Source organism: Triturus cristatus, chromosome 7 (assembly GCF_964204655.1).
Source record: "Triturus cristatus chromosome 7, aTriCri1.1, whole genome shotgun sequence".
In the NCBI taxonomy this organism is placed as follows: Eukaryota; Metazoa; Chordata; class Amphibia; order Caudata; family Salamandridae; genus Triturus; species Triturus cristatus.
The window spans coordinates 1,312,392,176-1,312,463,576 of NC_140590.1; positions in this window are offsets into that span (position 1 = coordinate 1,312,392,176).

Here is a 71,401-nt window from a genome sequence, read left to right on the forward strand (position 1 = left end):
GGTCAGAGTAAGAGTTAAGACCTTAACCATTAGGCCAGAGTAAGATTCTAAGACCTTAACCATTAGGCCAGAGTAAGAGTCTAAGACATTAACCATTAGGCCAGAGTAAGAGTCAATACCTTAACCATTAGGCCAGAGTAAGAGTCTAGACCTTAACCATTAGGCCAGAGTAAGAATCTAAGACATTAACCATTAGGCTAGAGTAAGAGTCTAAGACCTTAACCATTAGGCAAGAGTAAGAGTTAAGACCTTAACCATTAGGCCAGAGTAAGAGTCTAGACCTTAACCATTAGGCCAGAGTTAGAGTCTAAGACCTTAGCCATTAGGCCAGAGTTAGAGTCTAAGACCTTAACCATTAGGCTAGAGTAAGAGTCTAAGACCTTAACCATTAGGCTAGAGTAAGAGTCTAGACCTTAACCATTAGGCCAGAGGAAGGGTCTAACACCTTAACCATTATTCCAGAGTAAAAGTCAAGACTTTAACCATTAGGCCAGAGTAAGAATCTAAGACTTTAATGATTAAGGCAAGAGTAAGAGTCTAAGACCTTAACCGTTAGGCCAGAGTAAGAGTTAAGCCCTTCACCATTAGGCCAGAGTAAGAGTTAAGACCTTAATCATTAAGCCAGAGTAAGAGTCTAAGACCTTAACCAATAGGCAAGAGTAAGAGTCTAAGACCTTAACCAGTAGGCCAGAGTAAGTGTTAAGCCCTTCACCATTAGGCCAGGGTAAGAGTTAAGACCTTAATCATTAGGCCAGAGTAAGAGTCTAAGACCTTAACCATTAGGCTAGAGTAAGAGTCTAAGACCTTAACCATTAGGCTAGAGTAAGAGTTAAGACCTTAACCATTAGGCCAGAGTAAGAGTCTAGACCTTACCATTAGGCCAGACTTAGAGTATAAGACCTTAACCATTAGGCCAGAGTAAGAGTTAAGACCTTAACCATTAGGCCAGAGTAAGAGTTAAGACCTTAACCATTAGGCCAGAGTAAGAGTCTAAGACATTAACCATTAGGCCAGAGTAAGAGTCTAAGACCTTAACCATTAGGCCAGAGTAAGAGTCAAGACCTTAACCATTAGGACAGAGTAAGAGTCTAAGACCTTAACCATTAGGACAGAGTAAGATCTAAGACCTTAACCAGTAGGCCAGAGTAAGATTTAAGACCTTAACCAGTAGCCCAGAGTAAGAGTCTAATACCTTAACCATTAGGCCAGAGTAAGAGTCTAAGAACTTAACCATTAGGTCAGAGCAAGAGTCTAAGACCTTAACCGTTAGGCTAGTGTAAGAATCAAGACCTTAACCATTAGGCCAGAGTAAGAGTCTAAGACATTAACCATTAGGCCAGAGTAAGAGTAAGAGTCAATACCTTAACCATTAGGCCAGAGTAAGAGTCTAGACCTTAACCATCAGGCCAGAGAAAGAATCTAAGACTTTAACGATTAGGCCAGAGTAAGAGATAATACCTTAACCATTAGGCCAGAGTAAGAGTCAAGACCTTAACCATTAGGCCAGAGTAAGAGATTAACCATTGGGCCAGAGTAAGAGTTAAGACCTTAACCATTGGGCCAGAGTAAGAGTCTAAGACCTTAGCCATTAGGCCAGAGTAAAAGTCAAGACCTTAACCATTAGGCCAGAGTACGAGTCTAAGACTTTAACGATTAGGCCAGAGTAAGAGTCTTAACCATTAGGCCAGATTAAGAGTTAAGACCTTAACCATTGGGCCAGAGTAAGAGTTAAGACCTTAACCATTGGGCCAGAGTAAGAGTCTAAGACCTTAACCATTAGGCAAGAGTAAGAGTCTAAGACCTTACCCATTTGGCCAGAGTAAGAGTCAAGACCTTAACCATTAGGCCAGAGTAAGAGTCTAAGAACTTAACCATTAGGTCAGAGTAAGAGTCTAAGACCTTAACCATTAGGTCAAAGTAAGACTTAAGACCTTATCCAGTAGGCCAGAGTAAGAGTTTGAGACCTTAACCATTAGGCCAGAGTAAGAGTCTAAGACCTTAACCATTAGGCCAGAGTAAGAGTCTAAGACCTTAATTATTAGGCTAGAGTAAGAGTCTAAGACCTTAACCAGTAGGCCAGAGTAAGAGTCTAAGACCTTAACAATTAGGCCAGAGAAAGAGTTAAGACCTTAACCATTAGGCCAGAGTAAGAGTCAAGACCTTAACCATTAGGCCAGAGTAAGAGTTAAGACCTTAGCCATTAGGCTAGAGTAAGAGTCTAAAACCTTAACCATTAGGCCAGAGTAAGAGTTAAGACCTTAACCATTAGGCAAGAGTAAGAGTTTAAGACCTTAACCATTAGGCCAAAATAAGAGTTAAGACCTCAACCATTGGGCCAGAGCAAGAGTCTAAAACCTTAACCATTAGGCCACAGTAAGAGTCAAACACCTTAACCAATAGGCCAGAGTAAGAACAAAGACCTTAACCAGTAGGCCAGAGTAAGTGTCTAAGACCTTAAGCATTAGGCCAGAGTAATTGTTAAGACCTTAACCATTAGGCCAGAGAAAGAGTCTAAGACCTTAAGCATTAGGCCAGAGTAAGAGTTAAAACCTTAACCATTAGGCCAGTGTAAGAGTAAAAACCTTAATCAGTAGGCCATAGTAAGAGTTAAGACCTTAACCATTAGGCCAGAGTAAGAGTCTAAGACCTTAACCATTAGGTCAGAGTAAGAGTTAAGACCTTAACCATTAGGCCAGAATAAGAGTCTAAGACCTTAACCATTAGGCAATAGTAAGAGTTAATACCTTAAACAGTAGGCCAGAGTAAGAGTCTCAGACCTTAACCATTAGACCAGAGTAAGAGTCTAAGACCTTAACCATTAGGCTAGAGTAAGAGTCTAAGACCTTAACCATTAGGCAAGAGTAAGAGTTAAGACCTTAACCATTAGGCCAGAGTAAGGGTCTAGATCTTACCATTAGGCCAGAGTAAGAGTTAATACCTTAACCATTAGGCCAGAGTAAAAGTCTAAGACCTTAACCATTAGGTCAGAGTAAGAGTTAAGACCTTAACCATTAGGCCAGAGTAAGATTCTAAGACCTTGACCATTAGGCTAGAGTAAGAGTCTAAGACATTAACCATTAGGCCAGAGTAAGAGTCAATACCTTAACCATTAGGCCAGAGTAAGAGTCTAGACCTTAACCATTAGGCCAGAGTAAAAATCTGAGACCTTAACCATTAGGCTAGAGTAAGAGTCTAAGACCTTAACCATTAGGCAAGAGTAAGAGTTAAGACCTTAACCATTAGGCCAGAGTAAGAGTCTAAGACCTTAACCATTAGGCCAGAGTAAGAGTCAATACCTTAACTATTAGGCCAGAGTAAGAGTCTAAGACCTTAACCATTAGGCCAAGGTAAGAGTTAAGACCTTACCATTAGGCCAGAGTAAGAGTTTAAGACCTTAACCATTAGGCCAGAGTTAGAGTCTAAGACCTTAACCAATTGGCCAGAGTAAGAGCAAAGACCTTAACCATTAGGCCAGAGTAAGATTTAAGACCTTAACCAGTAGGCCAGAGTAAGAGTTAAGACCTTAACCAGTAGCCCAGAGTAAGAGTCTAATACCTTAACCATTAGGCCAGAGTAAGAGTCTAAGACAGTAACCATTAGGCCAGAGTAAGAGTCAATACCTTAACCATTAGGCCAGAGTAAGAGTCTAGACCTTAACCATTAGGCCAGAGTAAGAATCTAAGACCTTAACCATTAGGCTAGAGTAAGAGTCTTAGACCTTAACCATTAGGCAAGAGTAAGAGTTAAGACCTTAACCCTTAGGCCAGAGTAAGAGTCTAAGACCTTAACCATTAGGCCAGAGTAAGAGTCAATACCTTAACCATTAGGCCAGTGTAAGAATTAAGACCTTAACCATTAGGCCAGAGTAAGAGTCTAAGATATTAACCATTAGGCCAGAGTAAGAGTCAATACCTTAACCATTAGGCCAAAGTAAGAGTCTAGACCTTAACCATTAGGCCAGAGTTAGAGTCTTAGACCTTAGCCATTAGGCCAGAGTTAGAGTCTAAGACCTTAACTATTAGGCTAGAGTAAGAGTCTAAGACCTTAACCATTAGGCAAGAGTAAGAGTCTAGACCTTAACCATTAGGCCAGAGTTAGAGTCTAAGACCTTAAGCATTAGGCCAGAGTAAGAGTTAAGACCTTAACCATTAGGCCAGTGTAAGAGTCTAGACCTTAACCATTAGGCCAGAGTTAGAGTCTAAGACCTTAGCCATTAGGCCAGAGTTAGAGTCTAAGACCTTAACCATTAGGCTAGAGTGAGAGTCTAAGACCTTTACCATTAGGCTAGAGTAAGAGTCTAGACCTTAACCATTAGGCCAGAGTAAGAGTCTAACACCTTAACCATTATTCCAGAGTAAAAGTCAAGACCTTAACCATTAGGCCAGAGTAAGAATCTAAGACTTTAATGATTAGGCAAGAGTAAGAGTCTAAGACCTTAACCATTAGGCCAGAGTAAGAGTGAAGCCCTTCACCATTAGGCCAGAGTAAGAGTTAAGACCTTAATCATTAGGCCAGAGTAAGAGTCTAAGACCTTAACCAATAGGCAAGAGTAAGAGTCTAAGACCTTAACCAATAGGCAAGAGTAAGAGTCTAAGACCTTAACCAGTAGGCCAGAGTAAGAGTTAATCCCTTCACCATTAGGCCAGAGTAAGAGTTAATACCTTAATCATTAGGCCAGAGTAAGAGTCTAAGACCTTAACCATTAGGCTTGAGTAAGAGTCTAAGACCTTAACCATTAGGCTAGAGTAAGAGTTAAGACCTTAACCATTAGGCCAGAGTAAGAGTCTAGACCTTACCATTAGGCCAGACTTAGAGTATAAGACCTTAACCATTAGGCCAGAGTAAGAGTTAAGACCTTAACCATTAGGCCAGAGTAAGAGTTAAGACCTTAACCATTAGGCCAGAGTAAGAGTCTAAGACCTTAACCATTAGGCTAGAGTAAGAGTCTAAGACCTTAACCATTAGGCCAGAGTAAGAGTCAAGACCTTAACCATTAGGCCAGAGGAAGAGTCTAAGACCTTAACCATTAGGCCAGAGTAAGATCTAAGACCTTAACCAGTAGGCCAGAGTAAGATTTAAGACCTTAACCAGTAGGCCAGAGTAAGAGTTAAGACCTTAACCAGTAGCCCAGAGTAAGAGTCTAATACCTTAACCATAAGGCCAGAGTAAGAGTCTAAGAACTTAATCATTAGGTCAGAGTAAGAGTCTAAGACCTTAACCGTTAGGCTAGTGTAAGAATTAAGACCTTAACCATTAGGCCAGAGTAAGAGTCTAAGACATTAACCATTAGGCCAGAGTAAGAGTCAATACCTTAACCATTAGGCCAGGGTAAGAGTCTAGACCTTAACCATTAGGCCAGAGTAAGAATCTAAGACTTTAACGATTAGGCCAGAGTAAGAGTTAATACCTTAACCATTAGGCCAGAGTAAGAGTCAAGACCTTAACCATTAGGCCAGAGTAAGAGATAAGACCTTAACCTTTAGGCCAGAGTTAGAGTTAAGACCTTAACCATTGGGCCAGAGTAAGAGTTAAGACCTTAACCATTGGGCCAGAGTAAGAGTCTAAGACCTTAGCCATTAGGCCAGAGTAAAAGTCAAGACCTTAACCATTAGGCCAGAGTAAGAGTCTAAGACTTTAACGATTAGGCCAGAGTAAGAGTCTTAATCATTAGGCCAGAGTAAGAGTTAAGACCTTAACCATTGGGCCAGAATAAGAGTTAAGACCTTAACCATTGGGCCAGAGTAAGAGTCTAAGACCTTAACCATTAGGCCAGAGTAAGAGTTAAGACCTTAACCTTTAGGCCAGAGTAAGAGTCTAAGACATTAACCATTAGGCCAGAGTAAGAGTCAAGACCTTAACCATTAGGCCAGAGTAAGAGTCTAAGAACTTAACCATTAGGTCAGAGTAAGAGTCTAAGACCTTAACCATTAGGTCAAAGTAAGACTTAAGACCTTATCCAGTAGGCCAGAGTAAGAGTTTGAGACCTTAACCATTAGGCCAGAGTAAGAGTCTAAGACCATAACCATTAGGCCAGAGTAAGAGTCTAAGACCTTAACCATTAGGCTAGAGTAAGAGTCTAAGACCTTAACCAGTAGGCCAGAGTAAGAGTCTAAGACCTTAACGATTAGGCCAGAGTAAGAGTTAAGACCTTAGCCATTAGGCTAGAGTAAGAGTCTAAAACCTTAACCATTAGGCCAGAGTAAGAGTTAAGACCTTAACCTTTAGGCAAGCGTAAGAGTTTAAGACCTTAACCATTAGGCCAAAATAAGAGTTAAGACCTCAACCATTGGGCCAGAGCAAGAGTCTAAAACCTTAACCATTAGGCCACAGTAAGAGTCAAACACCTTAACCAATAGGCCAGAGTAAGAACAAAGACCTTAACCAGTAGGCCAGAGTAAGTGTCTAAGACCTTAACCATTAGGCCAGAGTAAGAGCCTAAGACCTTAACCATTAGGCCAGAGTAAGAGTCAATACCTTAACCAGTAGGCCAGAGTAAGAGTCTAAGACCTTAACCATTAGGTCAGAGTAAGAGTTAAGACCCAGAGTTAAGACCTTAACCATTAGGCCAGAGTAAGAGTCTAAGAACTTAACCATTAGGTCAGAGTAAGAGTCTAAGACCTTAACCATTAGGTCAAAGTAAGACTTAAGACCTTATCCAGTAGGCCAGAGTAAGAGTTTGAGACCTTAACCATTAGGCCAGAGTAAGAGTCTAAGACCTTAACCATTAGGCCAGAGTAAGAGTCTAAGACCTTAACCATTAGGCTAGAGTAAGAGTCTAAGACCTTAACCAGTTGGCCAGAGTAAGAGTCTAAGACCTTAACCATTAGGCCAGAGTAAGAGTTAAGACCTTAACCATTAGGCCAGAGTAAGAGTTAAGACCTTAACCATTAGGACAGAGTAAGAGTCTAAGATCTTAACCATTAGGCCAGAGTACGAGTTAAGACCTTAACCATTAGGCCAGAGTAAGAGTCTAAGACCTTAACCAGTAGGCCAGAGTAAGAGCTAAGACCTTAACCATTAGACCGGAGTAAGAGTCTAAGACCTTAACCTTTAGGCCAGAGTAAGAGTCTAAGACCTTACCCATTAGGCCAGAGTCAGAGTCTAAGACCTTAACCATTAGGTCAGAGTAAGAGTTAAGACCTTAACCATTAGGTCAGATTAAGAGTTAAGACCTTAACCATTAGGCGAGAGTAAGAGTCTAAGACCTTAACCATTAGGCCAGAGTAAGAGTCAAGACCTTAACCATAAGGCCAGAGTAAGAGTTAAGACCTTAACCATTAGGCCGGAGTAAGGGTCTAGATCTTACCATTAGGCCAGAGTAAGAGTTAAGACCTTAACCATTAGGCCAGAGTAAGAGTCTAAGACCTTAACCATTAGGTCAGAGTAAGAGTTAAGACCTTAACCATTAGGCCAGAGTAAGATTCTAAGACCTTAACCATTAGGCCAGAGTAAGAGTCTAAGACATTAACCATTAGGCCAGAGTAAGAGTCAATACCTTAACCATTAGGCCAGAGTAAGAGTCTAGACCTTAACCATTAGGCCAGAGTAAGAATCTAAGACATTAACCATTAGGCTAGAGTAAGAGTCTAAGACCTTAACCATTAGGCAAGAGTAAGAGTTAAGACCTTAACCATTGGGCCAGAGTAAGAGTCTAAGACCTTAGCCATTAGGCCAGAGTAAAAGTCAAGACCTTAACCATTAGGCCAGAGTAAGAGTCTAAGACTTTAACGATTAGGCCAGAGTAAGAGTCTTAACCATTAGGCCAGAGTAAGAGTTAAGACCTTAACCATTGGGCCAGAGTAAGAGTTAAGACCTGAACCATTGGGCCAGAGTAAGAGTCTAAGACCTTAACCATTAGGCCAGAGTAAGAGTTAAGAACTTAACCATTAGGCAAGAGTAAGAGTCTAAGACATTACCCATTAGGCCAGAGTAAGAGTCAAGACCTTAACCATTAGGCCAGAGTAAGAGTCTAAGAACTTAACCATTAGGTCAGAGTAAGAGTCTAAGACCTTAACCATTAGGTCAAAGTAAGACTTAAGACCTTATCCAGTAGGCCAGAGTAAGAGTTTGAGACCTTAACCATTAGGCCAGAGTAAGAGTCTAAGACCTTAACCATTAGGCCAGAGTAAGAGTCTAAGACCTTAACCATTAGGCTAGAGTAAGAGTCTAAGACCTTAACCAGTTGGCCAGAGTAAGAGTCTAAGACCTTAACCATTAGGCCAGAGTAAGAGTTAAGACCTTAACCATTAGGCCAGAGTAAGAGTTAAGACCTTAACCATTAGGACAGAGTAAGAGTCTAAGATCTTAACCATTAGGCCAGAGTACGAGTTAAGACCTTAACCATTAGGCCAGAGTAAGAGTCTAAGACCTTAACCAGTAGGCCAGAGTAAGAGCTAAGACCTTAACCATTAGGCCAGAGTAAGAGTCTAAGACCTTAACCATTAGGCCAGAGTAAGAGTTAAGACCTTAACCATTAGGCCAGAGAAAGAGTCTAAGGCCTTAAGCATTAGGCCAGAGTAAGAGTCTAAGACCTTAACCATTAGGTCAGAGTAAGAGTTAAGATCTTATCCATTAGGCCAGAATAAGAGTCTAAGACCTTAACCATTAGGCAAGAGTAAGAGTTAATACCTTAAACAGTAGGCCGGAGTAAGAGTCTAAGACCTTAACCATTAGACCGGAGTAAGAGTCTAAGACCTTAACCTTTAGGCCAGAGTAAGAGTCTAAGACCTTACCCATTAGGCCAGAGTCAGAGTCTAAGACCTTAACCATTAGGTCAGAGTAAGAGTTAAGACCTTAACCATTAGGTCAGAGGAAGAGTTAAGACCTTAACCATTAGGCGAGAGTAAGAGTCTAAGACCTTAACCATTAGGCCAGAGTAAGAGTCAAGACCTTAACCATAAGGCCAGAGTAAGAGTTAAGACCTTAACCTTTAGGCCGGAGTAAGGGTCTAGATCTTACCATTAGGCCAGAGTAAGAGTTAAGACCTTAACCATTAGGCCAGAGTAAGAGTCTAAGACCTTAACCATTAGGTCAGAGTAAGAGTTAAGACCTTAACCATTAGGCCAGAGTAAGATTCTAAGACCTTAACCATTAGGCCAGAGTAAGAGTCTAAGACATTAACCATTAGGCCAGAGTAAGAGTCAATACCTTAACCATTAGGCCAGAGTAAGAGTCTAGACCTTAACCATTAGGCCAGAGTAAGAATCTAAGACATTAACCATTAGGCTAGAGTAAGAGTCTAAGACCTTAACCATTAGGCAAGAGTAAGAGTTAAGACCTTAACCATTAGGCCAGAGTAAGAGTCTAGACCTTAACCATTAGGCCAGAGTTAGAGTCTAAGACCTTAGCCATTAGGCCAGAGTTAGAGTCTAAGACCTTAACCATTAGGCTAGAGTAAGAGTCTAAGACCTTAACCATTAGGCTAGAGTAAGAGTCTAGACCTTAACCATTAGGCCAGAGGAAGGGTCTAACACCTTAACCATTATTCCAGAGTAAAAGTCAAGACTTTAACCATTAGGCCAGAGTAAGAATCTAAGACTTTAATGATTAAGGCAAGAGTAAGAGTCTAAGACCTTAACCGTTAGGCCAGAGTAAGAGTTAAGCCCTTCACCATTAGGCCAGAGTAAGAGTTAAGACCTTAATCATTAAGCCAGAGTAAGAGTCTAAGACCTTAACCAATAGGCAAGAGTAAGAGTCTAAGACCTTAACCAGTAGGCCAGAGTAAGTGTTAAGCCCTTCACCATTAGGCCAGGGTAAGAGTTAAGACCTTAATCATTAGGCCAGAGTAAGAGTCTAAGACCTTAACCATTAGGCTAGAGTAAGAGTCTAAGACCTTAACCATTAGGCTAGAGTAAGAGTTAAGACCTTAACCATTAGGCCAGAGTAAGAGTCTAGACCTTACCATTAGGCCAGACTTAGAGTATAAGACCTTAACCATTAGGCCAGAGTAAGAGTTAAGACCTTAACCATTAGGCCAGAGTAAGAGTTAAGACCTTAACCATTAGGCCAGAGTAAGAGTCTAAGACATTAACCATTAGGCCAGAGTAAGAGTCTAAGACCTTAACCATTAGGCCAGAGTAAGAGTCAAGACCTTAACCATTAGGACAGAGTAAGAGTCTAAGACCTTAACCATTAGGACAGAGTAAGATCTAAGACCTTAACCAGTAGGCCAGAGTAAGATTTAAGACCTTAACCAGTAGCCCAGAGTAAGAGTCTAATACCTTAACCATTAGGCCAGAGTAAGAGTCTAAGAACTTAACCATTAGGTCAGAGCAAGAGTCTAAGACCTTAACCGTTAGGCTAGTGTAAGAATCAAGACCTTAACCATTAGGCCAGAGTAAGAGTCTAAGACATTAACCATTAGGCCAGAGTAAGAGTAAGAGTCAATACCTTAACCATTAGGCCAGAGTAAGAGTCTAGACCTTAACCATCAGGCCAGAGAAAGAATCTAAGACTTTAACGATTAGGCCAGAGTAAGAGATAATACCTTAACCATTAGGCCAGAGTAAGAGTCAAGACCTTAACCATTAGGCCAGAGTAAGAGATTAACCATTGGGCCAGAGTAAGAGTTAAGACCTTAACCATTGGGCCAGAGTAAGAGTCTAAGACCTTAGCCATTAGGCCAGAGTAAAAGTCAAGACCTTAACCATTAGGCCAGAGTACGAGTCTAAGACTTTAACGATTAGGCCAGAGTAAGAGTCTTAACCATTAGGCCAGATTAAGAGTTAAGACCTTAACCATTGGGCCAGAGTAAGAGTTAAGACCTTAACCATTGGGCCAGAGTAAGAGTCTAAGACCTTAACCATTAGGCAAGAGTAAGAGTCTAAGACCTTACCCATTTGGCCAGAGTAAGAGTCAAGACCTTAACCATTAGGCCAGAGTAAGAGTCTAAGAACTTAACCATTAGGTCAGAGTAAGAGTCTAAGACCTTAACCATTAGGTCAAAGTAAGACTTAAGACCTTATCCAGTAGGCCAGAGTAAGAGTTTGAGACCTTAACCATTAGGCCAGAGTAAGAGTCTAAGACCTTAACCATTAGGCCAGAGTAAGAGTCTAAGACCTTAATTATTAGGCTAGAGTAAGAGTCTAAGACCTTAACCAGTAGGCCAGAGTAAGAGTCTAAGACCTTAACAATTAGGCCAGAGAAAGAGTTAAGACCTTAACCATTAGGCCAGAGTAAGAGTCAAGACCTTAACCATTAGGCCAGAGTAAGAGTTAAGACCTTAGCCATTAGGCTAGAGTAAGAGTCTAAAACCTTAACCATTAGGCCAGAGTAAGAGTTAAGACCTTAACCATTAGGCAAGAGTAAGAGTTTAAGACCTTAACCATTAGGCCAAAATAAGAGTTAAGACCTCAACCATTGGGCCAGAGCAAGAGTCTAAAACCTTAACCATTAGGCCACAGTAAGAGTCAAACACCTTAACCAATAGGCCAGAGTAAGAACAAAGACCTTAACCAGTAGGCCAGAGTAAGTGTCTAAGACCTTAAGCATTAGGCCAGAGTAATTGTTAAGACCTTAACCATTAGGCCAGAGAAAGAGTCTAAGACCTTAAGCATTAGGCCAGAGTAAGAGTTAAAACCTTAACCATTAGGCCAGTGTAAGAGTAAAAACCTTAATCAGTAGGCCATAGTAAGAGTTAAGACCTTAACCATTAGGCCAGAGTAAGAGTCTAAGACCTTAACCATTAGGTCAGAGTAAGAGTTAAGACCTTAACCATTAGGCCAGAATAAGAGTCTAAGACCTTAACCATTAGGCAATAGTAAGAGTTAATACCTTAAACAGTAGGCCAGAGTAAGAGTCTCAGACCTTAACCATTAGACCAGAGTAAGAGTCTAAGACCTTAACCATTAGGCTAGAGTAAGAGTCTAAGACCTTAACCATTAGGCAAGAGTAAGAGTTAAGACCTTAACCATTAGGCCAGAGTAAGGGTCTAGATCTTACCATTAGGCCAGAGTAAGAGTTAATACCTTAACCATTAGGCCAGAGTAAAAGTCTAAGACCTTAACCATTAGGTCAGAGTAAGAGTTAAGACCTTAACCATTAGGCCAGAGTAAGATTCTAAGACCTTGACCATTAGGCTAGAGTAAGAGTCTAAGACATTAACCATTAGGCCAGAGTAAGAGTCAATACCTTAACCATTAGGCCAGAGTAAGAGTCTAGACCTTAACCATTAGGCCAGAGTAAAAATCTGAGACCTTAACCATTAGGCTAGAGTAAGAGTCTAAGACCTTAACCATTAGGCAAGAGTAAGAGTTAAGACCTTAACCATTAGGCCAGAGTAAGAGTCTAAGACCTTAACCATTAGGCCAGAGTAAGAGTCAATACCTTAACTATTAGGCCAGAGTAAGAGTCTAAGACCTTAACCATTAGGCCAAGGTAAGAGTTAAGACCTTACCATTAGGCCAGAGTAAGAGTTTAAGACCTTAACCATTAGGCCAGAGTTAGAGTCTAAGACCTTAACCAATTGGCCAGAGTAAGAGCAAAGACCTTAACCATTAGGCCAGAGTAAGATTTAAGACCTTAACCAGTAGGCCAGAGTAAGAGTTAAGACCTTAACCAGTAGCCCAGAGTAAGAGTCTAATACCTTAACCATTAGGCCAGAGTAAGAGTCTAAGACAGTAACCATTAGGCCAGAGTAAGAGTCAATACCTTAACCATTAGGCCAGAGTAAGAGTCTAGACCTTAACCATTAGGCCAGAGTAAGAATCTAAGACCTTAACCATTAGGCTAGAGTAAGAGTCTTAGACCTTAACCATTAGGCAAGAGTAAGAGTTAAGACCTTAACCCTTAGGCCAGAGTAAGAGTCTAAGACCTTAACCATTAGGCCAGAGTAAGAGTCAATACCTTAACCATTAGGCCAGTGTAAGAATTAAGACCTTAACCATTAGGCCAGAGTAAGAGTCTAAGATATTAACCATTAGGCCAGAGTAAGAGTCAATACCTTAACCATTAGGCCAAAGTAAGAGTCTAGACCTTAACCATTAGGCCAGAGTTAGAGTCTTAGACCTTAGCCATTAGGCCAGAGTTAGAGTCTAAGACCTTAACTATTAGGCTAGAGTAAGAGTCTAAGACCTTAACCATTAGGCAAGAGTAAGAGTCTAGACCTTAACCATTAGGCCAGAGTTAGAGTCTAAGACCTTAAGCATTAGGCCAGAGTAAGAGTTAAGACCTTAACCATTAGGCCAGTGTAAGAGTCTAGACCTTAACCATTAGGCCAGAGTTAGAGTCTAAGACCTTAGCCATTAGGCCAGAGTTAGAGTCTAAGACCTTAACCATTAGGCTAGAGTGAGAGTCTAAGACCTTTACCATTAGGCTAGAGTAAGAGTCTAGACCTTAACCATTAGGCCAGAGTAAGAGTCTAACACCTTAACCATTATTCCAGAGTAAAAGTCAAGACCTTAACCATTAGGCCAGAGTAAGAATCTAAGACTTTAATGATTAGGCAAGAGTAAGAGTCTAAGACCTTAACCATTAGGCCAGAGTAAGAGTGAAGCCCTTCACCATTAGGCCAGAGTAAGAGTTAAGACCTTAATCATTAGGCCAGAGTAAGAGTCTAAGACCTTAACCAATAGGCAAGAGTAAGAGTCTAAGACCTTAACCAATAGGCAAGAGTAAGAGTCTAAGACCTTAACCAGTAGGCCAGAGTAAGAGTTAATCCCTTCACCATTAGGCCAGAGTAAGAGTTAATACCTTAATCATTAGGCCAGAGTAAGAGTCTAAGACCTTAACCATTAGGCTTGAGTAAGAGTCTAAGACCTTAACCATTAGGCTAGAGTAAGAGTTAAGACCTTAACCATTAGGCCAGAGTAAGAGTCTAGACCTTACCATTAGGCCAGACTTAGAGTATAAGACCTTAACCATTAGGCCAGAGTAAGAGTTAAGACCTTAACCATTAGGCCAGAGTAAGAGTTAAGACCTTAACCATTAGGCCAGAGTAAGAGTCTAAGACCTTAACCATTAGGCTAGAGTAAGAGTCTAAGACCTTAACCATTAGGCCAGAGTAAGAGTCAAGACCTTAACCATTAGGCCAGAGGAAGAGTCTAAGACCTTAACCATTAGGCCAGAGTAAGATCTAAGACCTTAACCAGTAGGCCAGAGTAAGATTTAAGACCTTAACCAGTAGCCCAGAGTAAGAGTCTAATACCTTAACCATAAGGCCAGAGTAAGAGTCTAAGAACTTAATCATTAGGTCAGAGTAAGAGTCTAAGACCTTAACCGTTAGGCTAGTGTAAGAATTAAGACCTTAACCATTAGGCCAGAGTAAGAGTCTAAGACATTAACCATTAGGCCAGAGTAAGAGTCAATACCTTAACCATTAGGCCAGGGTAAGAGTCTAGACCTTAACCATTAGGCCAGAGTAAGAATCTAAGACTTTAACGATTAGGCCAGAGTAAGAGTTAATACCTTAACCATTAGGCCAGAGTAAGAGTCAAGACCTTAACCATTAGGCCAGAGTAAGAGATAAGACCTTAACCTTTAGGCCAGAGTTAGAGTTAAGACCTTAACCATTGGGCCAGAGTAAGAGTTAAGACCTTAACCATTGGGCCAGAGTAAGAGTCTAAGACCTTAGCCATTAGGCCAGAGTAAAAGTCAAGACCTTAACCATTAGGCCAGAGTAAGAGTCTAAGACTTTAACGATTAGGCCAGAGTAAGAGTCTTAATCATTAGGCCAGAGTAAGAGTTAAGACCTTAACCATTGGGCCAGAATAAGAGTTAAGACCTTAACCATTGGGCCAGAGTAAGAGTCTAAGACCTTAACCATTAGGCCAGAGTAAGAGTTAAGACCTTAACCTTTAGGCCAGAGTAAGAGTCTAAGACATTAACCATTAGGCCAGAGTAAGAGTCAAGACCTTAACCATTAGGCCAGAGTAAGAGTCTAAGAACTTAACCATTAGGTCAGAGTAAGAGTCTAAGACCTTAACCATTAGGTCAAAGTAAGACTTAAGACCTTATCCAGTAGGCCAGAGTAAGAGTTTGAGACCTTAACCATTAGGCCAGAGTAAGAGTCTAAGACCATAACCATTAGGCCAGAGTAAGAGTCTAAGACCTTAACCATTAGGCTAGAGTAAGAGTCTAAGACCTTAACCAGTAGGCCAGAGTAAGAGTCTAAGACCTTAACGATTAGGCCAGAGTAAGAGTTAAGACCTTAGCCATTAGGCTAGAGTAAGAGTCTAAAACCTTAACCATTAGGCCAGAGTAAGAGTTAAGACCTTAACCTTTAGGCAAGCGTAAGAGTTTAAGACCTTAACCATTAGGCCAAAATAAGAGTTAAGACCTCAACCATTGGGCCAGAGCAAGAGTCTAAAACCTTAACCATTAGGCCACAGTAAGAGTCAAACACCTTAACCAATAGGCCAGAGTAAGAACAAAGACCTTAACCAGTAGGCCAGAGTAAGTGTCTAAGACCTTAACCATTAGGCCAGAGTAAGAGCCTAAGACCTTAACCATTAGGCCAGAGTAAGAGTCAATACCTTAACCAGTAGGCCAGAGTAAGAGTCTAAGACCTTAACCATTAGGTCAGAGTAAGAGTTAAGACCCAGAGTTAAGACCTTAACCATTAGGCCAGAGTAAGAGTCTAAGAACTTAACCATTAGGTCAGAGTAAGAGTCTAAGACCTTAACCATTAGGTCAAAGTAAGACTTAAGACCTTATCCAGTAGGCCAGAGTAAGAGTTTGAGACCTTAACCATTAGGCCAGAGTAAGAGTCTAAGACCTTAACCATTAGGCCAGAGTAAGAGTCTAAGACCTTAACCATTAGGCTAGAGTAAGAGTCTAAGACCTTAACCAGTTGGCCAGAGTAAGAGTCTAAGACCTTAACCATTAGGCCAGAGTAAGAGTTAAGACCTTAACCATTAGGCCAGAGTAAGAGTTAAGACCTTAACCATTAGGACAGAGTAAGAGTCTAAGATCTTAACCATTAGGCCAGAGTACGAGTTAAGACCTTAACCATTAGGCCAGAGTAAGAGTCTAAGACCTTAACCAGTAGGCCAGAGTAAGAGCTAAGACCTTAACCATTAGGCCAGAGTAAGAGTCTAAGACCTTAACCATTAGGCCAGAGTAAGAGTTAAGACCTTAACCATTAGGCCAGAGAAAGAGTCTAAGGCCTTAAGCATTAGGCCAGAGTAAGAGTCTAAGACCTTAACCATTAGGTCAGAGTAAGAGTTAAGATCTTAACCATTAGGCCAGAATAAGAGTCTAAGACCTTAACCATTAGGCAAGAGTAAGAGTTAATACCTTAAACAGTAGGCCGGAGTAAGAGTCTAAGACCTTAACCATTAGACCGGAGTAAGAGTCTAAGACCTTAACCTTTAGGCCAGAGTAAGAGTCTAAGACCTTACCCATTAGGCCAGAGTCAGAGTCTAAGACCTTAACCATTAGGTCAGAGTAAGAGTTAAGACCTTAACCATTAGGTCAGATTAAGAGTTAAGACCTTAACCATTAGGCGAGAGTAAGAGTCTAAGACCTTAACCATTAGGCCAGAGTAAGAGTCAAGACCTTAACCATAAGGCCAGAGTAAGAGTTAAGACCTTAACCATTAGGCCGGAGTAAGGGTCTAGATCTTACCATTAGGCCAGAGTAAGAGTTAAGACCTTAACCATTAGGCCAGAGTAAGAGTCTAAGACCTTAACCATTAGGTCAGAGTAAGAGTTAAGACCTTAACCATTAGGCCAGAGTAAGATTCTAAGACCTTAACCATTAGGCCAGAGTAAGAGTCTAAGACATTAACCATTAGGCCAGAGTAAGAGTCAATACCTTAACCATTAGGCCAGAGTAAGAGTCTAGACCTTAACCATTAGGCCAGAGTAAGAATCTAAGACATTAACCATTAGGCTAGAGTAAGAGTCTAAGACCTTAACCATTAGGCAAGAGTAAGAGTTAAGACCTTAACCATTGGGCCAGAGTAAGAGTCTAAGACCTTAGCCATTAGGCCAGAGTAAAAGTCAAGACCTTAACCATTAGGCCAGAGTAAGAGTCTAAGACTTTAACGATTAGGCCAGAGTAAGAGTCTTAACCATTAGGCCAGAGTAAGAGTTAAGACCTTAACCATTGGGCCAGAGTAAGAGTTAAGACCTGAACCATTGGGCCAGAGTAAGAGTCTAGGACCTTAACCATTAGGCCAGAGTAAGAGTTAAGAACTTAACCATTAGGCAAGAGTAAGAGTCTAAGACATTACCCATTAGGCCAGAGTAAGAGTCAAGACCTTAACCATTAGGCCAGAGTAAGAGTCTAAGAACTTAACCATTAGGTCAGAGTAAGAGTCTAAGACCTTAACCATTAGGTCAAAGTAAGACTTAAGACCTTAGCCAGTAGGCCAGAGTAAGAGTTTGAGACCTTAACCATTAGGCCAGAGTAAGAGTCTAAGACCTTAACCATTAGGCCAGAGTAAGAGTCTAAGACCTTAACCATTAGGCTAGAGTAAGAGTCTAAGACCTTAACCAGTTGGCCAGAGTAAGAGTCTAAGACCTTAACCATTAGGCCAGAGTAAGAGTTAAGACCTTAACCATTAGGCCAGAGTAAGAGTTAAGACCTTAACCATTAGGACAGAGTAAGAGTCTAAGATCTTAACCATTAGGCCAGAGTACGAGTTAAGACCTTAACCATTAGGCCAGAGTAAGAGTCTAAGACCTTAACCAGTAGGCCAGAGTAAGAGCTAAGACCTTAACCATTAGGCCAGAGTAAGAGTCTAAGACCTTAACCATTAGGCCAGAGTAAGAGTTAAGACCTTAACCATTAGGCCAGAGAAAGAGTCTAAGGCCTTAAGCATTAGGCCAGAGTAAGAGTCTAAGACCTTAACCATTAGGTCAGAGTAAGAGTTAAGATCTTATCCATTAGGCCAGAATAAGAGTCTAAGACCTTAACCATTAGGCAAGAGTAAGAGTTAATACCTTAAACAGTAGGCCGGAGTAAGAGTCTAAGACCTTAACCATTAGACCGGAGTAAGAGTCTAAGACCTTAACCTTTAGGCCAGAGTAAGAGTCTAAGACCTTACCCATTAGGCCAGAGTCAGAGTCTAAGACCTTAACCATTAGGTCAGAGTAAGAGTTAAGACCTTAACCATTAGGTCAGAGTAAGAGTTAAGACCTTAACCATTAGGCGAGAGTAAGAGTCTAAGACCTTAACCATTAGGCCAGAGTAAGAGTCAAGACCTTAACCATAAGGCCAGAGTAAGAGTTAAGACCTTAACCTTTAGGCCGGAGTAAGGGTCTAGATCTTACCATTAGGCCAGAGTAAGAGTTAAGACCTTAACCATTAGGCCAGAGTAAGAGTCTAAGACCTTAACCATTAGGTCAGAGTAAGAGTTAAGACCTTAACCATTAGGCCAGAGTAAGATTCTAAGACCTTAACCATTAGGCCAGAGTAAGAGTCTAAGACATTAACCATTAGGCCAGAGTAAGAGTCAATACCTTAACCATTAGGCCAGAGTAAGAGTCTAGACCTTAACCATTAGGCCAGAGTAAGAATCTAAGACATTAACCATTAGGCTAGAGTAAGAGTCTAAGACCTTAACCATTAGGCAAGAGTAAGAGTTAAGACCTTAACCATTAGGCCAGAGTAAGAGTCTAGACCTTAACCATTAGGCCAGAGTTAGAGTCTAAGACCTTAGCCATTAGGCCAGAGTTAGAGTCTAAGACCTTAACCATTAGGCCAGAGTAAGAATCTAAGACTTTAATGATTAAGGCAAGAGTAAGAGTCTAAGACCTTAACCGTTAGGCCAGAGTAAGAGTTAAGCCCTTCACCATTAGGCCAGAGTAAGAGTTAAGACCTTAATCATTAAGCCAGAGTAAGAGTCTAAGACCTTAACCAATAGGCAAGAGTAAGAGTCTAAGACCTTAACCAGTAGGCCAGAGTAAGTGTTAAGCCCTTCACCATTAGGCCAGGGTAAGAGTTAAGACCTTAATCATTAGGCCAGAGTAAGAGTCTAAGACCTTAACCATTAGGCTAGAGTAAGAGTCTAAGACCTTAACCATTAGGCTAGAGTAAGAGTTGCGACCTTAACCATTAGGCCAGAGTAAGAGTCTAGACCTTACCATTAGGCCAGACTTAGAGTATAAGACCTTAACCATTAGGCCAGAGTAAGAGTTAAGACCTTAACCATTAGGCCAGAGTAAGAGTTAAGACCTTAACCATTAGGCCAGAGTAAGAGTCTAAGACCTTAACCATTAGGCCAGAGTAAGAGTCTAAGACCTTAACCATTAGGCCAGAGTAAGAGTCAAGACCTTAACCATTAGGACAGAGTAAGAGTCTAAGACCTTAACCATTAGGACAGAGTAAGATCTAAGACCTTAACCAGTAGGCCAGAGTAAGATTTAAGACCTTAACCAGTAGCCCAGAGTAAGAGTCTAATACCTTAACCATTAGGCCAGAGTAAGAGTCTAAGAACTTAACCATTAGGTCAGAGCAAGAGTCTAAGACCTTAACCGTTAGGCTAGTGTAAGAATCAAGACCTTAACCATTAGGCCAGAGTAAGAGTCTAAGACATTAACCATTAGGCCAGAGTAAGAGTAAGAGTCAATACCTTAACCATTAGGCCAGAGTAAGAGTCTAGACCTTAACCATCAGGCCAGAGAAAGAATCTAAGACTTTAACGATTAGGCCAGAGTAAGAGATAATACCTTAACCATTAGGCCAGAGTAAGAGTCAAGACCTTAACCATTAGGCCAGAGTAAGAGATTAACCATTGGGCCAGAGTAAGAGTTAAGACCTTAACCATTGGGCCAGAGTAAGAGTCTAAGACCTTAGCCATTAGGCCAGAGTAAAAGTCAAGACCTTAACCATTAGGCCAGAGTACGAGTCTAAGACTTTAACGATTAGGCCAGAGTAAGAGTCTTAACCATTAGGCCAGATTAAGAGTTAAGACCTTAACCATTGGGCCAGAGTAAGAGTTAAGACCTTAACCATTGGGCCAGAGTAAGAGTCTAAGACCTTAACCATTAGGCCAGAGTAAGAGTTAAGAACTTAACCATCAGGCAAGAGTAAGAGTCTAAGACCTTACCCATTAGGCCAGAGTAAGAGTCAAGACCTTAACCATTAGGCCAGAGTAAGAGTCTAAGAACTTAACCATTAGGTCAGAGTAAGAGTCTAAGACCTTAACCATTAGGTCAAAGTAAGACTTAAGACCTTATCCAGTAGGCCAGAGTAAGAGTTTGAGACCTTAACCATTAGGCCAGAGTAAGAGTCTAAGACCTTAACCATTAGGCCAGAGTAAGAGTCTAAGACCTTAACCATTAGGCTAGAGTAAGAGTCTAAGACCTTAACCAGTAGGCCAGAGTAAGAGTCTAAGACCTTAACCATTAGGCCAGAGAAAGAGTTAAGACCTTAACCATTAGGCCAGAGTAAGAGTCAAGACCTTAACCATTAGGCCAGAGTAAGAGTTAAGACCTTAGCCATTAGGCTAGAGTAAGAGTCTAAAACCTTAACCATTAGGCCAGAGTAAGAGTTAAGACCTTAACCATTAGGCAAGAGTAAGAGTTTAAGACCTTAACCATTAGGCCAAAATAAGAGTTAAGACCTCAACCATTGGGCCAGAGCAAGAGTCTAAAACCTTAACCATTAGGCCACAGTAAGAGTCAAACACCTTAACCAATAGGCCAGAGTAAGAACAAAGACCTTAACCAGTAGGCCAGAGTAAGTGTCTAAGACCTTAAGCATTAGGCCAGAGTAATTGTTAAGACCTTAACCATTAGGCCAGAGAAAGAGTCTAAGACCTTAAGCATTAGGCCAGAGTAAGAGTTAAAACCTTAACCATTAGGCCAGTGTAAGAGTAAAAACCTTAATCAGTAGGCCATAGTAAGAGTTAAGACCTTAACCATTAGGCCAGAGTAAGAGTCTAAGACCTTAACCATTAGGTCAGAGTAAGAGTTAAGACCTTAACCATTAGGCCAGAATAAGAGTCTAAGACCTTAACCATTAGGCAATAGTAAGAGTTAATACCTTAAACAGTAGGCCAGAGTAAGAGTCTCAGACCTTAACCATTAGACCAGAGTAAGAGTCTAAGACCTTAACCATTAGGCTAGAGTAAGAGTCTAAGACCTTAACCATTAGGCAAGAGTAAGAGTTAAGACCTTAACCATTAGGCCAGAGTAAGGGTCTAGATCTTACCATTAGGCCAGAGTAAGAGTTAATACCTTAACCATTAGGCCAGAGTAAAAGTCTAAGACCTTAACCATTAGGTCAGAGTAAGAGTTAAGACCTTAACCATTAGGCCAGAGTAAGATTCTAAGACCTTGACCATTAGGCTAGAGTAAGAGTCTAAGACATTAACCATTAGGCCAGAGTAAGAGTCAATACCTTAACCATTAGGCCAGAGTAAGAGTCTAGACCTTAACCATTAGGCCAGAGTAAAAATCTGAGACCTTAACCATTAGGCTAGAGTAAGAGTCTAAGACCTTAACCATTAGGCAAGAGTAAGAGTTAAGACCTTAACCATTAGGCCAGAGTAAGAGTCTAAGACCTTAACCATTAGGCCAGAGTAAGAGTCAATACCTTAACTATTAGGCCAGAGTAAGAGTCTAAGACCTTAACCATTAGGCCAAGGTAAGAGTTAAGACCTTACCATTAGGCCAGAGTAAGAGTTTAAGACCTTAACCATTAGGCCAGAGTTAGAGTCTAAGACCTTAACCAATTGGCCAGAGTAAGAGCAAAGACCTTAACCATTAGGCCAGAGTAAGATTTAAGACCTTAACCAGTAGGCCAGAGTAAGAGTTAAGACCTTAACCAGTAGCCCAGAGTAAGAGTCTAATACCTTAACCATTAGGCCAGAGTAAGAGTCTAAGACAGTAACCATTAGGCCAGAGTAAGAGTCAATACCTTAACCATTAGGCCAGAGTAAGAGTCTAGACCTTAACCATTAGGCCTGAGTAAGAATCTAAGACCTTAACCATTAGGCTAGAGTAAGAGTCTTAGACCTTAACCATTAGGCAAGAGTAAGAGTTAAGACCTTAACCCTTAGGCCAGAGTAAGAGTCTAAGACCTTAACCATTAGGCCAGAGTAAGAGTCAATACCTTAACCATTAGGCCAGTGTAAGAATTAAGACCTTAACCATTAGGCCAGAGTAAGAGTCTAAGATATTAACCATTAGGCCAGAGTAAGAGTCAATACCTTAACCATTAGGCCAAAGTAAGAGTCTAGACCTTAACCATTAGGCCAGAGTTAGAGTCTTAGACCTTAGCCATTAGGCCAGAGTTAGAGTCTAAGACCTTAACTATTAGGCTAGAGTAAGAGTCTAAGACCTTAACCATTAGGCAAGAGTAAGAGTCTAGACCTTAACCATTAGGCCAGAGTTAGAGTCTAAGACCTTAAGCATTAGGCCAGAGTAAGAGTTAAGACCTTAACCATTAGGCCAGTGTAAGAGTCTAGACCTTAACCATTAGGCCAGAGTTAGAGTCTAAGACCTTAGCCATTAGGCCAGAGTTAGAGTCTAAGACCTTAACCATTAGGCTAGAGTGAGAGTCTAAGACCTTTACCATTAGGCTAGAGTAAGAGTCTAGACCTTAACCATTAGGCCAGAGTAAGAGTCTAACACCTTAACCATTATTCCAGAGTAAAAGTCAAGACCTTAACCATTAGGCCAGAGTAAGAATCTAAGACTTTAATGATTAGGCAAGAGTAAGAGTCTAAGACCTTAACCATTAGGCCAGAGTAAGAGTGAAGCCCTTCACCATTAGGCCAGAGTAAGAGTTAAGACCTTAATCATTAGGCCAGAGTAAGAGTCTAAGACCTTAACCATTAGGCTTGAGTAAGAGTCTAAGACCTTAACCATTAGGCTAGAGTAAGAGTTAAGACCTTAACCATTAGGCCAGAGTAAGAGTCTAGACCTTACCATTAGGCCAGACTTAGAGTATAAGACCTTAACCATTAGGCCAGAGTAAGAGTTAAGACCTTAACCATTAGGCCAGAGTAAGAGTTAAGACCTTAACCATTAGGCCAGAGTAAGAGTCTAAGACCTTAACCATTAGGCTAGAGTAAGAGTCTAAGACCTTAACCATTAGGCCAGAGTAAGAGTCAAGACCTTAACCATTAGGCCAGAGGAAGAGTCTAAGACCTTAACCATTAGGCCAGAGTAAGATCTAAGACCTTAACCAGTAGGCCAGAGTAAGATTTAAGACCTTAACCAGTAGGCCAGAGTAAGAGTTAAGACCTTAACCAGTAGCCCAGAGTAAGAGTCTAATACCTTAACCATAAGGCCAGAGTAAGAGTCTAAGAACTTAATCATTAGGTCAGAGTAAGAGTCTAAGACCTTAACCGTTAGGCTAGTGTAAGAATTAAGACCTTAACCATTAGGCCAGAGTAAGAGTCTAAGACATTAACCATTAGGCCAGAGTAAGAGTCAATACCTTAACCATTAGGCCAGGGTAAGAGTCTAGACCTTAACCATTAGGCCAGAGTAAGAATCTAAGACTTTAACGATTAGGCCAGAGTAAGAGTTAATACCTTAACCATTAGGCCAGAGTAAGAGTCAAGACCTTAACCATTAGGCCAGAGTAAGAGATAAGACCTTAACCTTTAGGCCAGAGTTAGAGTTAAGACCTTAACCATTGGGCCAGAGTAAGAGTTAAGACCTTAACCATTGGGCCAGAGTAAGAGTCTAAGACCTTAGCCATTAGGCCAGAGTAAAAGTCAAGACCTTAACCATTAGGCCAGAGTAAGAGTCTAAGACTTTAACGATTAGGCCAGAGTAAGAGTCTTAATCATTAGGCCAGAGTAAGAGTTATTGGGCCAGAATAAGAGTTAAGACCTTAACCATTGGGCCAGAGTAAGAGTCTAAGACCTTAACCATTAGGCCAGAGTAAGAGTTAAGACCTTAACCTTTAGGCCAGAGTAAGAGTCTAAGACATTAACCATTAGGCCAGAGTAAGAGTCTAAGACATTAACCATTAGGCCAGAGTAAGAGTCAAGACCTTAACCATTAGGCCAGAGTAAGAGTCTAAGAACTTAACCATTAGGTCAGAGTAAGAGTCTAAGACCTTAACCATTAGGTCAAAGTAAGACTTAAGACCTTATCCAGTAGGCCAGAGTAAGAGTTTGAGACCTTAACCATTAGGCCAGAGTAAGAGTCTAAGACCATAACCATTAGGCCAGAGTAAGAGTCTAAGACCTTAACCATTAGGCTAGAGTAAGAGTCTAAGACCTTAACCAGTAGGCCAGAGTAAGAGTCTAAGACCTTAACGATTAGGCCAGAGTAAGAGTTAAGACCTTAGCCATTAGGCTAGAGTAAGAGTCTAAAACCTTAACCATTAGGCCAGAGTAAGAGTTAAGACCTTAACCTTTAGGCAAGCGTAAGAGTTTAAGACCTTAACCATTAGGCCAAAATAAGAGTTAAGACCTCAACCATTGGGCCACAGCAAGAGTCTAAAACCTTAACCATTAGGCCACAGTAAGAGTCAAACACCTTAACCAATAGGCCAGAGTAAGAACAAAGACCTTAACCAGTAGGCCAGAGTAAGTGTCTAAGACCTTAACCATTAGGCCAGAGTAAGAGCCTAAGACCTTAACCATTAGGCCAGAGTAAGAGTCAATACCTTAACCAGTAGGCCAGAGTAAGAGTCTAAGACCTTAACCATTAGGTCAGAGTAAGAGTTAAGACCCAGAGTTAAGACCTTAACCATTAGGCCAGAGTAAGAGTCTAAGACCTTAAGCATTAGGCCAGAGTAAGAGTTAGGACCTTAAACATTAGGCCGGAGTAAGAGTCTAGACCTTACCATTAGGCCAGAGTAAGAGTTAAGACCTTAACCATTAGGCCAGAGTAAGAGTAAAGACCTTAATTAGTAGGCCAGAGTAAGAGTTAAGACCTTAACCATTAGGACAGAGTAAGAGTCTAAGATCTTAACCATTAGGCCAGAGTACGAGTTAAGACCTTAACAATTAGGCCAGAGTAAGACTCTAAGACCTTAACCAGTAGGCCAGAGTAAGAGCTAAGACCTTAACCAGTAGACCAGAGTAAGTGTCTAAGACATTAACCATTAGGCCAGAGTAAGAGTTAAGACCGTATCCATTAGGCCAGAGTAAGAGTTAAGACCTTAACCATTAGGCCAGAGTAAGAGTCAAAGACCTTAACCATTAGGCCAGAGTAAGAGTCAATACCTTAACCACTAGGCCAGTGTAAGAGTCTAGACCTTAACCATTAGGCCAGAGTTAGAGTCTAAGACCTTAGCCATTAGGCCAGAGTTAGAGTCTAATACCTTAACCATTAGGCTAGAGTAAGAGTCTAAGACCTTAACCATTCACCTTAACCATTAGGCCAGAGTAAGAGTCTAAGACCTTAACCATTAGGCCAGAGTAAGAGTCAATACCTTAACCATTAGGCAAGAGTAAGAGTTAAGACCTTAAAAGATTAGGCCAGAGTAAGAGCCTAAGACCTTAGCCGTTAGGCCAGAGTAAGAGTTAAGACCTTAACCATTAGGCCAGAGTAAGAGTCAAGACCTTAACCATTAAGCAAGAGTAAGAGTCTAAGACCTTAACCATTAGGCCAGAGTAAGAGTCTAAGACCTTAACCATTAGGCCAGAGTAAGAGTCTAAGACCTTAACCATTAGGCTAGAGTAAGAGTCTAAGACCTTAACCATTAGGCCAGAGTAAGAGTTAAGACCTTAACCATTTGGCCAGAGTACGAGTTAGGACATTAACCATTAGGCCAGAGTAAGAGTCTAAGACCTTAACCAGTAGGCCAGAGTAAGAGCTAAGACCTTAACCATTAGGCCAGAGTAAGATTCTAAGACCTTAACCATTAGGCCAGAGTAAGAGTTAAGACCTTAACCATTAGGCCAGAGAAAGAGTCTAAGACCTTAAGCATTAGGCCAGAGTAAGAGTTAAGACCTTAGCCATTAGGCTAGAGTAAGAGTCTAAGACCTTAACCAGTAGGCCAGAGTAAGAGTCTAAGACCTTAACGATTAGGCCAGAGTAAGAGTTAAGACCTTAGCCATTAGGCTAGAGTAAGAGTCTAAAACCTTAACCATTAGGCCAGAGTAAGAGTTAAGACCTTAACCTTTAGGCAAGCGTAAGAGTTTAAGACCTTAACCATTAGGCCAAAATAAGAGTTAAGACCTCAACCATTGGGCCAGAGCAAGAGTCTAAAACCTTAACCATTAGGCCACAGTAAGAGTCAAACACCTTAACCAATAGGCCAGAGTAAGAACAAAGACCTTAACCAGTAGGCCAGAGTAAGTGTCTAAGACCTTAACCATTAGGCCAGAGTAAGAGCCTAAGACCTTAACCATTAGGCCAGAGTAAGAGTCAATACCTTAACCAGTAGGCCAGAGTAAGAGTCTAAGACCTTAACCATTAGGTCAGAGTAAGAGTTAAGACCCAGAGTTAAGACCTTAACAATTAGGCCAGAGTAAGAGTCTAAGACCTTAAGCATTAGGCCAGAGTAAGAGTTAGGACCTTAAACATTAGGCCGGAGTAAGAGTCTAGACCTTACCATTAGGCCAGAGTAAGAGTTAAGACCTTAACCATTAGGCCAGAGTAAGAGTAAAGACCTTAATTAGTAGGCCAGAGTAAGAGTTAAGACCCTAACCATTAGGACAGAGTAAGAGTCTAAGATCTTAACCATTAGGCCAGAGTACGAGTTAAGACCTTAACAATTAGGCCAGAGTAAGACTCTAAGACCTTAACCAGTAGGCCAGAGTAAGAGCTAAGACCTTAACCAGTAGACCAGAGTAAGTGTCTAAGACATTAACCATTAGGCCAGAGTAAGAGTTAAGACCGTATCCATTAGGCCAGAGTAAGAGTTAAGACCTTAACCATTAGGCCAGAGTAAGAGTCAAAGACCTTAACCATTAGGCCAGAGTAAGAGTCAATACCTTAACCACTAGGCCAGTGTAAGAGTCTAGACCTTAACCATTAGGCCAGAGTTAGAGTCTAAGACCTTAGCCATTAGGCCAGAGTTAGAGTCTAATACCTTAACCATTAGGCTAGAGTAAGAGTCTAAGACCTTAACCATTCACCTTAACCATTAGGCCAGAGTAAGAGTCTAAGACCTTAACCATTAGGCCAGAGTAAGAGTCAATACCTTAACCATTAGGCAAGAGTAAGAGTTAAGACCTTAAAAGATTAGGCCAGAGTAAGAGCCTAAGACCTTAGCCGTTAGGCCAGAGTAAGAGTTAAGACCTTAACCATTAGGCCAGAGTAAGAGTCAAGACCTTAACCATTAAGCAAGAGTAAGAGTCTAAGACCTTAACCATTAGGCTAGAGTAAGAGTCTAGACCTTAACCATTAGGCCAGAGTAAGAGTCTAAGACCTTAACCATTAGGCCAAAGTAAAAGTCAAGACCTTAACCATTAGGCCAGAGTAAGAGTTAAGACCTTAACCATTTGGCCAGAGTACGAGTTAGGACATTAACCATTAGGCCAGAGTAAGAGTCTAAGACCTTAACCAGTAGGCCAGAGTAAGAGCTAAGACCTTAACCATTAGGCCAGAGTAAGATTCTAAGACCTTAACCATTAGGCCAGAGTAAGAGTTAAGACCTTAACCATTAGGCCAGAGAAAGAGTCTAAGACCTTAAGCATTAGGCCAGAGTAAGAGTTAAAACCTTAACCATTGGGGCCAGTGTAAGAGTAAAGACCTTAATCAGTAGGCGATAGTAAGAGTTAAGACCTTAACCATTAGGCCAGAGTAAGAGTCTAAGACCTTAACCATTAGGTCAGAGTAAGAGTTAAGACCTTAACCAATCGGCCAGAATAAGAGTCTAAGACCTTAACCATTAGGCAAGAGTAAGAGTTAATACCTTAAACAGTAGGCCAGAGTAAGAGTCTAAGACCTTAACCATTAGACCAGAGTAAGAGTCTAAGACCTTAACCATTAGACCAGAGTCAGAGTCTAAGACCTTAACCATTAGGTCAGAGAAAGAGTTAAGACCTTAACCATTAGGCAAGAGTAAGAGTTAAGACCTTAACAGATTAGGCCAGAGTAAGAGTCTAAGACCTTAACCATTAGGCCAGAGTAAGAGTCAAGACCTTAACCATTAGGCGAGAGTAAGAGTCTAAGACCTTAACCATTAGGCCAGAGTAAGAGTCAAGACCTTAACCATTAGGCCAGAGTAAGAGTTAAGACCTTAACCATTAGGCCGGAGTAAGGGTCTAGATCTTACCATTAGGCCAGAGTAAGAGTTAAGACCTTAACCATTAGGCCAGAGTAAGAGTCTAAGACCTTAACCATTAGGTCAGAGTGAGAGTTAAGACCTTAACCATTAGGCCAGAGTAAGAGTCTAAGACCTTAACCATTAGACCAGAGTAAGAGTCTAAGACATTAACCATTAGGCCAGAGTAAGAGTCAATAGCTTAACCATTAGGCCAGAGTAAGAGTCTAGACCTTAACCATTAGGCCAGAGTAAGAATCTAAGACCTTAACCATTAGGCTAGAGTAAGAGTCTAAGACCTTAACCATTAGGCAAGAGTAAGAGTTAAGATCTTAACCATTAGGCCAGAGTAAGAGTCTAAGACATTAACCATTAGGCCAGAGTAAGAGTCAATACCTTAACCACTAGGCCAGAGTAAGAGTCTAAGACATTAACCATTAGGCCAGAGTAAGAGTCAAAACCTTAACCATTAGGCCAGAGTAAGAGTCTAGACCTTAACCATTAGGCCAGAGTTAGAGTCTAAGACCTTAGCCATTAGGCCAGAGTTAGAGTCTAAGACCTTAACCATTAGGCTAGAGTAAGAGTCTAAGACCTTAACCATTAGCCAAGAGTAAGAGTTAAGACCTTAACCATTAGGCCAGAGTAAGAGTCTAAGACCTTAACTATTAGGCCAGAGTAAGAGTTAGGACCTTAACCATTAGGCCAGAGAAAGAGTCTAAGACCTTAAGCATTAGGCCAGAGTAAGAGTTAAAACCTTAACCATTAGGCCAGTGTAAGAGTAAAGACCTTAATCAGTAGGCCATAGTAAGAGTTAAGACCTTAACCATTAGGCCAGAGTAAGAGTCGAAGACCTTAACCATTAGGTCAGATTAAGAGTTAAGACCTTAACCATTAGGCCAGAGTAAGAGTTAAGACCTTAACCATTAGGCAGAGTAAGAGTCTAAGACCTTAACCATTAGGCCAGAGTAAGAGTCTAAGACATTAACCATTAGGCCAGAGTAAGAGTCAAAACCTTAACCATTAGGCCAGAGTAAGAGTCTAGACCTTAACCATTAGGCCAGAGTTAGAGTCTAAGACCTTAGCCATTAGGCCAGAGTTAGAGTCTAAGACCTTAACCATTAGGCTAGAGTAAGAGTCTAAGACCTTAACCATTAGCCAAGAGTAAGAGTTAAGACCTTAACCATTAGGCCAGAGTAAGAGTCTAAGACCTTAACTATTAGGCCAGAGTAAGAGTTAAGACCTTAACCATTAGGCCAGAGAAAGAGTCTAAGACCTTAAGCATTAGGCCAGAGTAAGAGTTAAAACCTTAACCATTAGGCCAGTGTAAGAGTAAAGACCTTAATCAGTAGGCCATAGTAAGAGTTAAGACCTTAACCATTAGGCCAGAGTAAGAGTCGAAGACCTTAACCATTAGGTCAGATTAAGAGTTAAGACCTTAACCATTAGGCCAGAGTAAGAGTTAAGACCTTAACCATTAGGCAGAGTAAGAGTCTAAGACCTTAACCATTAGGCAAGAGTAAGAGTTAATACCTTAAACAGTAGGCCAGAGTAAGAGTCTAAGACCTTAACCATTAGACCAGAGTAAGAGTCTAAGACCTTAACCATTAGGCCAGAGTAAGAGTCTAAGACATTAACCATTAGGCGAGAGTAAGAGTCAATACCTTAACCATTAGGCCAGAGTAAGAGTCTAGACCTTAACCATTAGGCCAGAGTAAGAATCTAAGACTTTAACAATTAAGCCAGAGTAAGAGTTAATACCTTAACCATTAGGCCAGAGTAAGAGTCAAGACCTTAACCATTAGGCCAGAGTAAGAGATAAGACCTTAACCTTTAGGCCAGAGTAAGAGTTAAGACCTTAACCATTGGGCCAGAGTAAGAGTTAAGACCTTAACCATTGGGCCAGAGTAAGAGTCTAAGACCTTAGCCATTAGGCCAGAGTAAAAGTCAAGACCTTAACCATTAGGCCAGAGTAAGAGTCTAAGACATTACCCATTAGGCCAGAGTAAGAGTCAAGACCTTAACCATTAGGCCAGAGTAAGAGTCTAAGAACTTAACCATTAGGTCAGAGTAAGAGTCTAAGACCTTAACCATTAGGTCAAAGTAAGACTTAAGACCTTATCCAGTAGGCCAGAGTAAGAGTTGGAGACCTTAACCATTAGGCCAGAGTAAGAGTCTAAGACCTTAACCATTAGGCCAGAGTAAGAGTTAAGACCTCAACCATTGGGCCAGAGCAAGGGTCTAAAACCTTAACCATTAGGCCACAGTAAGAGCCTAAGACCTTAACCATTAGGCCAGAGTAAGAGCCTAAGACCTTAACCATTAGGCCAGAGTAAGAGTCAATACCTTAACCAGTAGGCCAGAGTAAGAGTCTAAGACCTTAACCATTAGGTCAGAGTAAGAGTTAAGACCCAGAGTTAAGACCTTAACCATTAGGCCAGAGTAAGAGTCTAAGACCTTAAGCTTTAGGCCAGAGTAAGAGTTAGGACCTTAACCATTAGGCCGGAGTAAGAGTCTAGACCTTACCATTAGGCCAGAGTAAGAGTTAAGACCTTAACCATTAGGCCAGTGTAAGAGTAAAGACCTTAATTAGTAGGCCAGAGTAAGAGTTAAGACCTTAACCATTAGGACAGAGTAAGAGTCTAAGATCTTAACCATTAGGCCAGAGTACGAGTTAAGACCTTAACCATTAGGCCAGAGTAAGAGTCTAAGACCTTAACCAGTAGGCCAGAGTAAGAGCTAAGACCTTAACCATTAGGCCAGAGTAAGAGTCTAAGACCTTAAGCATTAGGCCAGAGTAAGAGTCTAAGACCTTAACCATTAGGTCAGAGTAAGAGTTAAGACCTTAACCATTAGGCCAGAATACGAGTCTAAGACCTTAACCATTAGGACAGAGTAAGAGTCTAAGATCTTAACCATTAGGCCAGAGTACGAGTTAAGACCTTAACCATTAGGCCAGAGTAAGAGTCTAAGACCTTAACCAGTAGGCCAGAGTAAGAGCTAAGACCTTAACCATTAGGCCAGAGTAAGAGTCTAAGACCTTAAGCATTAGGCCAGAGTAAGAGTCTAAGACCTTAACCATTAGGTCAGAGTAAGAGTTAAGACCTTAACCATTAGGCCAGAATAAGAGTCTAAGACCTTAACCATTAGGCAAGAGTAAGAGTTAATACCTTAAACAGTAGGCCGGAGTAAGAGTCTAAGACCTTAACCATTAGACCAGAGTAAGAGTCTAAGACCTTAACCATTAGGCCAGAGTAAGAGTCTAAGACCTTACCCATTAGGCCAGAGTCAGAGTCTAAGACCTTAACCATTAGGTCAGAGTAAGAGTTAAGACCTTAACCATTAGGTCAGAGTAAGAGTTAAGACCTTAACCATTAGGCGAGAGTAAGAGTCTAAGACCTTAACCATTAGGCCAGAGTAAGAGTCAAGACCTTAACCATAAGGCCAGAGTAAGAGTTAAGACCTTAACCATTAGGCCGGAGTAAGGGTCTAGATCTTACCATTAGGCCAGAGTAAGAGTTAACACCTTAACCATTAGGCCAGAGTAAGAGTCTAAGACCTTAACCATTACGTCAGAGTAAGAGATAAGACCTTAACCATTAGGCCAGAGTAAGATTCTAAGACCTTAACCATTAGGCCAGAGTAAGAGTCTAAGACATTAACCATTAGGCCAGAGTAAGAGTCAATACCTTAACCATTAGGCCAGAGTAAGACTCTAGACCTTAACCATTAGGCCAGAGTAAGAATCTAAGACCTTAACCATTAGGCTAGAGTAAGAGTCTAAGACCTTAACCATTAGTCAAGAGTAAGAGTTAAGACCTTAACCATTAGGCCAGAGTAAGAGTCTAGACCTTAACCATTAGGACAGAGTTAGAGTCTAAGACCTTAGCCATTAGGCCAGAGTTAGAGTCTAAGACCTTAACAATTAGGCTAGAGTAAGAGTCTAAGACCTTAACCATTAGGCTAGAGTAAGAGTCTAGACCTTAACCATTAGGCCAGAGTAAGAGTCTAAGACCTTAACCATTAGGCCAGAGTAAGAGTCTAGACCTTACCATTAGGCCAGACTTAGAGTATAAGACCTTAACCATTAGGCCAGAGTAAGAGTTAAGACCTTAACCATTAGGCCAGAGTAAGAGTTAAGACCTTAACCATTAGGCCAGAGTAAGAGTCTAAGACCTTAACCATTAGGCTAGAGTAAGAGTCTAAGACCTTAACCATTAGGCCAGAGTAAGAGTCAAGACCTTAACCATTAGGCCAGAGGAAGAGTCTAAGACCTTAACCATTAGGCCAGAGTAAGATCTAAGACCTTAACCAGTAGGCCAGAGTAAGATTTAAGACCTTAACCAGTAGGCCAGAGTAAGAGTTAAGACCTTAACCAGTAGCCCAGAGTAAGAGTCTAATACCTTAACCATAAGGCCAGAGTAAGAGTCTAAGAACTTAATCATTAGGTCAGAGTAAGAGTCTAAGACCTTAACCATTAGGCTAGTGTAAGAATTAAGACCTTAACCATTAGGCCAGAGTAAGAGTCTAAGACATTAACCATTAGGCCAGAGTAAGAGTCAATACCTTAACCATTAGGCCAGGGTAAGAGTCTAGACCTTAACCATTAGGCCAGAGTAAGAATATAAGACTTTAACGATTAGGCCAGAGTAAGAGTTAATACCTTAACCATTAGGCCAGAGTAAGAGTCAAGACCTTAACCATTAGGCCAGAGTAAGAGATAAGACCTTAACCTTTAGGCCAGAGTTAGAGTTAAGACCTTAACCATTGGGCCAGAGTAAGAGTTAAGACCTTAACCATTGGGCCAGAGTAAGAGTCTAAGACCTTAGCCATTAGGCCAGAGTAAAAGTCAAGACCTTAACCATTAGGCCAGAGTAAGAGTCTAAGACTTTAACGATTAGGCCAGAGTAAGAGTCTTAATCATTAGGCCAGAGTAAGAGTTAAGACCTTAACCATTGGGCCAGAATAAGAGTTAAGACCTTAACCATTGGGCCAGAGTAAGAGTCTAAGACCTTAACCATTAGGCCAGAGTAAGAGTTAAGACCTTAACCTTTAGGCCAGAGTAAGAGTCTAAGACATTAACCATTAGGCCAGAGTAAGAGTCAAGACCTTAACCATTAGGCCAGAGTAAGAGTCTAAGAACTTAACCATTAGGTCAGAGTAAGAGTCTAAGACCTTAACCATTAGGTCAAAGTAAGACTTAAGACCTTATCCAGTAGGCCAGAGTAAGAGTTTGAGACCTTAACCATTAGGCCAGAGTAAGAGTCTAAGACCATAACCATTAGGCCAGAGTAAGAGTCTAAGACCTTAACCATTAGGCTAGAGTAAGAGTCTAAGACCTTAACCAGTAGGCCAGAGTAAGAGTCTAAGACCTTAACGATTAGGCCAGAGTAAGAGTTAAGACCTTAGCCATTAGGCTAGAGTAAGAGTCTAAAACCTTAACCATTAGGCCAGAGTAAGAGTTAAGACCTTAACCTTTAGGCAAGCGTAAGAGTTTAAGACCTTAACCATTAGGCCAAAATAAGAGTTAAGACCTCAACCATTGGGCCAGAGCAAGAGTCTAAAACCTTAACCATTAGGCCACAGTAAGAGTCAAACACCTTAACCAATAGGCCAGAGTAAGAACAAAGACCTTAACCAGTAGGCCAGAGTAAGTGTCTAAGACCTTAACCATTAGGCCAGAGTAAGAGCCTAAGACCTTAACCATTAGGCCAGAGTAAGAGTCAATACCTTAACCAGTAGGCCAGAGTAAGAGTCTAAGACCTTAACCATTAGGTCAGAGTAAGAGTTAAGACCCAGAGTTAAGACCTTAACCATTAGGCCAGAGTAAGAGTCTAAGACCTTAAGCATTAGGCCAGAGTAAGAGTTAGGACCTTAAACATTAGGCCGGAGTAAGAGTCTAGACCTTACCATTAGGCCAGAGTAAGAGTTAAGACCTTAACCATTAGGCCAGAGTAAGAGTAAAGACCTTAATTAGTAGGCCAGAGTAAGAGTTAAGACCTTAACCATTAGGACAGAGTAAGAGTCTAAGATCTTAACCATTAGGCCAGAGTACGAGTTAAGACCTTAACCATTAGGCCAGAGTAAGACTCTAAGACCTTAACCAGTAGGCCAGAGTAAGAGCTAAGACCTTAACCAGTAGACCAGAGTAAGTGTCTAAGACATTAACCATTAGGCCAGAGTAAGAGTTAAGACCGTATCCATTAGGCCAGAGTAAGAGTTAAGACCTTAACCATTAGGCCAGAGTAAGAGTCAAAGACCTTAACCATTAGGCCAGAGTAAGAGTCAATACCTTAACCACTAGGCCAGTGTAAGAGTCTAGACCTTAACCATTAGGCCAGAGTTAGAGTCTAAGACCTTAGCCATTAGGCCAGAGTTAGAGTCTAATACCTTAACCATTAGGCTAGAGTAAGAGTCTAAGACCTTAACCATTCACCTTAACCATTAGGCCAGAGTAAGAGTCTAAGACCTTAACCATTAGGCCAGAGTAAGAGTCAATACCTTAACCATTAGGCAAGAGTAAGAGTTAAGACCTTAAAAGATTAGGCCAGAGTAAGAGCCTAAGACCTTAGCCGTTAGGCCAGAGTAAGAGTTAAGACCTTAACCATTAGGCCAGAGTAAGAGTCAAGACCTTAACCATTAAGCAAGAGTAAGAGTCTAAGACCTTAACCATTAGGCTAGAGTAAGAGTCTAGACCTTAACCATTAGGCCAGAGTAAGAGTCTAAGACCTTAACCATTAGGCCAAAGTAAAAGTCAAGACCTTAACCATTAGGCCAGAGTAAGAGTTAAGACCTTAACCATTTGGCCAGAGTACGAGTTAGGACATTAACCATTAGGCCAGAGTAAGAGTCTAAGACCTTAACCAGTAGGCCAGAGTAAGAGCTAAGACCTTAACCATTAGGCCAGAGTAAGATTCTAAGACCTTAACCATTAGGCCAGAGTAAGAGTTAAGACCTTAACCATTAGGCCAGAGAAAGAGTCTAAGACCTTAAGCATTAGGCCAGAGTAAGAGTTAAAACCTTAACCATTGGGGCCAGTGTAAGAGTAAAGACCTTAATCAGTAGGCGATAGTAAGAGTTAAGACCTTAACCATTAGGCCAGAGTAAGAGTCTAAGACCTTAACCATTAGGTCAGAGTAAGAGTTAAGACCTTAACCAATCGGCCAGAATAAGAGTCTAAGACCTTAACCATTAGGCAAGAGTAAGAGTTAATACCTTAAACAGTAGGCCAGAGTAAGAGTCTAAGACCTTAACCATTAGACCAGAGTAAGAGTCTAAGACCTTAACCATTAGGCCAGAGTCAGAGTCTAAGACCTTAACCATTAGGTCAGAGAAAGAGTTAAGACCTTAACCATTAGGCAAGAGTAAGAGTTAAGACCTTAACAGATTAGGCCAGAGTAAGAGTCTAAGACCTTAACCATTAGGCCAGAGTAAGAGTCAAGACCTTAACCATTAGGCGAGAGTAAGAGTCTAAGACCTTAACCATTAGGCCAGAGTAAGAGTCAAGACCTTAACCATTAGGCCAGAGTAAGAGTTAAGACCTTAACCATTAGGCCGGAGTAAGGGTCTAGATCTTACCATTAGGCCAGAGTAAGAGTTAAGACCTTAACCATTAGGCCAGAGTAAGAGTCTAAGACCTTAACCATTAGGTCAAAGTGAGAGTTAAGACCTTAACCATTAGGCCAGAGTAAGAGTCTAAGACCTTAACCATTAGGCCAGAGTAAGAGTCAATAGCTTAACCATTAGGCCAGAGTAAGAGCTAAGACCTTAACCATTAGGCCAGAGTAAGAGTCTAAGACCTTAAGCATTAGGCCAGAGTAAGAGTCTAAGACCTTAACCATTAGGTCAGAGTAAGAGTTAAGACCTTAACCATTAGGCCAGAATAAGAGTCTAAGACCTTAACCATTAGGCAAGAGTAAGAGTTAATACCTTAAACAGTAGGCCGGAGTAAGAGTCTAAGACCTTAACCATTAGACCAGAGTAAGAGTCTAAGACCTTAACCATTAGGCCAGAGTAAGAGTCTAAGACCTTACCCATTAGGCCAGAGTCAGAGTCTAAGACCTTAACCATTAGGTCAGAGTAAGAGTTAAGACCTTAACCATTAGGTCAGAGTAAGAGTTAAGACCTTAACCATTAGGCGAGAGTAAGAGTCTAAGACCTTAACCATTAGGCCAGAGTAAGAGTCAAGACCTTAACCATAAGGCCAGAGTAAGAGTTAAGACCTTAACCATTAGGCCGGAGTAAGGGTCTAGATCTTACCATTAGGCCAGAGTAAGAGTTAACACCTTAACCATTAGGCCAGAGTAAGAGTCTAAGACCTTAACCATTACGTCAGAGTAAGAGATAAGACCTTAACCATTAGGCCAGAGTAAGATTCTAAGACCTTAACCATTAGGCCAGAGTAAGAGTCTAAGACATTAACCATTAGGCCAGAGTAAGAGTCAATACCTTAACCATTAGGCCAGAGTAAGACTCTAGACCTTAACCATTAGGCCAGAGTAAGAATCTAAGACCTTAACCATTAGGCTAGAGTAAGAGTCTAAGACCTTAACCATTAGTCAAGAGTAAGAGTTAAGACCTTAACCATTAGGCCAGAGTAAGAGTCTAGACCTTAACCATTAGGACAGAGTTAGAGTCTAAGACCTTAGCCATTAGGCCAGAGTTAGAGTCTAAGACCTTAACAATTAGGCTAGAGTAAGAGTCTAAGACCTTAACCATTAGGCTAGAGTAAGAGTCTAGACCTTAACCATTAGGCCAGAGTAAGAGTCTAAGACCTTAACCATTAGGCCAGAGTAAGAGTCTAGACCTTACCATTAGGCCAGACTTAGAGTATAAGACCTTAACCATTAGGCCAGAGTAAGAGTTAAGACCTTAACCATTAGGCCAGAGTAAGAGTTAAGACCTTAACCATTAGGCCAGAGTAAGAGTCTAAGACCTTAACCATTAGGCTAGAGTAAGAGTCTAAGACCTTAACCATTAGGCCAGAGTAAGAGTCAAGACCTTAACCATTAGGCCAGAGGAAGAGTCTAAGACCTTAACCATTAGGCCAGAGTAAGATCTAAGACCTTAACCAGTAGGCCAGAGTAAGATTTAAGACCTTAACCAGTAGGCCAGAGTAAGAGTTAAGACCTTAACCAGTAGCCCAGAGTAAGAGTCTAATACCTTAACCATAAGGCCAGAGTAAGAGTCTAAGAACTTAATCATTAGGTCAGAGTAAGAGTCTAAGACCTTAACCATTAGGCTAGTGTAAGAATTAAGACCTTAACCATTAGGCCAGAGTAAGAGTCTAAGACATTAACCATTAGGCCAGAGTAAGAGTCAATACCTTAACCATTAGGCCAGGGTAAGAGTCTAGACCTTAACCATTAGGCCAGAGTAAGAATATAAGACTTTAACGATTAGGCCAGAGTAAGAGTTAATACCTTAACCATTAGGCCAGAGTAAGAGTCAAGACCTTAACCATTAGGCCAGAGTAAGAGATAAGACCTTAACCTTTAGGCCAGAGTTAGAGTTAAGACCTTAACCATTGGGCCAGAGTAAGAGTTAAGACCTTAACCATTGGGCCAGAGTAAGAGTCTAAGACCTTAGCCATTAGGCCAGAGTAAAAGTCAAGACCTTAACCATTAGGCCAGAGTAAGAGTCTAAGACTTTAACGATTAGGCCAGAGTAAGAGTCTTAATCATTAGGCCAGAGTAAGAGTTAAGACCTTAACCATTGGGCCAGAATAAGAGTTAAGACCTTAACCATTGGGCCAGAGTAAGAGTCTAAGACCTTAACCATTAGGCCAGAGTAAGAGTTAAGACCTTAACCTTTAGGCCAGAGTAAGAGTCTAAGACATTAACCATTAGGCCAGAGTAAGAGTCAAGACCTTAACCATTAGGCCAGAGTAAGAGTCTAAGAACTTAACCATTAGGTCAGAGTAAGAGTCTAAGACCTTAACCATTAGGTCAAAGTAAGACTTAAGACCTTATCCAGTAGGCCAGAGTAAGAGTTTGAGACCTTAACCATTAGGCCAGAGTAAGAGTCTAAGACCATAACCATTAGGCCAGAGTAAGAGTCTAAGACCTTAACCATTAGGCTAGAGTAAGAGTCTAAGACCTTAACCAGTAGGCCAGAGTAAGAGTCTAAGACCTTAACGATTAGGCCAGAGTAAGAGTTAAGACCTTAGCCATTAGGCTAGAGTAAGAGTCTAAAACCTTAACCATTAGGCCAGAGTAAGAGTTAAGACCTTAACCTTTAGGCAAGCGTAAGAGTTTAAGACCTTAACCATTAGGCCAAAATAAGAGTTAAGACCTCAACCATTGGGCCAGAGCAAGAGTCTAAAACCTTAACCATTAGGCCACAGTAAGAGTCAAACACCTTAACCAATAGGCCAGAGTAAGAACAAAGACCTTAACCAGTAGGCCAGAGTAAGTGTCTAAGACCTTAACCATTAGGCCAGAGTAAGAGCCTAAGACCTTAACCATTAGGCCAGAGTAAGAGTCAATACCTTAACCAGTAGGCCAGAGTAAGAGTCTAAGACCTTAACCATTAGGTCAGAGTAAGAGTTAAGACCCAGAGTTAAGACCTTAACCATTAGGCCAGAGTAAGAGTCTAAGACCTTAAGCATTAGGCCAGAGTAAGAGTTAGGACCTTAAACATTAGGCCGGAGTAAGAGTCTAGACCTTACCATTAGGCCAGAGTAAGAGTTAAGACCTTAACCATTAGGCCAGAGTAAGAGTAAAGACCTTAATTAGTAGGCCAGAGTAAGAGTTAAGACCTTAACCATTAGGACAGAGTAAGAGTCTAAGATCTTAACCATTAGGCCAGAGTACGAGTTAAGACCTTAACCATTAGGCCAGAGTAAGACTCTAAGACCTTAACCAGTAGGCCAGAGTAAGAGCTAAGACCTTAACCAGTAGACCAGAGTAAGTGTCTAAGACATTAACCATTAGGCCAGAGTAAGAGTTAAGACCGTATCCATTAGGCCAGAGTAAGAGTTAAGACCTTAACCATTAGGCCAGAGTAAGAGTCAAAGACCTTAACCATTAGGCCAGAGTAAGAGTCAATACCTTAACCACTAGGCCAGTGTAAGAGTCTAGACCTTAACCATTAGGCCAGAGTTAGAGTCTAAGACCTTAGCCATTAGGCCAGAGTTAGAGTCTAATACCTTAACCATTAGGCTAGAGTAAGAGTCTAAGACCTTAACCATTCACCTTAACCATTAGGCCAGAGTAAGAGTCTAAGACCTTAACCATTAGGCCAGAGTAAGAGTCAATACCTTAACCATTAGGCAAGAGTAAGAGTTAAGACCTTAAAAGATTAGGCCAGAGTAAGAGCCTAAGACCTTAGCCGTTAGGCCAGAGTAAGAGTTAAGACCTTAACCATTAGGCCAGAGTAAGAGTCAAGACCTTAACCATTAAGCAAGAGTAAGAGTCTAAGACCTTAACCATTAGGCTAGAGTAAGAGTCTAGACCTTAACCATTAGGCCAGAGTAAGAGTCTAAGACCTTAACCATTAGGCCAAAGTAAAAGTCAAGACCTTAACCATTAGGCCAGAGTAAGAGTTAAGACCTTAACCATTTGGCCAGAGTACGAGTTAGGACATTAACCATTAGGCCAGAGTAAGAGTCTAAGACCTTAACCAGTAGGCCAGAGTAAGAGCTAAGACCTTAACCATTAGGCCAGAGTAAGATTCTAAGACCTTAACCATTAGGCCAGAGTAAGAGTTAAGACCTTAACCATTAGGCCAGAGAAAGAGTCTAAGACCTTAAGCATTAGGCCAGAGTAAGAGTTAAAACCTTAACCATTGGGGCCAGTGTAAGAGTAAAGACCTTAATCAGTAGGCGATAGTAAGAGTTAAGACCTTAACCATTAGGCCAGAGTAAGAGTCTAAGACCTTAACCATTAGGTCAGAGTAAGAGTTAAGACCTTAACCAATCGGCCAGAATAAGAGTCTAAGACCTTAACCATTAGGCAAGAGTAAGAGTTAATACCTTAAACAGTAGGCCAGAGTAAGAGTCTAAGACCTTAACCATTAGACCAGAGTAAGAGTCTAAGACCTTAACCATTAGGCCAGAGTCAGAGTCTAAGACCTTAACCATTAGGTCAGAGAAAGAGTTAAGACCTTAACCATTAGGCAAGAGTAAGAGTTAAGACCTTAACAGATTAGGCCAGAGTAAGAGTCTAAGACCTTAACCATTAGGCCAGAGTAAGAGTCAAGACCTTAACCATTAGGCGAGAGTAAGAGTCTAAGACCTTAACCATTAGGCCAGAGTAAGAGTCAAGACCTTAACCATTAGGCCAGAGTAAGAGTTAAGACCTTAACCATTAGGCCGGAGTAAGGGTCTAGATCTTACCATTAGGCCAGAGTAAGAGTTAAGACCTTAACCATTAGGCCAGAGTAAGAGTCTAAGACCTTAACCATTAGGTCAAAGTGAGAGTTAAGACCTTAACCATTAGGCCAGAGTAAGAGTCTAAGACCTTAACCATTAGGCCAGAGTAAGAGTCAATAGCTTAACCATTAGGCCAGAGTAAGAGTCTAGACCTTAACCATTAGGCCAGAGTAAGAATCTAAGACCTTAACCATTAGGCTAGAGTAAGAGTCTAAGACCTTAACCATTAGGCAAGAGTAAGAGTTAAGATCTTAACCATTAGGCCAGAGTAAGAGTCTAAGACATTAACCATTAGGCCAGAGTAAGAGTCAATACCTTAACCATTAGGCCAGAGTAAGAGTCTAAGACATTAACCGTTAGGCCAGAGTAAGAGTCAAAACCTTAACCATTAGGCCAGAGTAAGAGTCTAGACCTTAACCATTAGGCCAGAGTTAGAGTCTAAGACCTTAGCCATTAGGCCAGAGTTAGAGTCTAAGACCTTAACCATTAGGCTAGAGTAAGAGTCTAAGACCTTAACCATTAGCCAAGAGTAAGAGTTAAGACCTTAACCATTAGGCCAGAGTAAGAGTCTAAGACCTTAACTATTAGGCCAGAGTAAGAGTTAAGACCTTAACCATTAGGCCAGAGAAAGAGTCTAAGACCTTAAGCATTAGGCCAGAGTAAGAGTTAAAACCTTAACCATTAGGCCAGTGTAAGAGTAAAGACCTTAATCAGTAGGCCATAGTAAGAGTTAAGACCTTAACCATTAGGCCAGAGTAAGAGTCGAAGACCTTAACCATTAGGTCAGATTAAGAGTTAAGACCTTAACCATTAGGCCAGAGTAAGAGTTAAGACCTTAACCATTAGGCAGAGTAAGAGTCTAAGACCTTAACCATTAGGCAAGAGTAAGAGTTAATACCTTAAACAGTAGGCCAGAGTAAGAGTCTAAGACCTTAACCATTAGACCAGAGTAAGAGTCTAAGACCTTAACCATTAGGCCAGAGTAAGAGTCTAAGACATTAACCATTAGGCCAGAGTAAGAGTCAATACCTTAACCATTAGGCCAGAGTAAGAGTCTAGACCTTAACCATTAGGCCAGAGTAAGAATCTAAGACTTTAACAATTAAGCCAGAGTAAGAGTTAATACCTTAACCATTAGGCCAGAGTAAGAGTCAAGACCTTAACCATTAGGCCAGAGTAAGAGATAAGACCTTAACCTTTAGGCCAGAGTAAGAGTTAAGACCTTAACCATTGGGCCAGAGTAAGAGTTAAGACCTTAACCATTGGGCCAGAGTAAGAGTCTAAGACCTTAGCCATTAGGCCAGAGTAAAAGTCAAGACCTTAACCATTAGGCCAGAGTAAGAGTCTAAGACATTACCCATTAGGCCAGAGTAAGAGTCAAGACCTTAACCATTAGGCCAGAGTAAGAGTCTAAGAACTTAACCATTAGGTCAGAGTAAGAGTCTAAGACCTTAACCATTAGGTCAAAGTAAGACTTAAGACCTTATCCAGTAGGCCAGAGTAAGAGTTTGAGACCTTAACCATTAGGCCAGAGTAAGAGTCTAAGACCTTAACCATTAGGCCAGAGTAAGAGTTAAGACCTCAACCATTGGGCCAGAGCAAGAGTCTAAAACCTTAACCATTAGGCCACAGTAAGAGCCTAAGACCTTAACCATTAGGCCAGAGTAAGAGCCTAAGACCTTAACCATTAGGCCAGAGTAAGAGTCAATACCTTAACCAGTAGGCCAGAGTAAGAGTCTAAGACCTTAACCATTAGGTCAGAGTAAGAGTTAAGACCCAGAGTTAAGACCTTAACCATTAGGCCAGAGTAAGAGTCTAAGACCTTAAGCTTTAGGCCAGAGTAAGAGTTAGGACCTTAACCATTAGGCCGGAGTAAGAGTCTAGACCTTACCATTAGGCCAGAGTAAGAGTTAAGACCTTAACCATTAGGCCAGTGTAAGAGTAAAGACCTTAATTAGTAGGCCAGAGTAAGAGTTAAGACCTTAACCATTAGGACAGAGTAAGAGTCTAAGATCTTAACCATTAGGCCAGAGTACGAGTTAAGACCTTAACCATTAGGCCAGAGTAAGAGTCTAAGACCTTAACCAGTAGGCCAGAGTAAGAGCTAAGACCTTAACCATTAGGCCAGAGTAAGAGTCTAAGACCTTAAGCATTAGGCCAGAGTAAGAGTCTAAGACCTTAACCATTAGGTCAGAGTAAGAGTTAAGACCTTAACCATTAGGCCAGAATACGAGTCTAAGACCTTAACCATTAGGACAGAGTAAGAGTCTAAGATCTTAACCATTAGGCCAGAGTACGAGTTAAGACCTTAACCATTAGGCCAGAGTAAGAGTCTAAGACCTTAACCAGTAGGCCAGAGTAAGAGCTAAGACCTTAACCATTAGGCCAGAGTAAGAGTCTAAGACCTTAAGCATTAGGCCAGAGTAAGAGTCTAAGACCTTAACCATTAGGTCAGAGTAAGAGTTAAGACCTTAACCATTAGGCCAGAATAAGAGTCTAAGACCTTAACCATTAGGCAAGAGTAAGAGTTAATACCTTAAACAGTAGGCCGGAGTAAGAGTCTAAGACCTTAACCATTAGACCAGAGTAAGAGTCTAAGACCTTAACCATTAGGCCAGAGTAAGAGTCTAAGACCTTACCCATTAGGCCAGAGTCAGAGTCTAAGACCTTAACCATTAGGTCAGAGTAAGGGTTAAGACCTTAACCATTAGGTCAGAGTAAGAGTTAAGACCTTCACCATTAGGCGAGAGTAAGAGTCTAAGACCTTAACCATTAGGCCAGAGTAAGAGTCAAGACCTTAACCATAAGGCCAGAGTAAGAGTTAAGACCTTAACCATTAGGCCGGAGTAAGGGTCTAGATCTTACCATTAGGCCAGAGTAAGAGTTAAGACCTTAACCATTAGGCCAGAGTAAGAGTCTAAGACCTTAACCATTACGTCAGAGTAAGAGATAAGACCTTAACCATTAGGCCAGAGTAAGATTATAAGACCTTAACCATTAGGCCAGAGTAAGAGTCTAAGACATTAACCATTAGGCCAGAGTAAGAGTCAATACCTTAACCATTAGGCCAGAGTAAGACTCTAGACCTTAACCATTAGGCCAGAGTAAGAATCTAAGACCTTAACCATTAGGCTAGAGTAAGAGTCTAAGACCTTAACCATTAGTCAAGAGTAAGAGTTAAGACCTTAACCATTAGGCCAGAGTAAGAGTCTAGACCTTAACCATTAGGACAGAGTTAGAGTCTAAGACCTTAGCCATTAGGCCAGAGTTAGAGTCTAAGACCTTAACAATTAGGCTAGAGTAAGAGTCTAAGACCTTAACCATTAGGCTAGAGTAAGAGTCTAGACCTTAACCATTAGGCCAGAGTAAGAGTCTAACACCTTAACCATTATTCCAGATTAAAAGTCAAGACTTTAACCATTAGGCCAGAGTAAGAATCTAAGACTTTAATGATTAGGCAAGAGTAAGAGTCTAAGACCTTAACCATTAGGCCAGAGTAAGAGTTAAGCCCTTCACCATTAGGCCAGAGTAAGAGTTAAGACCTTAATCATTAGGCCAGAGTAAGAGTCTAAGACCTTAAACAATAGGCAAGAGTAAGAGTCTAAGACCTTAACCAGTAGGCCAGAGTAAGTGTTAAGCCCTTCACCATTAGGCCAGGGTAAGAGTTAAGACCGTAATCATTAGGCCAGAGTAAGAGTCTAAGACCTTAACCATTAGGCTAGAGTAAGATTCTAAGACCTTAACCATTAGGCTAGAGTAAGAGTTAAGACCTTAACCATTAGGCCAGAGTAAGAGTCTAGACCTTACCATTAGGCCAGACTTAGAGTATAAGACCTTAACTATTAGGCCAGACTTAGAGTATAAGACCTTAACCATTAGGCCAGGCCAGAGTAAGAGTCTAAGACCTTAACCATTAGGCCAGAGTAAGAGTCAAGACCTTAACCATTAGGACAGAGTAAGAGTCTAAGACCTTATCCATTAGGCCAGAGTAAGATCTAAGACCTTAACCATTAGGCCAGAGTAAGATTTAAGACCTTAAACAGTAGGCCAGAGTAAGAGTCAATACCTTAACCAGTAGGCCAGAGTAAGAGTCTAAGACCTTAACCATTAGGTCAGAGTAAGAGTTAAGACCCAGAGTTAAGACCTTAACCATTAGGCCAGAGTAAGAGTCTAAGACCTTAAGCTTTAGGCCAGAGTAAGAGTTAGGACCTTAACCATTAGGCCGGAGTAAGAGTCTAGACCTTACCATTAGGCCAGAGTAAGAGTTAAGACCTTAACCATTAGGCCAGTGTAAGAGTAAAGACCTTAACTAGTAGGCCAGAGTAAGAGTTAAGACCTTAACCATTAGGACAGAGTAAGAGTCTAAGATCTTAACCATTAGGCCAGAGTACGAGTTAAGACCTTAACCATTAGGCCAGAGTAAGAGTCTAAGACCTTAACCAGTAGGCCAGAGTAAGAGCTAAGACCTTAACCATTAGGCCAGAGTAAGAGTCTAAGACCTTAAGCATTAGGCCAGAGTAAGAGTCTAAGACCTTAACCATTAGGTCAGAGTAAGAGTTAAGACCTTAACCATTAGGCCAGAATAAGAGTCTAAGACCTTAACCATTAGGACAGAGTAAGAGTCTAAGATCTTAACCATTAGGCCAGAGTACGAGTTAAGACCTTAACCATTAGGCCAGAGTAAGAGTCTAAGACCTTAACCAGTAGGCCAGAGTAAGAGCTAAGACCTTAACCATTAGGCCAGGATAAGAGTCTAAGACCTTAAGCATTAGGCCAGAGTAAGAGTCTAAGACCTTAACCATTAGGTCAGAGTAAGAGTTAAGACCTTAACCATTAGGCCAGAATAAGAGTCTAAGACCTTAACCATTAGGCAAGAGTAAGAGTTAATACCTTAAACAGTAGGCCGGAGTAAGAGTCTAAGACCTTAACCATTAGACCAGAGTAAGAGTCTAAGACCTTAACCATTAGGCCAGAGTAAGAGTCTAAGACCTTACCCATTAGGCCAGAGTCAGAGTCTAAGACCTTAACCATTAGGTCAGAGTAAGAGTTAAGACCTTAACCATTAGGTCAGAGTAAGAGTTAAGACCTTAACCATTAGGCGAGAGTAAGAGTCTAAGACCTTAACCATTAGGCCAGAGTAAGAGTCAAGACCTTAACCATAAGGCCAGAGTAAGAGTTAAGACCTTAACCATTAGGCCGGAGTAAGGGTCTAGATCTTACCATTAGGCCAGAGTAAGAGTTAAGACCTTAACCATTAGGCCAGAGTAAGAGTCTAAGACCTTAACCATTACGTCAGAGTAAGAGATAAGACCTTAACCATTAGGCCAGAGTAAGATTCTAAGACCTTAACCATTAGGCCAGAGTAAGAGTCTAAGACATTAACCATTAGGCCAGAGTAAGAGTCAATACCTTAACCATTAGGCCAGAGTAAGACTCTAGACCTTAACCATTAGGCCAGAGTAAGAATCTAAGACCTTAACCATTAGGCTAGAGTAAGAGTCTAAGACCTTAACCATTAGTCAAGAGTAAGAGTTAAGACCTTAACCATTAGGCCAGAGTAAGAGTCTAGACCTTAACCATTAGGACAGAGTTAGAGTCTAAGACCTTAGCCATTAGGCCAGAGTTAGAGTCTAAGACCTTAACCATTAGGCTAGAGTAAGAGTCTAAGACCTTAACCATTAGGCTAGAGTAAGAGTCTAGACCTTAACCATTAGGCCAGAGTAAGAGTCTAACACCTTAACCATTATTCCAGAGTAAAAGTCAAGACTTTAACCATTAGGCCAGAGTAAGAATCTAAGACTTTAATGATTAGGCAAGAGTAAGAGTCTAAGACCTTAACCATTAGGCCAGAGTAAGAGTTAAGCCCTTCACCATTAGGCCAGAGTAAGAGTTAAGACCTTAATCATTAGGCCAGAGTAAGAGTCTAAGACCCTAACCAATAGGCAAGAGTAAGAGTCTAAGACCTTAACCAGTAGGCCAGAGTAAGTGTTAAGCCCTTCACCATTAGGCCAGGGTAAGAGTTAAGACCTTAATCATTAGGCCAGAGTAAGAGTCTAAGACCTTAACCATTAGGCTAGAGTAAGATTCTAAGACCTTAACCATTAGGCTAGAGTAAGAGTTAAGACCTTAACCATTAGGCCAGAGTAAGAGTCTAGACCTTACCATTAGGCCAGACTTAGAGTATAAGACCTTAACTATTAGGCCAGACTTAGAGTATAAGACCTTAACCATTAGGCCAGGCCAGAGTAAGAGTCTAAGACCTTAACCATTAGGCCAGAGTAAGAGTCAAGACCTTAACCATTAGGACAGAGTAAGAGTCTAAGACCTTATCCATTAGGCCAGAGTAAGATCTAAGACCTTAACCAGTAGGCCAGAGTAAGATTTAAGACCTTAACCAGTAGGCCAGAGTAAGAGTTAAGACCTTAACCAGTAGCCCAGAGTAAGAGTCTAATACCTTAACCAGTAGGCCAGAGTAAGAGTCTAAGAACTTAACCATTAGGTCAAAGTAAGAGTCTAAGACCTTAACCGTTAGGCTAGTGTAAGAATCAAGACCTTAACCATTAGGCCAGAGTAAGAGTCTAAGACATTAACCATTAGGCCAGAGTAAGAGTCAATACCTTAACCATTAGGCCAGAGTAAGAGTCTAGACCTTAACCATTAGGCCAGAGTAAGAATCTAAGACTTTAACGATTAGGCCAGAGTAAGAGTTAATACCTTAACCATTAGGCCAGAGTAAGAGTCAAGACCTTACCCATTAGGCCCGAGTAAGAGATAAGACCTTAACCTTTAGGCCAGAGTAAGAGTTAAGACCTTAACCATTGGGCCAGAGTAAGAGTTAAGACCTTAACCATTGGGCCAGAGTAAGAGTCTAAGACCTTAGCCATTAGGCCAGAGTAAAAGTCAAGACCTTAACCATTAGGCCAGAGTAAGAGTCTAAGACTTTAACGATTAGGCCAGAGTAAGAGTCTTAACCATTAGGCCAGAGTAAGAGTTAAGACCTTAACCATTGGGCCAGAGTAAGAGTTAAGACCTTAACCATTGGGCCAGAGTAAGAGTCTAAGACCTTAACCATTAGGCCAGAGTAAGAGTTAAGAACTTAACCATTAGGCAAGAGTAAGAGTCTAAGACATTACCCATTAGGCCAGAGTAAGAGTCAAGACCTTAACCATTAGGCCAGAGTAAGAGTCTAAGAACTTAACCATTAGGTCAGAGTAAGAGTCTAAGACCTTAACCATTAGGTCAAAGTAAGACTTAAGACCTTATCCAGTAGGCCAGAGTAAGAGTTTGAGACCTTAACCATTAGGCCAGAGTAAGAGTCTAAGACCTTAACCATTAGGCCAGAGTAAGAGTCTAAGACCTTAACCATTAGGCTAGAGTAAGAGTCTAAGACCTTAACCAGTAGGCCAGAGTAAGAGTCTAAGACCTTAACCATTAGGCCAGAGTAAGAGTTAAGACCTTAACCATTAGGCCAGAGTAAGAGTCAAGACCTTAACCATTAGGCCAGAGTAAGAGTTAAGACCTTAGCCATTAGGCTAGAGTAAGAGTCTAAAACCTTAACCATTAGGCCAGAGTAAGAGTTAAGACCTTAACCATTAGGCAAGAGTAAGAGTTTAAGACCTTAACCATTAGGCCAAAATAAGAGTTAAGACCTCAACCATTGGGCCAGAGCAAGAGTCTAAAACCTTAACCATTAGGCCACAGTAAGAGTCAAACACCTTAACCAATAGGCCAGAGTAAGAACAAAGACCTTAACCAGTAGGCCAGAGTAAGTGTCTAAGACCTTAACCATTAGGCCAGAGTAAGAGCCTAAGACCTTAACCATTAGGCCAGAGTAAGAGTCAATACCTTAACCAGTAGGCCAGAGTAAGAGTCTAAGACCTTAACCATTAGGTCAGAGTAAGAGTTAGGACCTTAACCATTAGGCCGGAGTAAGAGTCTAGACCTTACCATTAGGCCAGAGTAAGAGTAAAGACCTTAATTAGTAGGCCAGAGTAAGAGTTAAGATCTTAACCATTAGGCCAGAGTACGAGTTAAGACCTTAACCATTAGGCCAGAGTAAGAGTCTAAGACCTTAACCAGTAGGCCAGAGTAAGAGCTAAGACCTTAACCATTAGGCCAGAGTAAGAGTCTAAGACCTTAACCATTAGGCCAGAGTAAGAGTTAAGACCTTAACCATTAGGCCAGAGAAAGAGTCTAAGGCCTTAAGCATTAGGCCAGAGTAAGAGGCTAAGACCTTAACCATTAGGTCAGAGTAAGAGTTAAGATCTTAACCATTAGGCCAGAATAAGAGTCTAAGACCTTAACCATTAGGCAAGAGTAAGAGTTAATACCTTAAACAGTAGGCCGGAGTAAGAGTCTAAGACCTTAACCATTAGACCGGAGTAAGAGTCTAAGACCTTAACCATTAGGCCAGAGTAAGAGTCTAAGACCTTACCCATTATGCCAGAGTCAGAGTCTAAGACCTTAACCATTAGGTCAGAGTAAGAGTTAAGACCTTAACCATTAGGTCAGAGTAAGAGTTAAGACCTTAACCATTAGGCGAGAGTAAGAGTCTAAGACCTTAACCATTAGGCCAGAGTAAGAGTCAAGACCTTAACCATAAGGCCAGAGTAAGAGTTAAGAACTTAACCATTAGGCCGGAGTAAGGGTCTAGATCTTACCATTAGGCCAGAGTAAGAGTTAAGACCTTAACCATTAGGCCAGAGTAAGAGTCTAAGACCTTAACCATTAGGTCAGAGTAAGAGTTAAGACCTTAACCATTAGGCCAGAGTAAGATTCTAAGACCTTAACCATTAGGCCAGAGTAAGAGTCTAAGACATTAACCATTAGGCCAGAGTAAGAGTCAATACCTTAACCATTAGGCCAGAGTAAGAGTCTAGACCTTAACCATTAGGCCAGAGTAAGAATCTAAGACCTTAACCACTTGGCTAGAGTAAGAGTCTAAGACCTTAGCCATTAGGCCAGAGTTAGAGTCTAAGACCTTAACCATTAGGCTAGAGTAAGAGTCTAAGACCTTAACCATTAGGCTAGAGTAAGAGTCTAGACCTTAACCATTAGGCCAGAGGAAGAGTCTAACACCTTAACCATTATTCCAGATTAAAAGTCAAGACTTTAACCATTAGGCCAGAGTAAGAATCTAAGACTTTAATGATTAAGGCAAGAGTAAGAGTCTAAGACCTTAACCATTAGGCCAGAGTAAGAGTTAAGCCCTTCACCATTAGGCCAGAGTAAGAGTTAAGACCTTAATCATTAAGCCAGAGTAAGAGTCTAAGACCTTAACCAATAGGCAAGAGTAAGAGTCTAAGACCTTAACCAGTAGGCCAGAGTAAGTGTTAAGCCCTTCACCATTAGGCCAGGGTAAGAGTTAAGACCTTAATCATTAGGCCAGAGTAAGAGTCTAAGACCTTAACCATTAGGCTAGAGTAAGAGTCTAAGACCTTAACCATTAGGCTAGAGTAAGAGTTAAGACCTTAACCATTAGGCCAGAGTAAGAGTCTAGACCTTACCATTAGGCCAGACTTAGAGTATAAGACCTTAACCATTAGGCCAGAGTAAGAGTTAAGACCTTAACCATTAGGCCAGAGTAAGAGTTAAGACCTTAACCATTAGGCCAGAGTAAGAGTCTAAGACCTTAACCATTAGGCCAGAGTAAGAGTCTAAGACCTTAACCATTAGGCCAGAGTAAGAGTCAAGACCTTAACCATTAGGACAGAGTAAGAGTCTAAGACCTTAACCATTAGGACAGAGTAAGATCTAAGACCTTAACCAGTAGGCCAGAGTAAGATTTAAGACCTTAACCAGTAGCCCAGAGTAAGAGTCTAATACCTTAACCATTAGGCCAGAGTAAGAGTCTAAGAACGTAACCATTAGGTCAGAGTAAGAGTCTAAGACCTTAACCGTTAGGCTAGTGTAAGAATCAAGACCTTAACCATTAGGCCAGAGTAAGAGTCTAAGACATTAACCATTAGGCCAGAGTAAGAATCTAAGACCTTAACCACTTGGCTAGAGTAAGAGTCTAAGACCTTAACCATTTGGCAAGAGTAAGAGTTAAGACCTTAACCATTAGGCCAGAGTAAAAGTCTAGACCTTAACCATTAGGCCAGAGTTAGAGTCTAAGACCTTAACCATTAGGCTAGAGTAAGAGTCTAAGACCTTAACCATTAGGCTAGAGTAAGAGTCTAGACCTTAACCATTAGGCCAGAGGAAGAGTCTAACACCTTAACCATTATTCCAGAGTAAAAGTCAAGACTTTAACCATTAGGCCAGAGTAAGAATCTAAGACTTTAATGATTAAGGCAAGAGTAAGAGTCTAAGACCTTAACCATTAGGCCAGAGTAAGAGTTAAGCCCTTCACCATTAGGCCAGAGTAAGAGTTAAGACCTTAATCATTAAGCCAGAGTAAGAGTCTAAGACCTTAACCAATAGGCAAGAGTAAGAGTCTAAGACCTTAACCAGTAGGCCAGAGTAAGTGTTAAGCCCTTCACCATTAGGCCAGGGTAAGAGTTAAGACCTTAATCATTAGGCCAGAGTAAGAGTCTAAGACCTTAACCATTAGGCTAGAGTAAGAGTCTAAGACCTTAACCATTAGGCTAGAGTAAGAGTTAAGACCTTAACCATTAGGCCAGAGTAAGAGTCTAGACCTTACCATTAGGCCAGACTTAGAGTATAAGACCTTAACCATTAGGCCAGAGTAAGAGTTAAGACCTTAACCATTAGGCCAGAGTAAGAGTTAAGACCTTAACCATTAGGCCAGAGTAACAGTCTAAGACCTTAACCATTAGGCCAGAGTAAGAGTCTAAGACCTTAACCATTAGGCCAGAGTAAGAGTCAAGACCTTAACCATTAGGACAGAGTAAGAGTCTAAGACCTTAACCATTAGGACAGAGTAAGATCTAAGACCTTAACCAGTAGGCCAGAGTAAGATTTAAGACCTTAACCAGTAGCCCAGAGTAAGAGTCTAATACCTTAACCATTAGGCCAGAGTAAGAGTCTAAGAACTTAACCATTAGGTCAGAGTAAGAGTCTAAGACCTTAACCGTTAGGCTAGTGTAAGAATCAAGACCTTAACCATTAGGCCAGAGTAAGAGTCTAAGACATTAACCATTAGGCCAGAGTAAGAGTAAGAGTCAATACCTTAACCATTAGGCCAGAGTAAGAGTCTAGACCTTAACCATCAGGCCAGAGAAAGAATCTAAGACTTTAACGATTAGGCCAGAGTAAGAGTTAATACCTTAACCATTAGGCCAGAGTAAGAGTCAAGACCTTAACCATTAGGCCAGAGTAAGAGATAAGACCTTAACCTTTAGGCCAGAGTAAGAGTTAAGACCTTAACCATTGGGCCAGAGGAAGAGTTAAGACCTTAACCATTGGGCCAGAGTAAGAGTCTAAGACCTTAGCCATTAGGCCAGAGTAAAAGTCAAGACCTTAACCATTAGGCCAGAGTACGAGTCTAAGACTTTAACGATTAGGCCATAGTAAGAGTCTTAACCATTAGGCCAGATTAAGAGTTAAGACCTTAACCATTGGGCCAGATTAAAAGTTAAGACCTTAACCATTGGGCCAGAGTAAGAGTCTAAGACCTTAACCATTAGGCCAGAGTAAGAGTTAAGAACTTAACCATTAGGCAAGAGTAAGAGTCTAAGACATTACCCATTAGGCCAGAGTAAGAGTCAAGACCTTAACCATTAGGCCAGAGTAAGAGTCTAAGAACTTAACCATTAGGTCAGAGTAAGAGTCTAAGACCTTAACCATTAGGTCAAAATAAGACTTAAGACCTTATCCAGTAGGCCAGAGTAAGAGTTTGAGACCTTAACCATTAGGCCAGAGTAAGAGTCTAAGACCTTAACCATTAGGCCAGAGTAAGAGTCTAAGACCTTAACCATTAGGCTAGAGTAAGAGTCTAAGACCTTAACCAGTAGGCCAGAGTAAGAGTCTAAGACCTTAACCATTAGGCCAGAGAAAGAGTTAAGACCTTAACCATTAGGCCAGAGTAAGAGTCAAGACCTTAACCATTAGGCCAGAGTAAGAGTTAAGACCTTAGCCATTAGGCTAGAGTAAGAGTCTAAAACCTTAACCATTAGGCCAGAGTAAGAGTTAAGACCTTAACCATTAGGCAAGAGTAAGAGTTTAAGACCTTAACCATTAGGCCAAAATAAGAGTTAAGACCTCAACCATTGGGCCAGAGCAAGAGTCTAAAACCTTAACCAATAGGCCAGAGTAAGAACAAAGACCTTAACCAGTAGGCCAGAGTAAGTGTCTAAGACCTTAACCATTAGGCCAGAGTAAGAGCCTAAGACCTTAACAATTAGGCCAGAGTAAGAGTCAATACCTTAACCAGTAGGCCAGAGTAAGAGTCTAAGACCTTAACCATTAGGTCAGAGTAAGAGTTAAGACCCAGAGTTAAGACCTTAACCATGAGGCCAGAGTAAGAGTCTAAGACCTTAAGCATTAGGCCAGAGTAAGAGTTAGGACCTTAACCATTAGGCCGGAGTAAGAGTCTAGACCTTACCATTAGGTCAGAGTAAGAGTTAAGACCTTAACCATTAGGCCAGTGTAAGAGTAAAGACCTTAATTAGTAGGCCAGAGTAAGAGTTAAGACCTTAACCATTAGGCCAGAGTAAGAGTCTAAGACCTTAACCAGTAGGCCAGAGTAAGAGCTAAGACCTTAACCATTAGGCCAGAGTAAGAGTCTAAGACCTTAACCATTAGGCCAGAGTAAGAGTTAAGACCTTAACCATTAGGCCAGAGAAAGAGTCTAAGACCTTAAGCATTAGGCCAGAGTACGAGTCTAAGACCTTAACCATTAGGTCAGAGTAAGAGTTAAGACCTTAACCATTAGGCCAGCATAAGAGTCTAAGACCTTAACCATTAGGCAAGAGTAAGAGTTAATACCTTAAACAGTAGGCCGGAGTAAGAGTCTAAGACCTTAACCATTAGACCAGAGTAAGAGTCTAAGACCTTAACCATTAGGCCAGAGTAAGAGTCTAAGACCTTACCCATTAGGCCAGAGTAAGAGTCTAAGATCTTAACCATTAGGCCAGAGTACGAGTTAAGACCTTAACCATTAGGCCAAAGTAAGAGTCTAAGACCTTAACCAGTAGGCCAGAGTAAGAGCTAAGACCTTAACCATTAGGCCAGAGTAAGAGTCTAAGACCTTAACCATTAGGCCAGAGTAAGAGTTAAGACCTTAACCATTAGGCCAGAGAAAGAGTCTAAGACCTTAAGCTTTAGGCCAGAGTAAGAGTCTAAGACCTTAACCATTAGGTCAGAGTAAGAGTTAAGACCTTAACCATTAGGCCAGAATAAGAGTCTAAGACCTTAACCATTAGGCAAGAGTAAGAGTTAATACCTTAAACAGTAGGCCGGAGTAAGAGTCTAAGACCTTAACCATTAGACCAGAGTAAGAGTCTAAGACCTTAACCATTAGGCCAGAGTAAGAGTCTAAGACCTTAACCATTAGGTCAAAGTAAGAGTTAAGACCTTAACCATTAGGCCAGAATAAGAGTCTAAGACCTTAACCATTAGGCTAGAGTAAGAGTCTAAGACCTTAACCAGTAGGCCAGAGTAAGAGTCTAAGACCTTAACCATTAGGCCAGAGAAAGAGTTAAGACCTTAACCATTAGGCCGGAGTAAGAGTCAAGACCTTAACCATTAGGCCAGAGTAAGAGTTAAGACCTTAGCCATTAGGCTAGAGTAAGAGTCTAAAACCTTAACCATTAGGCCAGAGTAAGAGTTAAGACCTTAACCATTAGGCAAGAGTAAGAGTTTAAGACCTTAACCATTAGGCCAAAATAAGAGTTAAGACCTCAACCATTGGGCCAGAGCAAGAGTCTAAAACCTTAACCATTAGGCCACAGTAAGAGTCAAACACCTTAACCAATAAGCCAGAGTAAGAACAAAGACCTTAACCAGTAGGCCAGAGTAAGTGTCTAAGACCTTAACCATTAGGCCAGAGTAAGAGCCTAAGACCTTAACCATTAGGCCAGAGTAAGAGTCAATACCTTAACCAGTAGGCCAGAGTAAGAGTCTAAGACCTTAACCATTAGGTCAGAGTAAGAGTTAAGACCCAGAGTTAAGACCTTAACCATGAGGCCAGAGTAAGAGTCTAAGACCTTAAGCATTAGGCCAGAGTAAGAGTTAGGACCTTAACCATTAGGCCGGAGTAAGAGTCTGGACCTTACCATTAGGCCAGAGTAAGAGTTAAGACCTTAACCATTAGGCCAGTGTAAGAGTAAAGACCTTAATTAGTAGGCCAGAGTAAGAGTTAAGACCTTAACCATTAGGCCAGAGTAAGAGTCTAAGACCTTAACCAGTAGGCCAGAGTAAGAGCTAAGACCTTAACCATTAGGCCAGAGTAAGAGTCTAAGACCTTAACCATTAGGCCAGAGTAAGAGTTAAGACCTTAACCATTAGGCCAGAGAAAGAGTCTAAGACCTTAAGCATTAGGCCAGAGTAAGAGTCTAAGACCTTAACCATTAGGTCAGAGTAAGAGTTAAGACCTTAACCATTAGGCCAGAATAAGAGTCTAAGACCTTAACCATTAGGCAAGAGTAAGAGTTAATACCTTAAACAGTAGGCCGGAGTAAGAGTCTAAGACCTTAACCATTAGACCAGAGTAAGAGTCTAAGACCTTAACCATTAGGCCAGAGTAAGAGTCTAAGACCTTACCTATTAGGCCAGAGTAAGAGTCTAAGATCTTAACCATTAGGCCAGAGTACGAGTTAAGACCTTAACCATTAGGCCAAAGTAAGAGTCTAAGACCTTAACCAGTAGGCCAGAGTAAGAGCTAAGACCTTAACCATTAGGCCAGAGTAAGAGTCTAAGACCTTAACCATTAGGCCAGAGTAAGAGTTAAGACCTTAACCATTAGGCCAGAGAAAGAGTCTAAGACCTTAAGCATTAGGCCAGAGTAAGAGTCTAAGACCTTAACCATTAGGTCAGAGTAAGAGTTAAGACCTTAACCATTAGGCCAGAATAAGAGTCTAAGACCTTAACCATTAGGCAAGAGTAAGAGTTAATACCTTAAACAGTAGGCCGGAGTAAGAGTCTAAGACCTTAACCATTAGACCAGAGTAAGAGTCTAAGACCTTAACCATTAGGCCAGAGTAAGAGTCTAAGACCTTAACCATTAGGTCAGAGTAAGAGTTAAGACCTTAACCATTAGGTCAGAGTAAGAGTTAAGACCTTAACCATTAGGTGAGAGTAAGAGTCTAAGACCTTAACCATTAGGCCAGAGTAAGAGTCAAGACCTTAACCATAAGGCCAGAGTAAGAGTTAAGACCTTAACCATTAGGCCGGAGTAAGGGTCTAGATCTTACCATTAGGCCAGAGTAAGAGTTAAGACCTTAACCATTAGGCCAGAGTAAGAGTCTAAGACCTTAACCATTAGGTCAGAGTAAGAGTTAAGACCTTAACCATTAGGCCAGAGTAAGATTCTAAGACCTTAACCATTAGGCCAGAGTAAGAGTCTAAGACATTAACCATTAGGCCAGAGTAAGAGTCAATACCTTAACCATTAGGCCAGAGTAAGAGTCTAGACCTTAACCATTAGGCCAGAGTAAGAATCTAAGACCTTAACCATTAGGCTAGAGTAAGAGTCTAAGACCTTAACCATTAGGCAAGAGTAAGAGTTAAGACCTTAACCATTAGGCCAGAGTAAGAGTCTAAGACCTTAACCATTAGGCCAGAGTAAGAGTCAATACCTTAACCATTAGGCCAGAGTAAGAGTCTAAGACCTTAACCATTAGGCCAAGGTAAGAGTTAAGACCTTACCATTATGCCAGAGTAAGAGTTTAAGGCCTTAACCATTAGGCCAGCGTTAGAGTCTAAGACCTTAACCAATTGGCCAGAGTAAGAGCAAAGACCTTAACCATTAGGCCAGAGTAAGATTTAAGACCTTAACCAGTAGGCCAGAGTAAGAGTTAAGACCTTAACCAATTGGCCAGAGTAAGAGCAAAGACCTTAACCATTAGGCCAGAGTAAGATTTAAGACCTTAACCAGTAGGCCAGAGTAAGAGTTAAGACCTTAACCAGTAGCCCAGAGTAAGAGTCTAAGACCTTAACCATTAGGCCAGAGTAAGAGTCAAGACCTTAACCATTAGGTCAGAGTAAGAGTCTAAGACCTTAACCGTTAGGCCAGTGTAAGAATTAAGACCTTAACCATTAGGCCAGAGTAAGAGTCTAAGACAGTAACCATTAGGCCAGAGTAAGAGTCAATACCTTAACCATTAGGCCAGAGTAAGAGTCTAGACCTTAACCATTAGGCCAGAGTAAGAATCAAATACCTTAACCATTAGGCTAGAGTAAGAGTCTTAGACCTTAACCATTAGGCCAGTGTAAGAATTAAGACCTTAACCATTAGGCCAGAGTAAGAGTCTAAAACATTAACCATTAGGCCAGACTAAGAGTCAAAACCTTAACCATTAGGCCAAAGTAAGAGTCTAGACCTTAACCATTAGGCCAGAGTTAGAGTCTTAAACCTTAGCCATTAGGCCAGAGTTAGAGTCTAAGACCTTAACCATTAGGCTAGAGTAAGAGTCTAAGACCTTAACCATTAGGCAAGAGTAAGAGTTAAGACCCTAACCATTAGGCCAGAGTAAGAGTCTAAGACCTTAAGCATTAGGCTAGAGTAAGAGTCTAAGACCTTAACCATTAGGCCAGAGTAAGAGTCTAGACCTTAACCATTAGGCCAGAGTTAGAGTCTAAGACCTTAAGCATTAGGCCAGAGTAAGAGTTAAGACCTTAACCATTAGGCCAGAGAAAGAGTCTAAGACCTTAAGCATTAGGCCAGAGTAAGAGTTAAAACCTTAACCATTAGGCCAGTGTAAGAGTAAAGACCTTAATCAGTAGGCCATAGTAAGAGTTAAGACCTTAACCATTAGGCCAGAGTAAGAGTCTAAGACCTTAACCATTAGGTCAGAGTAAGAGTTAAGACCTTAACCATTAGGCCAGAATAAGAGTCTAAGACCTTAACCATTAGGCAAGAGAAAGAGTTAATACCTTAAACAGTAGGCCAGAGTAAGAGTCTCAGACCTTAACCATTAGACCAGAGTAAGAGTCTAAGACCTTAACCATTAGGCTAGAGTAAGAGTCTAAGACCTTAACCATTAGACAAGAGTAAGAGTTAAAACCTTAACCATTAGGCCAGAGTAAGGGTCTAGATCTTACCATTAGGCCAGAGTAAGATTTAATACCTTAACCATTAGGCCAGAGTAAAAGTCTAAGACCTTAACCATTAGGTCAGAGTAAGAGTTAAGACCTTAACCATTAGGCCAGAGTAAGATTCTAAGACCTTGACCATTAGGCTAGAGTAAGAGTCTAAGACATTAACCATTAGGCCAGAGTAAGAGTCAATACCTTAACCAATTGGCCAGAGTAAGAGCAAATACCTTAACTATTAGGCCAGAGTAAGATTTAAGACCTTAACCAGTAGGCCAGAGTAAGAGTTAAGACCTTAACCAGTAGCCCAGAGTAAGAGTCTAATACCTTAACCATTAGGCCAGAGTAAGAGTCTAAGACCTTAACCATTAGGCCCGAGTAAGAGTCAAGACCTTAACCATTAGGTCAGAGTAAGAGTCTAAGACCTTAACCGTTAGGCCAGTGTAAGAATTAAGACCTTAACCATTAGGCCAGAGTAAGAGTCTAAGACAGTAACCATTAGGCCAGAGTAAGAGTCAATACCTTAACCATTAGGCCAGAGTAAGAGTCTAGACCTTAACCATTAGGCCAGAGTAAGAATCTAAGACCTTAACCATTAGGCTAGAGTAAGAGTCTTAGACCTTAACCATTAGGCAAGATTAAGAGTTAAGACCTTAACCCTTAGGCCAGAGTAAGAGTCTAAGACCTTAACCATTAGGCCAGAGTAAGAGTCAATACCTTAACCATTAGGCCAGAGTAAGAGTCAATACCTTAACCATTAGGCCAAAGTAAGAGTCTAGACCTTAACCATTAGGCCAGAGTTAGAGTCTTAGACCTTAGCCATTAGGCCAGAGTTAGAGTCTAAGACCTTAACTATTAGGCTAGAGTAAGAGTCTAAGACCTTAACCATTAGGCAAGAGTAAGAGTTAAGACCTTAACCATTAGGCCAGAGTAAGAGTCTAAGACCTTAAGCATTAGGCTAGAGTAAGAGTCTAAGACCTTAACCATTAGGCCAGAGTAAGAGTCTAGACCTTAACCATTAGGCCAGAGTTAGAGTTTAAGACCTTAAGCATTAGGCCAGAGTAAGAGTTAAGACCTTAACCATTAGGCCAGCGTAAGAGTCTAAGACATTAACCATTAGGCCAGAGTAAGAGTCAATACCTTAACCATTAGGCCAGAGTAAGAGTCTAGACCTTAACCATTAGGCCAGAGTAAGAATCTAAGACCTTAACCACTTGGCTAGAGTAAGAGTCTAAGACCTTAACCATTTGGCAAGAGTAAGAGTTAAGACCTTAACCATTAGGCCAGAGTAAAAGTCTAGACCTTAACCATTAGGCCAGAGTTAGAGTCTAAGACCTTAGCCATTAGGCCAGAGTTAGAGTCTAAGACCTTAACCATTAGGCTAGAGTAAGAGTCTAAGACCTTAACCATTAGGCTAGAGTAAGAGTCTAGACCTTAACCATTAGGCCAGAGGAAGAGTCTAACACCTTAACCATTATTCCAGAGTAAAAGTCAAGACTTTAACCATTAGGCCAGAGTAAGAATCTAAGACTTTAATGATTAAGGCAAGAGTAAGAGTCTAAGACCTTAACCATTAGGCCAGAGTAAGAGTTAAGCCCTTCACCATTAGGCCAGAGTAAGAGTTAAGACCTTAATCATTAAGCCAGAGTAAGAGTCTAAGACCTTAACCAATAGGCAAGAGTAAGAGTCTAAGACCTTAACCAGTAGGCCAGAGTAAGTGTTAAGCCCTTCACCATTAGGCCAGGGTAAGAGTTAAGACCTTAATCATTAGGCCAGAGTAAGAGTCTAAGACCTTAACCATTAGGCTAGAGTAAGAGTCTAAGACCTTAACCATTAGGCTAGAGTAAGAGTTAAGACCTTAACCATTAGGCCAGAGTAAGAGTCTAGACCTTACCATTAGGCCAGACTTAGAGTATAAGACCTTAACCATTAGGCCAGAGTAAGAGTTAAGACCTTAACCATTAGGCCAGAGTAAGAGTTAAGACCTTAACCATTAGGCCAGAGTAAGAGTCTAAGACCTTAACCATTAGGCCAGAGTAAGAGTCTAAGACCTTAACCATTAGGCCAGAGTAAGAGTCAAAGACCTTAACCATTAGGACAGAGTAAGAGTCTAAGACCTTAACCATTAGGACAGAGTAAAGATCTAAGACCTTAACCAGTAGGCCAGAGTAAGATTTAAGACCTTAACCAGTAGCCCAGAGTAAGAGTCTAATACCTTAACCATTAGGCCAGAGTAAGAGTCTAAGAACTTAACCATTAGGTCAGAGTAAGAGTCTAAGACCTTAACCGTTAGGCTAGTGTAAGAATCAAGACCTTAACCATTAGGCCAGAGTAAGAGTCTAAGACATTAACCATTAGGCCAGAGTAAGAGTAAGAGTCAATACCTTAACCATTAGGCCAGAGTAAGAGTCTAGACCTTAACCATCAGGCCAGAGAAAGAATCTAAGACTTTAACGATTAGGCCAGAGTAAGAGTTAATACCTTAACCATTAGGCCAGAGTAAGAGTCAAGACCTTAACCATTAGGCCAGAGTAAGAGATAAGACCTTAACCTTTAGGCCAGAGTAAGAGTTAAGACCTTAACCATTGGGCCAGAGTAAGAGTTAAGACCTTAACCATTGGGCCAGAGTAAGAGTCTAAGACCTTAGCCATTAGGCCAGAGTAAAAGTCAAGACCTTAACCATTAGGCCAGAGTACGAGTCTAAGACTTTAACGATTAGGCCAGAGTAAGAGTCTTAACCATTAGGCCAGATTAAGAGTTAAGACCTTAACCATTGGGCCAGAGTAAGAGTTAAGACCTTAACCATTGGGCCAGAGTAAGAGTCTAAGACCTTAACCATTAGGCCAGAGTAAGAGTTAAGAACTTAACCATTAGGCAAGAGTAAGAGTCTAAGACATTACCCATTAGGCCAGAGTAAGAGTCAAGACCTTAACCATTAGGCCAGAGTAAGAGTCTAAGAACATAACCATTAGGTCAGAGTAAGAGTCTAAGACCTTAACCATTAGGTCAAAATAAGACTTAAGACCTTATCCAGTAGGCCAGAGTAAGAGTTTGAGACCTTAACCATTAGGCCAGAGTAAGAGTCTAAGACCTTAACCATTAGGCCAGAGTAAGAGTCTAAGACCTTAACCATTAGGCTAGAGTAAGAGTCTAAGACCTTAACCAGTAGGCCAGAGTAAGAGTCTAAGACCTTAACCATTAGGCCAGAGAAAGAGTTAAGACCTTAACCATTAGGCCAGAGTAAGAGTCAAGACCTTAACCATTAGGCCAGAGTAAGAGTTAAGACCTTAGCCATTAGGCTAGAGTAAGAGTCTAAAACCTTAACCATTAGGCCAGAGTAAGAGTTAAGACCTTAACCATTAGGCAAGAGTAAGAGTTTAAGACCTTAACCATTAGGCCAAAATAAGAGTTAAGACCTCAACCACTGGGCCAGAGCAAGAGTCTAAAACCTTAACCATTAGGCCACAGTAAGAGTCAAACACCTTAACCAATAGGCCAGAGTAAGAACAAAGACCTTAACCAGTAGGCCAGAGTAAGTGTCTAAGACCTTAACCATTAGGCCAGAGTAAGAGCCTAAGACCTTAACCATTAGGCCAGAGTAAGAGTCAATACCTTAACCAGTAGGCCAGAGTAAGAGTCTAAGACCTTAACCATTAGGTCAGAGTAAGAGTTAAGACCCAGAGTTAAGACCTTAACCATGAGGCCAGAGTAAGAGTCTAAGACCTTAAGCATTAGGCCAGAGTAAGAGTTAGGACCTTAACCATTAGGCCGGAGTAAGAGTCTAGACCTTACCATTAGGCCAGAGTAAGAGTTAAGACCTTAACCATTAGGCCAGTGTAAGAGTAAAGACCTTAATTAGTAGGCCAGAGTAAGAGTTAAGACCTTAACCATTAGGCCAGAGTAAGAGTCTAAGACCTTAACCAGTAGGCCAGAGTAAGAGCTAAGACCTTAACCATTAGGCCAGAGTAAGAGTCTAAGACCTTAACCATTAGGCCAGAGTAAGAGTTAAGACCTTAACCATTAGGCCAGAGAAAGAGTCTAAGACCTTAAGCATTAGGCCAGAGTAAGAGTCTAAGACCTTAACCATTAGGTCAGAGTAAGAGTTAAGACCTTAACCATTAGGCCAGAATAAGAGTCTAAGACCTTAACCATTAGGCAAGAGTAAGAGTTAATACCTTAAACAGTAGGCCGGAGTAAGAGAATAAGACCTTAACCATTAGACCAGAGTAAGAGTCTAAGACCTTAACCATTAGGCCAGAGTAAGAGTCTAAGACCTTACCCATTAGGCCAGAGTAAGAGTCTAAGATCTTAACCATTAGGCCAGAGTACGAGTTAAGACCTTAACCATTAGGCCAAAGTAAGAGTCTAAGACCTTAACCAGTAGGCCAGAGTAAGAGTCTAAGACCTTAACCATTAGGCCAGAGTAAGAGTTAAGACCTTAACCATTAGGCCAGAGAAAGAGTCTAAGACCTTAAGCATTAGGCCAGAGTAAGAGTCTAAGACCTTAACCATTAGGTCAGAGTAAGAGTTAAGACCTTAACCATTAGGCCAGAATAAGAGTCTAAGACCTTAACCATTAGGCAAGAGTAAGAGTTAATACCTTAAACAGTAGGCCGGAGTAAGAGTCTAAGACCTTAACCATTAGACCAGAGTAAGAGTCTAAGACCTTAACCATTAGGCCAGAGTAAGAGTCTAAGACCTTAACCATTAGGTCAGAGTAAGAGTTAAGACCTTAACCATTAGGCCAGAATAAGAGTCTAAGACCTTAACCATTAGGCTAGAGTAAGAGTCTAAGACCTTAACCAGTAGGCCAGAGTAAGAGTCTAAGACCTTAACCATTAGGCCAGAGAAAGTGTTAAGACCTTAACCATTAGGCCGGAGTAAGAGTCAAGACCTTAACCATTAGGCCAGAGTAAGAGTTAAGACCTTAGCCATTAGGCTAGAGTAAGAGTCTAAAACCTTAACCATTAGGCCAGAGTAAGAGTTAAGACCTTAACCATTAGGCAAGAGTAAGAGTTTAAGACCTTAACCATTAGGCCAAAATAAGAGTTAAGACCTCAACCATTGGGCCAGAGCAAGAGTCTAAAACCTTAACCATTAGGCCACAGTAAGAGTCAAACACCTTAACCAATAGGCCAGAGTAAGATCAAAGACCTTAACCAGTAGGCCAGAGTAAGTGTCTAAGACCTTAACCATTAGGCCAGAGTAAGAGCCTAAGACCTTAACCATTAGGCCAGAGTAAGAGTCAATACCTTAACCAGTAGGCCAGAGTAAGAGTCTAAGACCTTAACCATTAGGTCAGAGTAAGAGTTAAGACCCAGAGTTAAGACCTTAACCATGAGGCCAGAGTAAGAGTCTAAGACCTTAAGCATTAGGCCAGAGTAAGAGTCAATACCTTAACCATTAGGCCAGAGTAAGAGTCTAGACCTTAACCATTAGGCCAGAGTAAGAATCTAAGACCTTAACCATTAGGCTAGAGTAAGAGTCTAAGACCTTAACCATTAGGCCAGAGTAAGAGTTAAGACCTTAACCATTAGGCCAGAGTAAGAGTCTAAGACCTTAACCAGTAGGCCAGAGTAAGAGCTAAGACCTTAACCATTAGGCCAGAGTAAGAGTCTAAGACCTTAACCATTAGGCCAAGGTAAGATTTAAGACCTTACCATTAGGCCAGAGTAAGAGTTTAAGACCTTAACCATTAGGCCAGCGTTAGAGTCTAAGACCTTAACCAATTGGCCAGAGTAAGAGCAAAGACCTTAACCATTAGGCCAGAGTAAGATTTAAGACCTTAACCAGTAGGCCAGAGTAAGAGTTAAGACCTTAACCAATTGGCCAGAGTAAGAGCAAAGACCTTAACCATTAGGCCAGAGTAAGATTTAAGACCTTAACCAGTAGGCCAGAGTAAGAGTTAAGACCTTAACCAGTAGCCCAGAGTAAGAGTCTAAGACCTTAACCATTAGGCCAGAGTAAGAGTCAAGACCTTAACCATTAGGTCAGAGTAAGAGTCTAAGACCTTAACCGTTAGGCCAGTGTAAGAATTAAGACCTTAACCATTAGGCCAGAGTAAGAGTCTAAGACAGTAACCATTAGGCCAGAGTAAGAGTCAATACCTTAACCATTAGGCCAGAGTAAGAGTCTAGACCTTAACCATTAGGCCAGAGTAAGAATCTAATACCTTAACCATTAGGCTAGAGTAAGAGTCTTAGACCTTAACCATTAGGCCAGTGTAAGAATTAAGACCTTAACCATTAGGCCAGAGTAAGAGTCTAAGACATTAACCATTAGGCCAGAGTAAGAGTCAATACCTTAACCATTAGGCCAAAGTAAGAGTCTAGACCTTAACCATTAGGCCAGAGTTAGAGTCTTAGACCTTAGCCATTAGGCCAGAGTTAGAGTCTAAGACCTTAACCATTAGGCTAGAGTAAGAGTCTAAGACCTTAACCATTAGGCAAGAGTAAGAGTTAAGACCCTAACCATTAGGCCAGAGTAAGAGTCTAAGACCTTAAGCATTAGGCTAGAGTAAGAGTCTAAGACCTTAACCATTAGGCCAGAGTAAGAGTCTAGACCTTAACCATTAGGCCAGAGTTAGAGTCTAAGACCTTAAGCATTAGGCCAGAGTAAGAGTTAAGACCTTAACCATTAGGCCAGAGTAAGAGTTAAAACCTTAACCATTAGGCCAGTGTAAGAGTAAAGACCTTAATCAGTAGGCCATAGTAAGAGTTAAGACCTTAACCATTAGGCCAGAGTAAGAGTCTAAGACCTTAACCATTAGGTCAGAGTAAGAGTTAAGACCTTAACCATTAGGCCAGAATAAGAGTCTAAGACCTTAACCATTAGGCAAGAGTAAGAGTTAATACCTTAAACAGTAGGCCAGAGTAAGAGTCTCAGACCTTAACCATTAGACCAGAGTAAGAGTCTAAGACCTTAACCATTAGGCTAGAGTAAGAGTCTAAGACCTTAACCATTAGACAAGAGTAAGAGTTAAGACCTTACCCATTAGGCCAGAGTAAGGGTCTAGATCTTACCATTAGGCCAGAGTAAGAGTTAATACCTTAACCATTAGGCCAGAGTAAAAGTCTAAGACCTTAACCATTAGGTCAGAGTAAGAGTTAAGACCTTAACCATTAGGCCAGAGTAAGATTCTAAGACCTTGACCATTAGGCTAGAGTAAGAGTCTAAGACATTAACCATTAGGCCAGAGTAAGAGTCAATACCTTAACCAATTGGCCAGAGTAAGAGCAAATACCTTAACTATTAGGCCAGAGTAAGATTTAAGACCTTAACCAGTAGGCCAGAGTAAGAGTTAAGACCTTAACCAGTAGCCCAGAGTAAGAGTCTAATACCTTAACCATTAGGCCAGAGTAAGAGTCTAAGACCTTAACCATTAGGCCCGAGTAAGAGTCAAGACCTTAACCATTAGGTCAGAGTAAGAGTCTAAGACCTTAACCAGTAGGCCAGAGTAAGAGTTAAGACCTTAACCAATTGGCCAGAGTAAGAGCAAAGACCTTAACCATTAGGCCAGAGTAAGATTTAAGACCTTAACCAGTAGGCCAGAGTAAGAGTTAAGACCTTAACCAGTAGCCCAGAGTAAGAGTCTAAGACCTTAACCATTAGGCCAGAGTAAGAGTCAAGACCTTAACCATTAGGTCAGAGTAAGAGTCTAAGACCTTAACCGTTAGGCCAGTGTAAGAATTAAGACCTTAACCATTAGGCCAGAGTAAGAGTCTAAGACAGTAACCATTAGGCCAGAGTAAGAGTCAATACCTTAACCATTAGGCCAGAGTAAGAGTCTAGACCTTAACCATTAGGCCAGAGTAAGAATCTAATACCTTAACCATTAGGCTAGAGTAAGAGTCTTAGACCTTAACCATTAGGCCAGTGTAAGAATTAAGACCTTAACCATTAGGCCAGAGTAAGAGTCTAAGACATTAACCATTAGGCCAGAGTAAGAGTCAATACCTTAACCATTAGGCCAAAGTAAGAGTCTAGACCTTAACCATTAGGCCAGAGTTAGAGTCTTAGACCTTAGCCATTAGGCCAGAGTTAGAGTCTAAGACCTTAACCATTAGGCTAGAGTAAGAGTCTAAGACCTTAACCATTAGGCAAGAGTAAGAGTTAAGACCCTAACCATTAGGCCAGAGTAAGAGTCTAAGACCTTAAGCATTAGGCTAGAGTAAGAGTCTAAGACCTTAACCATTAGGCCAGAGTAAGAGTCTAGACCTTAACCATTAGGCCAGAGTTAGAGTCTAAGACCTTAAGCATTAGGCCAGAGTAAGAGTTAAGACCTTAACCATTAGGCCAGAGTAAGAGTTAAAACCTTAACCATTAGGCCAGTGTAAGAGTAAAGACCTTAATCAGTAGGCCATAGTAAGAGTTAAGACCTTAACCATTAGGCCAGAGTAAGAGTCTAAGACCTTAACCATTAGGTCAGAGTAAGAGTTAAGACCTTAACCATTAGGCCAGAATAAGAGTCTAAGACCTTAACCATTAGGCAAGAGTAAGAGTTAATACCTTAAACAGTAGGCCAGAGTAAGAGTCTCAGACCTTAACCATTAGACCAGAGTAAGAGTCTAAGACCTTAACCATTAGGCTAGAGTAAGAGTCTAAGACCTTAACCATTAGACAAGAGTAAGAGTTAAAACCTTACCCATTAGGCCAGAGTAAGGGTCTAGATCTTACCATTAGGCCAGAGTAAGAGTTAATACCTTAACCATTAGGCCAGAGTAAAAGTCTAAGACCTTAACCATTAGGTCAGAGTAAGAGTTAAGACCTTAGCCATTAGGCTAGAGTAAGAGTCTAAAACCTTAACCATTAGGCCAGAGTAAGAGTTAAGACCTTAACCATTAGGCAAGAGTAAGAGTTTAAGACCTTAACCATTAGGCCAAAATAAGAGTTAAGACCTCAACCATTGGGCCAGAGCAAGAGTCTAAAACCTTAACCATTAGGCCACAGTAAGAGTCAAACACCTTAACCAATAGGCCAGAGTAAGATCAAAGACCTTAACCAGTAGGCCAGAGTAAGTGTCTAAGACCTTAACCATTAGGCCAGAGTAAGAGCCTAAGACCTTAACCATTAGGCCAGAGTAAGAGTCAATACCTTAACCAGTAGGCCAGAGTAAGAGTCTAAGACCTTAACCATTAGGTCAGAGTAAGAGTTAAGACCCAGAGTTAAGACCTTAACCATGAGGCCAGAGTAAGAGTCTAAGACCTTAAGCATTAGGCCAGAGTAAGAGTCAATACCTTAACCATTAGGCCAGAGTAAGAGTCTAGACCTTAACCATTAGGCCAGAGTAAGAATCTAAGACCTTAACCATTAGGCTAGAGTAAGAGTCTTAGACCTTAACCATTAGGCCAGAGTAAGAGTTAAGACCTTAACCATTAGGCCAGAGTAAGAGTCTAAGACCTTAACCAGTAGGCCAGAGTAAGAGCTAAGACCTTAACCATTAGGCCAGAGTAAGAGTCTAAGACCTTAACCATTAGGCCAAGGTAAGATTTAAGACCTTACCATTAGGCCAGAGTAAGAGTTTAAGACCTTAACCATTAGGCCAGCGTTAGAGTCTAAGACCTTAACCAATTGGCCAGAGTAAGAGCAAAGACCTTAACCATTAGGCCAGAGTAAGATTTAAGACCTTAACCAGTAGGCCAGAGTAAGAGTTAAGACCTTAACCAATTGGCCAGAGTAAGAGCAAAGACCTTAACCATTAGGCCAGAGTAAGATTTAAGACCTTAACCAGTAGGCCAGAGTAAGAGTTAAGACCTTAACCAGTAGCCCAGAGTAAGAGTCTAAGACCTTAACCATTAGGCCAGAGTAAGAGTCAAGACCTTAACCATTAGGTCAGAGTAAGAGTCTAAGACCTTAACCGTTAGGCCAGTGTAAGAATTAAGACCTTAACCATTAGGCCAGAGTAAGAGTCTAAGACAGTAACCATTAGGCCAGAGTAAGAGTCAATACCTTAACCATTAGGCCAGAGTAAGAGTCTAGACCTTAACCATTAGGCCAGAGTAAGAATCTAATACCTTAACCATTAGGCTAGAGTAAGAGTCTTAGACCTTAACCATTAGGCCAGTGTAAGAATTAAGACCTTAACCATTAGGCCAGAGTAAGAGTCTAAGACATTAACCATTAGGCCAGAGTAAGAGTCAATACCTTAACCATTAGGCCAAAGTAAGAGTCTAGACCTTAACCATTAGGCCAGAGTTAGAGTCTTAGACCTTAGCCATTAGGCCAGAGTTAGAGTCTAAGACCTTAACCATTAGGCTAGAGTAAGAGTCTAAGACCTTAACCATTAGGCAAGAGTAAGAGTTAAGACCCTAACCATTAGGCCAGAGTAAGAGTCTAAGACCTTAAGCATTAGGCTAGAGTAAGAGTCTAAGACCTTAACCATTAGGCCAGAGTAAGAGTCTAGACCTTAACCATTAGGCCAGAGTTAGAGTCTAAGACCTTAAGCATTAGGCCAGAGTAAGAGTTAAGACCTTAACCATTAGGCCAGAGTAAGAGTTAAAACCTTAACCATTAGGCCAGTGTAAGAGTAAAGACCTTAATCAGTAGGCCATAGTAAGAGTTAAGACCTTAACCATTAGGCCAGAGTAAGAGTCTAAGACCTTAACCATTAGGTCAGAGTAAGAGTTAAGACCTTAACCATTAGGCCAGAATAAGAGTCTAAGACCTTAACCATTAGGCAAGAGTAAGAGTTAATACCTTAAACAGTAGGCCAGAGTAAGAGTCTCAGACCTTAACCATTAGACCAGAGTAAGAGTCTAAGACCTTAACCATTAGGCTAGAGTAAGAGTCTAAGACCTTAACCATTAGACAAGAGTAAGAGTTAAGACCTTACCCATTAGGCCAGAGTAAGGGTCTAGATCTTACCATTAGGCCAGAGTAAGAGTTAATACCTTAACCATTAGGCCAGAGTAAAAGTCTAAGACCTTAACCATTAGGTCAGAGTAAGAGTTAAGACCTTAACCATTAGGCCAGAGTAAGATTCTAAGACCTTGACCATTAGGCTAGAGTAAGAGTCTAAGACATTAACCATTAGGCCAGAGTAAGAGTCAATACCTTAACCAATTGGCCAGAGTAAGAGCAAATACCTTAACTATTAGGCCAGAGTAAGATTTAAGACCTTAACCAGTAGGCCAGAGTAAGAGTTAAGACCTTAACCAGTAGCCCAGAGTAAGAGTCTAATACCTTAACCATTAGGCCAGAGTAAGAGTCTAAGACCTTAACCATTAGGCCCGAGTAAGAGTCAAGACCTTAACCATTAGGTCAGAGTAAGAGTCTAAGACCTTAACCAGTAGGCCAGAGTAAGAGTTAAGACCTTAACCAATTGGCCAGAGTAAGAGCAAAGACCTTAACCATTAGGCCAGAGTAAGATTTAAGACCTTAACCAGTAGGCCAGAGTAAGAGTTAAGACCTTAACCAGTAGCCCAGAGTAAGAGTCTAAGACCTTAACCATTAGGCCAGAGTAAGAGTCAAGACCTTAACCATTAGGTCAGAGTAAGAGTCTAAGACCTTAACCGTTAGGCCAGTGTAAGAATTAAGACCTTAACCATTAGGCCAGAGTAAGAGTCTAAGACAGTAACCATTAGGCCAGAGTAAGAGTCAATACCTTAACCATTAGGCCAGAGTAAGAGTCTAGACCTTAACCATTAGGCCAGAGTAAGAATCTAATACCTTAACCATTAGGCTAGAGTAAGAGTCTTAGACCTTAACCATTAGGCCAGTGTAAGAATTAAGACCTTAACCATTAGGCCAGAGTAAGAGTCTAAGACATTAACCATTAGGCCAGAGTAAGAGTCAATACCTTAACCATTAGGCCAAAGTAAGAGTCTAGACCTTAACCATTAGGCCAGAGTTAGAGTCTTAGACCTTAGCCATTAGGCCAGAGTTAGAGTCTAAGACCTTAACCATTAGGCTAGAGTAAGAGTCTAAGACCTTAACCATTAGGCAAGAGTAAGAGTTAAGACCCTAACCATTAGGCCAGAGTAAGAGTCTAAGACCTTAAGCATTAGGCTAGAGTAAGAGTCTAAGACCTTAACCATTAGGCCAGAGTAAGAGTCTAGACCTTAACCATTAGGCCAGAGTTAGAGTCTAAGACCTTAAGCATTAGGCCAGAGTAAGAGTTAAGACCTTAACCATTAGGCCAGAGTAAGAGTTAAAACCTTAACCATTAGGCCAGTGTAAGAGTAAAGACCTTAATCAGTAGGCCATAGTAAGAGTTAAGACCTTAACCATTAGGCCAGAGTAAGAGTCTAAGACCTTAACCATTAGGTCAGAGTAAGAGTTAAGACCTTAACCATTAGGCCAGAATAAGAGTCTAAGACCTTAACCATTAGGCAAGAGTAAGAGTTAATACCTTAAACAGTAGGCCAGAGTAAGAGTCTCAGACCTTAACCATTAGACCAGAGTAAGAGTCTAAGACCTTAACCATTAGGCTAGAGTAAGAGTCTAAGACCTTAACCATTAGACAAGAGTAAGAGTTAAGACCTTACCCATTAGGCCAGAGTAAGGGTCTAGATCTTACCATTAGGCCAGAGTAAGAGTTAATACCTTAACCATTAGGCCAGAGTAAAAGTCTAAGACCTTAACCATTAGGTCAGAGTAAGAGTTAAGACCTTAGCCATTAGGCTAGAGTAAGAGTCTAAAACCTTAACCATTAGGCCAGAGTAAGAGTTAAGACCTTAACCATTAGGCAAGAGTAAGAGTTTAAGACCTTAACCATTAGGCCAAAATAAGAGTTAAGACCTCAACCATTGGGCCAGAGCAAGAGTCTAAAACCTTAACCATTAGGCCACAGTAAGAGTCAAACACCTTAACCAATAGGCCAGAGTAAGATCAAAGACCTTAACCAGTAGGCCAGAGTAAGTGTCTAAGACCTTAACCATTAGGCCAGAGTAAGAGCCTAAGACCTTAACCATTAGGCCAGAGTAAGAGTCAATACCTTAACCAGTAGGCCAGAGTAAGAGTCTAAGACCTTAACCATTAGGTCAGAGTAAGAGTTAAGACCCAGAGTTAAGACCTTAACCATGAGGCCAGAGTAAGAGTCTAAGACCTTAAGCATTAGGCCAGAGTAAGAGTCAATACCTTAACCATTAGGCCAGAGTAAGAGTCTAGACCTTAACCATTAGGCCAGAGTAAGAATCTAAGACCTTAACCATTAGGCTAGAGTAAGAGTCTAAGACCTTAACCATTAGGCCAGAGTAAGAGTTAAGACCTTAACCATTAGGCCAGAGTAAGAGTCTAAGACCTTAACCAGTAGGCCAGAGTAAGAGCTAAGACCTTAACCATTAGGCCAGAGTAAGAGTCTAAGACCTTAACCATTAGGCCAAGGTAAGATTTAAGACCTTACCATTAGGCCAGAGTAAGAGTTTAAGACCTTAACCATTAGGCCAGCGTTAGAGTCTAAGACCTTAACCAATTGGCCAGAGTAAGAGCAAAGACCTTAACCATTAGGCCAGAGTAAGATTTAAGACCTTAACCAGTAGGCCAGAGTAAGAGTTAAGACCTTAACCAATTGGCCAGAGTAAGAGCAAAGACCTTAACCATTAGGCCAGAGTAAGATTTAAGACCTTAACCAGTAGGCCAGAGTAAGAGTTAAGACCTTAACCAGTAGCCCAGAGTAAGAGTCTAAGACCTTAACCATTAGGCCAGAGTAAGAGTCAAGACCTTAACCATTAGGTCAGAGTAAGAGTCTAAGACCTTAACCGTTAGGCCAGTGTAAGAATTAAGACCTTAACCATTAGGCCAGAGTAAGAGTCTAAGACAGTAACCATTAGGCCAGAGTAAGAGTCAATACCTTAACCATTAGGC